Here is a 71,899-nt window from a genome sequence, read left to right on the forward strand (position 1 = left end):
CAATGAATTAGTTAGTGGTCCAAATTTTCTTACTTTGGAGATATGGTCCCAGAAAAAGAAAAGACAAAATAAGAAAATTTGGACCACAAACTAATTCATTGCATGTTCACCTTAGTGTCAATTTGCCACCCTAGGTATTATTTCAGCCAATTTGCTACCTTTTGTCATATTAATTTGTCTATTTCTTCGTCCAAACATGGATTAATTTTGAAAATCTATGGTAGTAAATGACTAATATTGAAAATTTAGGAAAGTAAATTGGTTTATCTTGAATACTTAGAGTAGCAAATTTGATGGAAGGGTAGCAAATTGGCTGAAATAAATTCTAGAGTAGCAAATTGACACTAAGCTCAAACCTAGGGTAGCAAATTGGCAATTATGCCAAAAAGAAATGAAGAATAGTTGCTAACAATCTTATGAACCAAAAAGTCTTTAAGAGGTAATAAAGAAGGAATTAAATTTCCCATTCAAACTTCATAGATCTCCAATACTCATAATTGGTTAATGTTCTTTTTTATATTATTATTATTAGAATTGGGTAATGTTCTGATTCATATTCAGGCTGTATATGTTCATGCAATAATAATGCGGTTAATCTACTTTTTTTTTTAACGTTTTTAACATTATTGAAGCATGGAAGCTAGCTTCTTACATTTTCTTTTGAGATTTAACTATTTGAAGTGATAATGAATAAATAAATCACATATCAATCACTTTTGAACAACGTTTGAAAATCTCAATTCATGCACCACCACATATAAATCACATTACCTGAGTTGCTCTTATACCCAATTGTACTAATTACCGATGATATAGTGCATAGTAATACAGATAGGAGATGCCATCTTAAATTTTCATTGAACATAAGCTTAAGAATTGTGAAACATGTGCGGTACTGGCATGTCCACACCAAACATGTGCACCATAATAACCTAGATCACCAAGTACCCAATTTGTGGCTAATAGCCACAATTGGAAAGGCCCAGCCTCTTGCCTAGAGTGATGCATCTAAATGTAGGAACAAGCAGGAAGAACCAAAGAATCCTCAGAAAACTCAGCTTTATAAATCGCTCTGACCCTGAAGACCGATCGACAGAAGAGAAGAACTCAAAACAAAGGTTTTTTTTTTTTTTGGGACAAACACTTTACCTGAGTTGCAGCTTTCAGAAGGTTATCCGAGTATACTAATTACTGATGTTAAGGGACAGAGCAATTCAAATAGCTGGTGCCATCTTTTTCATTGAACATAAGCTTCATAATTGTAAGGGGCAGAACAGTTTGACGGTCTGACCCCCCACCCCCACGTTTTCTTACAGATACATGCATATATATATATATATATATGCATGATTGTAATAAACTTAAGTGAAGAACCTTTCATCCATGCAGTGGACCCCCCCCCCCAACATGTGAATTTAGAAGGACATGGACTTAAATATTTTTATTTTTGGGACAAACACTTTACCTGAGTTGTAGCTTTCAGAAGCCTATCCAAGTATACTAATTACTAATGTTATAGTACAGAGCAATTCAAATAGTTGGGGCCATCTTTTTCATTGAACATAAGCTTCATAATTGTGAACAGGGGCAGAACTGTTTGACTGTCTGACGGGGTTCGGACACCCACCCCCCTATGCATGATTGTAATAAACATTATTAAAGAATCTTTCATCCATATAGTGGACACCCCCCCCCCCTCTCCAACATGTGAATTTAGAAGGACATGGACTGACATGTTTTTTTTCCAGTAAAAATTTAGGGACTAAACTGTATTTAGTCCAACAATTTGAAACGTGAGTCATCTAGCCAAAACCTGAAAGTGAACCCTTTAATAAAGTGTGAATATGCAATGAATTAGTTAGTGGTCCAAATTTTCTTACTTTGGAGATATGGTCCCAGAAAAAGAAAAAACAAAATAAGAAAATTTGGACCACTAACTAATTCATTGCATGTTCACCTTAGTGTCAATTTGTCACTCTAGGTTTTATTTCAGCCAATGTGCTACGTTAGGTTTTCACAATTAGCCAATTTGCTACTTTATGTTTTCAAAATTAGCCAATTTGCTACCTTTTTGTCATATTAATTTGTCTATTTCTTCGCCCAAACATGGATTAATTTTGAAAATCTAAGGTAGTAATTGACTAATTTTGAAAGTTTATGAAAGTAAATTGGTTTATCTTGAATACTTAGAGTAGCAAATTTGATGGAAGGGTAGCAAATTGGCTAAAATAAATTCTAGAGTAGCAAATTGACACTAAGCTCAAACCTAGGGTAGCAATTTGGCAATTATGCCAAAAAGAATTGAAGAACTGTTGCTAACAATCTTATGAACCAAAAAGTCTTTAAGAGGTAATAAAGAAGGAATTGAATTTCCCATTCAAACTTCATAGATCTCCAATACTCATAATTGGTTAATGTTCTTTATTATTATTATTAGAATTGGTTAATGTTTTGATTCATATTCAGGCTGTATATGTTCATGCAATAATAATGCGGTTAATCTACTTTTTTTTTTAACGTTTTTAACGTTATTGAAGCATGGAAGCTAGCTTCTTACATTTTCTTTTGAGATGTAACTATTTGAAGTGATAATGAATAAATAAATCACATATCAATCACTTTTGAACAACGTTTGAAAATCTCAATTCATGCACCACCACATATAAATCACATTACCTGAGTTGCTCTTATACCCAATTGTACTAATTACCGATGATATAGTGCATAGTAATACAGATAGGAGATGCCATCTTAAATTTTCATTGAACATAAGCTTAAGAATTGTGAAACATGTGCGGTACTGTCATGTCCACACCAAACATGTGCACCATAATAACCTAGATCACCAAGTACCCAATTTGTGGCTAATAGCCACAATTGGAAAGGCCCAGCCTCCTGCCTAGAGTGATGCATCTAAATGTAGGAACAAGAAGGAAGAACCAAAGAATCCTCAGAAAACTCAGCTTTATAAATCGCTCTGACCCTGAAGACCGATCGACAGAAGAGAAGAACTCAAAACAAAGGTTTTTTTTTTTTTTTGGGACAAACACTTTACCTGAGTTGCAGCTTTCAGAAGCTTATCCGAGTATACTAATTACTGATGTTAAGGGACAGAGCAATTCAAGAAGAACCTTTCATCCATGCAGTGGACCCCCCCCCCCCCCCCCAACATGTGAATTTGGAAGGACATGGACTGAAATATTTTTATTTTTGGGAAAAACACTTTACATGAGTTGTAGCTTTCAGAAGCTTATCCAAGTATACTAATTACTAATGTTATAGTACAGAGCAATTCAAATGGTTGGGGCCATCTTTTTCATTGAACATAAGCTTCATAATTGTGAACAGGGGCAGAACTGTTTGACTGTCTGACGGGGTTCGGACCCCCCCCCCCCCCCTATGCATGATTGTAATAAACATTTTTAAAGAATCTTTCATCCATATAGTGGACACCCCCCCCCCCTCTCCAACATGTGAATTTAGAAGGACATGGACTGACATGTTTTTTTTCCAGTAAAAATTTAGGGACTAAACTGTATTTAGTCCAACAATTTGAAACGTGAGTCATCTAGCCAAAACCTGAAAGTGAACCCTTTAATAAAGTGTGAATATGCAATGAATTAGTTAGTGGTCCAAATTTTCTTACTTTGGAGATATGGTCCCAGAAAAAGAAAAAACAAAATAAGAAAATTTGGACCACTAACTAATTCATTGCATGTTCACCTTAGTGTCAATTTGTCACTCTAGGTTTTATTTCAGCCAATGTGCTACGTTAGGTTTTCACAATTAGCCAATTTGCTACTTTATGTTTTCAAAATTAGCCAATTTGCTACCTCTTTGTCATATTAATTTGTCTATTTCTTCGCCCAAACATGGATTAATTTTGAAAATCTAAGGTAGTACTTGACTAATTTTGAAAGTTTAGGAAAGTAAATTGGTTTATCTTGAATACTTAGAGTAGCAAATTTGATGGAAGGGTAGCAAATTGGCTAAAATAAATTCTAGAGTAGCAAATTGACACTAAGCTCAAACCTAGGGTAGCAATTTGGCAATTATGCCAAAAAGAATTGAAGAACTGTTGCTAACAATCTTATGAACCAAAAAGTCTTTAAGAGGTAATAAAGAAGGAATTGAATTTCCCATTCAAACTTCATAGATCTCCAATACCCATAATTGGTAAATGTTCTTTTTATTATTATTATTATTAGAATTGGTTAATGTTTTGATTCATATTCAGGCTTTATATGTTCATGCAATAATAATGTGGTTAATCTACTTTTTTTTTTAACGTTTTTAACTTTATTGAAGCATGGAAGCTAGCTTCTTTCATTTTCTTTTGAGATTTAACTATTTGAAGTGGTAATGAATGAATAAATCGCATATCAATCACTTTTGAACAACGTTTGAAAATCTCAATTCATGCACCACCACATATAAATCACATTACCTGAGTTGCTCTTATATCCAATTATACTAATTACCGATGATATAGTGCATAGTAATACAGATAGGAGATGCCATCTTAAATTTTCATTGAACATAAGCTTAAGAACTGTGAAACATGTGCGGTACTGGCATGTCTAGACCAAACATGTGCACCATTAATAACCTAGATCACCAAGTACCCAAATTGTGGCTAATAGCCACAATTGGAAAGGCCCAGCCTCCTGCCTAGAGTGATGCATCTCAATTCGCTAATCTACCCAAGAAGGAAGAACCAAATAATCCTAAGAAACTCATGTTTATAAATCGCTGCGACCCTGAAGACTGATCGAGAGAAGAGAAGAATTAAAAACAAAGTTTTTTTTTTTTTTGGGACAAACACTTTACCTGAGTTGCAGCTTTCAGAAGCTTATCCAAGTATACTAATTACTGATGTTATAGTACAGAGCAATTCAAATAGTTGGTGCCATCTTTTTCATTGAACAGAAGCTTCATAATTGTGAACAGGGGCAGAACTGTTTGACGGTTTGACAAGGTCCGGACCCCACGCTTTCTTACAGATACATGAATATATATATATATATATATATATATATATATATATATATATATATATATATATATATATATATATACACACGCATGATTGTAATAAACTTAAGTGAAGAACCTTTCATCCATGTAGTGCCCCCCCTGCAAAACCCCAAACCCACGTGATGATCAATTGATGTTTTAAAGGTTTATAAATTTTTTTTTTTTACAGAGTAATAGAGATTTCATTTAATCCCAAAGTCAGAACGGCACATACAAATAAGCCCTATATGCTTGTACCCTACATCAGTGGTCAAGCAGGTAAGGGAATACGGGTACCATCCACTAGTACAATGAAGTTCACTTATTTGAAAGCCTACAAACTATGACAATTCCATCAACACAAAGAAAACTATTGTGAATCTCCCTTCGTCAATGCACTCAATTGTGGTACTCCGGAAGATTCATTAACTAGGTGTAAAAAGAACTCATAGCTTGTAGACTAGAAACACACGAAGTGTCCTGATTGGGCCGAAACCCACTAGGTTCCCCAAAATGTAGGGAGTTATTTAGAAAAAACTAATGAAACATAATTTAATGGACTAGGGCAAAAAACCCTAGCCCAAAAACTAAAAGCCCAAAAGGGCAGCCACCACAGAAAGCCACGCAAGGCCCATCAAGCTAGTTTGGGCCAGTCCACCATTGTCAGCCTCCCCTGCCGTACAAACCAATCCGGCCATGCTCCGTCGACCCACGACCTGCATAGCCACAATCCACGCCGCCACGGCCACTTACCATCCACGACCCGAATCGCCATAAGCAACGCAGCCACAAGCCGGTGCCGCCACGGAAAAAACCATCCCCACACCACCGTCGATCCGACCCATGGCGCCGTCGGCGAAGAACCATCAGCAGGGATCGCTTGCCGAACTTGTTCTGCACACCCACCATCTCGCCCCAACCCAGCCGGGAAACCACACACTAAAGCCTTGCGCGAAACCTTCCCTGACGGATCCCCAGGAGCTATTGGCGTCGATTTACCCGTCCGGCAGCAACCCCACGACGGCGGCGAGGCCAGAGGCCAGCCAGGACGTCCGGGCGCCACCGAACGAGGAACGATAGATTTATATTGCAAAGACGGAAGTCCGGCCTTAGGTTTTCTCTCTCTTCGACCGAAAGCAAACTTTTTTATATTGGATACATGTAAAACAAATCAATGATAGATTTATTAAAAATAAGTATATTAATAATATAACAAAAGTCAAAATAGGATATTAGGTTTTTTTTATCAAATAAGCTATTAGGTATTGAATGGTTAATTATCAAATATACTTAATTCATTTATATTTGAATCCTATTTCATTGCTCATATAATGATTTTTTCAATTTGTATATGAAAAAAATCTTCTTAGAAGCTTTTACGCTTGATAAGTAGTTACTTAAAAAAAAAACAGCTAAAACTTCTGAATGCACTTCATGGCTAGAATCTAATGTGATACTTTCGAAACATGCAAAAACGCCCGAGTTATGTTTTGATACATGGATTATATTGAAAGATTTTTAATTTACTTCTGGGGAGTGGTTTTTTTTTTTTAACTATATATCTCGAGACCCCCCCCCCCCCCCCCCCCCGGGTTTAAATCCTGGTTCCGCCCCTGATTGTGAAACATGTTGTAACAAAAAAGAAAAAAGAATTGTGAAACATATGCTCACTCGTGAGGCACGTACTTGCAATTTCTAATACTTCTAACCAAATATGTGCATGATAATGAGGATATAATCTCAAAGTTCAATAACAAAAGAAAACAAATCAATGAAAGCATTTTGCACGCGATCAAGGAAAGAACGAGTCAACCGATGAGCAACCTGAGTTGAAGAATATTATATATGTGAGAAAATTTTACAAACAATACTCCAATTAAAGTTCATTCATCATTTTGGTACATTACATTTAAAAACTATCACATTGGTCCTTTAACATGTAAATCCAGTCTATAATGGCGTCAAGTCTATTGCCATGTAAGCTATTTTATGGGCAATTTCAACTTTTCACTATCTCATTTTTTTCTGTTTCTTCTTCCCCTCCTAATCACAAAATTCTCTCTCTTACCATCCGTGCCAGAAACCCAAAAAGTATCTTTCACTATCCAACCTAGGCCATCATACAACCCATCCTCATTGAGGACACATCAGGCTTGGATGTGCTAGTCGTGATTCTTAATGCTATGAAGAGATAGAGTGTCAGTGATCTTAGCTGGGATCATGGCATCCTTGAGATCTTGTTTATTAGCAAAAACCAGTACAACTGAATGTTGAAGATCCTCATGTCCAAGCCATGTATTCTGCAGTTTTATTAATCAAGGATTGAGGGTACCCGCAACGGCCCTTATTCAAAAAAAAAAAAAAAAAGGTTTGCAATCTCTAGCTATTTTGGCTGTTGATCTATTGTTATTAACTTCTCCTTCGAAAAAAATTGGATTGTAATAGGTTGCCATCGTAGTAGTTCAAATGCATTAGAGACATTTAATATTAAATGTCTGTCTCTAAAAGAAGTAGAGGTAGTTTGTATTGTCAGTGGTTGATATTGTACATGTCACACGTGTAAGAGAAATAGCCATAGGGACCGATTCTTTTTCCAACTATCTTTAGTAAGCGTTAAAGACATAGCCTTTTAATTTAGAGACGAATGGCTAATTCATCACTCCTTCTATTAGGGAAAAATTTAGCTGTATGTTAGTCAGAATATATTTTTAGAGACGTTTTGTAGCTGACTCTAAAGCCCATATTTGGTGTAGTTAAACAAAAAGAAATTTCATTCTTTTGATTCAGAATGAATCTTTTTAGTACATTATGAGGGTTGTAGACTTGATCAACAACCGACTAAGAGATTCTATTGGGGTCTTTAATTTTTTCTACGAAATTAAAGTTTATTTAGATTCTAATTAATTATGAGGCTTATGCTTATAGTGCTATAGGAGCAGAATACCATGATAGAAGGAAGGAGATCAGAACCGCTGGATACAGTGATGCACAAGGACAGGAAAAAATTCCAGAAAACGAAGAAAAATAGATCCGGGAAAAAATGAGAAGTTTTATATGCACAACCCAAATTTCTTAATTAATACACCACCCTTGTTTTGGGACAAATCTTATTCCAACAATATCATTGCAGAAACGTTTAAAAAAATTTAAAAATAGAAAGAATAGATCGAGAGATTGACGACAACACTAAGTTTGGTCAAAGAGAGATCGAGAGCAAGAATATCCTACAAATCCATGAGCATCCAATGGAAAATTCAGGAATTTTCACATATCAATGAAAAATTTTATGAACATAACATCCATTAATTCAAGAACATGAACTACCCTTGACATTCAAAAAATCCTAGATAAGAACATGAACATCCAAATGAAAATTCAGGAATACTTTCAAGATCCAGTATATTTGCAAAAAAAAAAAAAACCCAAGAATGTCACATTTATTGTTCTTCGATGGTGGTCATGCGTACCAATAGCCTAGAAATTAATACAAAGTATGAAAAAGAAAAAGGTAAATCAAAGAGAAGTAGCAGATTGCTACTGTATTTCTCTAACTAGACATATGGATTTTGGAGAAATGAGAACTGAAAAAAAAAAATGGAGATCTGCAAAGATATTGGGTGAATAGTAACAATTGAAAAGAAAAAAAAGGTGCGGTTATTGCCATCCTACAATTTTCTTTGTTCACCCTACTTGCTCATTATACCCAATATTTTAATTTCAATTATTAAATTTACTTATCTAACCCATTTTGCTTTCCAGAAATATTCTTATAAGATATATTCAATTAAAAAGATTTTTTTAAACTTAAATTTCTCATTTAATTTATACCAATAAAAAAACTAAAATATATTAAAGTTTCCAAATAAAATCATAATCAGATTTACTTCCATTTAAAAATTTCAATGGCTATTCCCATTAGTTTTCGTGGGGCTGATGATCGCTTGATTTGGCATTATGACAAGAAGGGTTTGTATCAGGTTCGTAGTGGTTATCATGTGTATAATTTGGCTATGTCTAAGAAGCACTTGGCGTCAACGTCGTCAGGGGATATTGGTGGCATAAATAGCAAGTATTGGGCTAAGGTTTGGGGGGCCCGTACTCCTCCAAAAGTGAAATGCTTTATATGGAGGCTCTTGAAGAATATTATTCCTACAAAGGAGGCACTCATGCAACGTAGAGTAGCTATGGTGGACCCCAAGTGCATGTTCTGCATGGCTGCAGTGGAAACCGGTACGCATCTATTTAAGTCTTGTTTAGCTTTACAATGTTTCTGGTTATTTGGCCCTCTGAAATTAAATGCTACTGCACACCCGGCCAACTGTGTCCGAGATTGGGTCTTAGATATGATTGATTCCCTGAGTGGGGATCAGCGGGATTTTTTCTTCATGGGTTTATGGGCCATCTGGAAAGAGAGGAATAAGCTTGTGTGGAATGATGATCACTTCCAGCCTATGCATATGATCCAGTGGGCTACTCAAATGCTTGAGGATTTTCAAAAGTACCACCCGAAGGCAGTTCGGAAGCAGCGACGACCTCTAACTAAGTGGCAAAATCCTCCAAGTGGTCGTCTGAAAATCAATGTTGATGGGGCATTTAGAGCTGAGGAAGGGAGTGGAGGTATTGGGGTAGTTGTCAGGAATGATGCTGGTATGGGTATTGCTGCTTTGGCCAGGACTTTTCTACATGCACACTCGGTTCTTAATATGGAAGCGGAGGCGTGTAGGGCTGGCTTACTTCTTGGTATTCACCAAGGTTGGACTGACATAGATGTTGAAAGCGACTCTGCCATCCTGATTTCTGCTCTCAATAGTCGAGAGAAGAATTTCTCTGAGGTAAGTCGAGTTTTAGATGATTGTAGGGAGTATATTACTGCTTTTCAATCTGTTAGAATTCGACATATTTACCGTGAAGCAAATGGTGTAGCGGATAGGCTTGCTCACCTTGCTAGTAGTGGTTTCATTGATGATGTATGGTTAGATGAGACACCTGCAATCATTCAGGATGTTCTCTATGAGGATTATTGCAACTGTTCTACTGTAGCTCAGGGTTCAGGTTTTATGTCCCCCCCCCCCCCCCCCCCCCCGATGCAAAATTCTACTATTAATTTAATAAATGGAACCGGGCGTGGGGCTGAGCCTCCCAGCTAGGCTGGGTTCCAAACCCCTTTCAAAAAAAAAAAAATTTCAATGTCTGTTTCAATTCATATCAAAATATTAGTAAGTTGATAACTATGAGCAATGAAGAAGAGATTGATTTTTTTTTTTTTTTGTATTTTAAATTTTTCACTTTCGGTGTTCACAAAGAGTACTGCAAAGATTTTGATGAAGTTCACACTAATGGTTTTATGAATTGAATAATGAATTAACGATGAGAAGACAACAAAAAGATGAAAAATAGTAATAAATTCATATTTGAGTGGAGAAAATGAAGATTAATGTTATCCAATGAGAAATTAAGTAGTATGTGTATTTAATTAATTGGTTATGTATTTATTTTTTCTTACATATTTGAATTTTAGAAAATTAGTGTATTTATTAGTCATTTTGCACTTGGGTAATATAGTCTTTTAATAATTTAAATGATTGTAGGGTGAACTAAGAAAATGATAGGGTGGCAATAGCCGCACCCAAAAAAAAATTGACCAGATAGATTGGAGAAGGAAGAGGTGGCACCATTGTAGTACGACAAAAAACGTAAGAACTTGCTAAAATTAATGAATCTAAACCTGTAACTCTAAAAAAATGTTTTAGTTAGCCATGTCGTTAGAGCACCCACTACCTAGGATCCAGGTCCTAGTTCGAGTCACCATGGGGGTAGGAGTGAAATCTTTTGATCCTCTTAAAAAAAAAAAAAATAATAAAAAATAAAAAAAAACCATGTTGCGACTCGAGGTCTGTGTAGAATTTTTTTTTTTTTTCAATTAAAAAGAGAAGGGGCATAAGAGGAAGTTTAGGTAAAAAGTTGGCAAAAAACACTTTAGAGTGTATTGAGAAATTTGGGGTGTGTATATATAATTTCTCGAGAAAAAAAAGTTCAATTTGAAAAAAAAAAAAAAAAAAACAACAACAACTAGAGACTCACTAAAAAGAAAGAAAGGCAACGGAAAGGGAAAAGAAGCCAGAAGTCCAAGCAAAATCACCCATTAAAGATAGAGAAAACCTAGTACAGAAGGTTTAGAGAGACAGAGAGAGAATAGTACTAAAACTATTACCACATGCATGTTAAACACTAATCAATATGTTTGCGCACATAAACATGAAATAAATTTCATATACTCAGGTTCAAGGAATTGGCAGACTTGATGTGTAACACCCATGAATTGAAAAGACATACGGAGACTTGATGCAATTCATCTACGGAAATTTCAATATCGAATTAATTAATGAAATGTGAATTAATCACTTCCAACGCAGATTGCCACCGGAAAAATGCTGGTACAGTTGCAAGTTGCAAGTCAGGTATTGTACGTGCGAAACCAAATTGATAACTTTGGTAGTATATATGAGTCTTATTGATATAATGGGAAGGTTTTTGATTGGGGAAAACATTTGTGATAATAACCCAATAATAACGTTGATCTGAGAAATGCAGATAGATTCTTCCAAGTGCTGGCAAAGACTACAATAGTTTGGTGTTTCAAGTCAACTGATTATAAGGTACTTCTCTGTTCCATTACTCTAAAAAAATATATTTTGTGGTACACGATATTTGGCAAAACAAATTAGAAGACGTAAACATCCAGTCGTTTTAATCGCAGTAACTGATAATACCAAAAAGAAGAAATCAAGAAAGGAAAGCAATTTACTATCAGGACCAGCCGGAGTTAAGAACCACACCGAAGGAAAAGTAAAATGAAACGAACAAATTAAAGCATCAACCCAAAGCGAAACGAAAAACCAAACATAGATGGAGAGTAATGATAGTACAACTAGTTGGATTAAACAGCAGCAACTGTCTGTTAGTCATAAGTTTTAAGACCATTCCCATGACTTTCACAAAGCAAAATTCAATTCAAAATTGTGGCAGCTTCCTCGGTTAATGCTTACGGTTATCTTATTACTTTACCACTCAGCATGAAAATTGAAAACAGCCGCAAATACCAGCAAACAAGACATACTCCTCATTTACCATCTCCAAGGCCACCATTTTTGAAAGTTCGAAAGCTCAGGCTTATTGATTCAAAATGCATTTCAGCCTAATGATGGCAAATTTTTGATAAATGCACTGGTCTAATGGCATGACATATAAACACATTTGATTTACCACTTCTCTTTTTCTTGCTCAGCTATTCATTCCCCATACAATATCTTTGATATGATCCACATATTTAAAACTCCATAACAAATCAAAACCCAGTTCAAGTTACCAAATTTGAAGCAAAATCCAAGCACACCAATTAAGTGTTACAAATAATAGGCACTAACCTGAAATTTACAAAAATACAAAGGATCACCCAGTTTTCATCTAACTTTGACCAAAAAAAGTAAAAGAAGTTTTTATCCAACTTCAGATTACCACTGGAAAAATGCTGGTACAGTTGCAATTTGCAAGTTATGTATTGTACGTGCGAAACCAAATTGATAACTTTGGTAGTGTATATGAGTAGTATTGAACTATTGATATGATGGGAAGGTTTTTGATTGTGGAAAACATTTGTGATAATAACCCATGCCAATTAATACAGTCAAATACGACTGCCTACGGAAGTATATATCCTCTAGCATCTTTTCTATATATAGCAACTAAATTTATCGATCTAGCTTGTAGTTTTCTTGTGGTCATCCAACACTATTTTCTTTGTAAAGGTTTTGATTATCAAACCATGGTGTTGCCACCCTCCTTAGTATTTCAGGTTAATCGAACCCAGCCACAACTTATAACTCCGGCAAGGCCAACTCCTCGTGAAACAAAGATGCTGTCAGATATAGATGACCAGCAAGGCCTTAGGTTTCAGATACCAGTCATCATAGCCTACAAGAACAATCCTTCAATGTCGAACCGAAAAGGCCCCGTTCAGGTGATCAGGGAAGCAATAAGTAGAGCATTGGTGTATTACTACCCTTTGGCAGGTAGGCTCAGAGAAGGGCCTAACAGAAAGCTTATGGTGGATTGCAACGGAAAAGGTGTCTTGTTCGTTGGGGCTAATGCTGACGTTACTCTCGAGGAAATTGGAGATGCTATTCTTGAAGGAATTGTGTCCTAAAACAATCATTTTGATGTAATTATTATTGTAATTATTATTATTCAAAAGGGCAAGTTTATTGTTCATTGCTTATACTTAATATTTGATTGAACAAGGTCCAAGGAATATGAGTTAAAGAGAAAGTAATCTAAAGAGTTAGATGTGTGAGACATTTACTCTTTCACACTCTTATCCTAAAAGGTTCCTAGTCATAGGATTATCACTTGGACATTGATAATCCGGAAAGACTAGCACATACTATGTATTCTCAATATGGAGGATGATATGTCTCTTGTCATTTGTGTAGAGACACTAATACAAGTATGTGGGTGCTCTTAACTTAAAGAGTATACTGAACGCGATCATTAGAGTTCTTGTATGGAGTCTTACTTACATGTCAAACTTGAACTCTAAATTGCAATAATACAAATTAGTCCTTTGACCTGAGACACCATAGTTGTCTTATGAGTGAATGGATTATCTCTTGATGATGCAATAACATTGTGTCCCTTAATGGATATAATAGATGCATTCATTGGTATAATCAATTCGGTCATGGAGACATGTGAGTGTACAACAAGGAATCTCTATCCTTAAGTAAATAAGGTGTATGTTCAAAGATGTGATTCAATGAGTCTTTGGCCAAAGCATTGAATGAGATTTAAAAGGGAGTTTTTAATCACATTCTAAGAATCACATAAGAATGAAAATCACATTAGGGGATTGACATATCAATTCCATACCCCGATGATGTGATTTAGAACATAGTGTAAGAGAAGGACCGTATTGTATTGTAATTCCAATTGAATAGGTTCTTTGTCATTCTACATTAACTAGGGTAGTCATGATATGTTGCAAGACGTCACTCATGACTTGTGAAGTCCCCGAGGATTAATAAACATTTATTATCCTAATAACAAGGGAGAATCAAAAATGGAGTTTTTGATTCGTAAACAAAATAGAATGGTTTCTATAAACTTCACTGCCTTGTTAATTAGAACCTAAGAGATCGCACACCATATAAGTGGATCATTGAGATTGTATATGAAGAAGATTAAACAAGAGTTGGTTATGAGCAAATAATTAATTAGATTTATTATTTGAACATAATTAGGATTTTCGGGTAAAACCGAACCTATTGGGCCTAAACGATTGTCGGGTTTTTTGGTGTGGACTTGGGCTTCACTAAATGAGATTTAAATGAAAGCCCAAGACACATTTTTAGTGCCCAATAACATGTATGGACCAGCCAAAATATTGGCTTTATGAAAGTCAATATTTTTCTTTTAGTAATTGGAGTTATTTCCTATTATATAAAAGGGAAAGCATGGACAAAGAAAAGTGAGTGTCTCCACACTATTATTTTCAGATTAGAGAGAGAGAAAGAGAGTTCTCTCTTGGTCCATTTTTCAGAAATTAAAGGAAAGAAGAACACTTGCATAATTTCTTCTTTTCTTTCATCTTTCTTCATCTCTTGATTCACTTGGTGAAGATCCTTAGAGGCCATATATTTTTGTGGCTTTACTTGTTACATCAAGGAGGAGATTACAAGCACAAGAAGGAGTATAAGAAGGAGTTCTTAATTCAAGGTGCTTCAAGGTGGAGGAAACACACACAAGGAGAGATCAAGGAGAGGAACTTTGGTGGTTCACTTGGATCGGATTAAAATCACGCTCCAAGGGTGAGTAGAACATAAACTCCCTCTTTGTTCTTCCTTACCATGCATGCTATGTTTATATACATATCACAATAAGCCAAGATCATGGGTTAAAGGAATGGATTTTATGTTTAGTTAGTAGTTTAATTGTTAAACTTATTCCGCACTAATTAAAAAGTTTTGAAATCCATCCATTCCTTCAATTCTACCCCCTTGCCCTGTGTTAGAGGACTTCCTATGTAATGTCCTGGGCTCGGATGGCATTCTTGGTTGCCCTTTGTTGTTAGTTCAGGTAAATCAACAGTTACAATAAGTTTATTACAAGTTATTACTAGCTAGATATCCTCTTTTTTCATGCAGCACAGTACTAAACTATAATTTGCTCTAATGATGATAATAAGAACATAAAGATAAAAATCGCTGACTAAACCATATTTGCTAGGTGACCATTTTGAGATGCGGAGGTTTCATAGTTGCAGTGCGCCTGAACCATACAATGTGTGATGGGCCTGGATTGATCCAGTTCTGGAACGCAGTAGGGGAGATGGTTCAAGGAAAAAGTGCACCATCTATTCCACCAGTGTGGGAGCGAGAGGTCTTGAATGCCCGAGATCCACCACGAATTACATGTACACATCACGAATACGAGGAAATTATTGATGAATACTCAGATAAGGGCTCTGATGCGGCAGTAATGGTGCAAAAATCTTTCTACTTTGGTCCCAATGAGATAAGGGCCTTGAAGAAACATCTTCCACCACACCTTTCCAATTGCTCTACATTCGACCTTATAAGAACGTGTTTGTGGAAGTGCCGCACAGTTGCACTAGAACTTAATCCGGAACAGGTTGTTCGGGTTTCGTGCATAGTCAATGCACGTGGGAAGCGCAACAGTCTAGGTCTTCCTTTGGGTTACTACGGCAATGCATTCGCATACCCAGCTGCTGTTTCGGGAGTGAAACAATTGTGTGAAAGTCCGTTGGGATATGCACTGGAGTTGGTGATGAAGGCAAAAAATGAAATGAATGAAGAGTACATGAGATCAGTGGCAGATCTTATGGTCATAAGAGGACGGCCTCCATATACATTGACCGGGAACTTCACAGTTTCAGATAATAGACTTACTCGCATTGGACATGTCAACTTGGGGTTGGGAGAGCCAACGTTTTCTGGACCTGCCAAGGCCTTGAAGTTCCTTAGTTTCTATATTCAGCACAAAAAGGAAAGAGAGGACGGGATTTTGGTGCCAGTGTGCTTGCCATCGTGGAGTATGGCGAGATTTCAGCAGGAACTCGAGAAGATGACGTCGTCGGAGATAGTGGGAAATATAAATAACACTAAATCTGCTAATATTAATGTTGCAAGGATGATTCCACGGTTGTAAGGTTTCAATGATCCTAAAATATATATTATAGTTGTAATGTCTTTAATTATTTGAATAAAGGATCAGGATCCTCTCCTTAACTCTTTTCACCTTTGTTTATCCTTGATTGTCAGTCTCAACCGTTTAGTCGAAATCTAAAGGCCATAAATAATTCACATCAGCATCTGATTATTAATTATCCAAAAATTGGGCTAGACGACATTTCTTTCTTTCTTCTTGCCTTCTTTCTTTTCTCTTTGTTCTCTCCCTTCTTCTCCAGACTCCAGAGGATTTTCAAGTACACCTTCTTCCAAAGTTTCAATCTTGCAGAATATTATTTGTCGATGAATCATTATAAAAATTAATGGCTAAAGCCTAAATATATGGATTTCTTCGATCAGGCTGATCCCATGATTTTTCCCTCTCCTCTGCTTCACCTTCCTCATCGGCGCTCGCCGCCATCAATTCAACTCTCACAGCAACAAAAACCCTTAATTGGAGTTGGAGAAGATGAAAAGACGAAAAAGAGGGAGGCGGCTCTTCTTCTTAATGAATTGTGCATGTGTTCTACATCAAATGATTCAAATTTCAAATTCAAATTCATTCCAAGAGGACGAGGTCAGCCCCTTCTGCATCGGAAGCCAAATTGGAGGAATTGACGCTGCAGTACCAAACCAATGAGTAAAGTCCTAAATTTTTTTTAAATGAATTTAAGTAATATAAAGCAAATGAATTGAACAGTAATTTTCCATCCATGTCCAAGTTTTCATCCAGAATCTGACGACTCCTTCCTTTAAATCTTGTTTTTAATTTTTCTGAAACAAAACTGGGTTAAATTCCTTCATCAAGATATAACTATTGTGTTTCAAGGAATGCAGAAGGGGATTTTGGGATCGGGGTTTAAAGGAACACAATGGTTTTTATTCTAGTGGCTGACCTCTTGGATTGGATATTTCGATCTGATATGGGTTGTGATGATTTGCCGTGATCTTTACTAATTGGTTGGAAGAAAGAAGTTGACGTCGTTATCTAACTTTTGGAATTTCAGTAGCCTCAGTCTGCGACTCAAACTGAGGAATTTCCAAAGCAACAAGAGCCTCACACTACTTATCTTCGAAAGCGAAATGCCTCAAGCAATCCACACCCAAATTCCCTTATTGTGGAAAATCTCACCCTTGTTGTCCAGTAGCCTCAGTCTGCGACGCAGACCAAGGAATCTCCAAAACAACAAGAGCCTCACACTACTTATCTTCAAAAGCGAAATGCCTCAAGCAATCCACACCCAAATTCCCTTCTTGTGGAAAATCTCACCCCTTGTTGTCCAGTAGCCTCAGTCTGCGACGCAGACCAAGGAATCTCCAAAGCAACAATCTTTCTTTCGATGGAGCCTCACACTACTTATCTTCGAAAGCGAAATGCCTCAAGCAATCCACACCCAAATTCCCTTTTTGTGGAAAATCTCACCCCTTGTTGTCCAGTAGCCTCAGTCTGCGACGCAGACCAAGGAATCTCCAAAGCAACAATCTTTCTTTCGCTTTCTCGTAAACAAGGTATGAAACTCTATCAATCTCTCCTGTTTTGAATTTTTGATACATCTCTGTTCTTCTTCGTGCTCTGTTTTTCCCAGTGGGGTTTTCTTAAAGAAATAGCAGAAGGAGAAGCTCGCCGATTCTGTTTGCTACCAGTGGCGGATGTAATTGTGAGTTGGGCTTTTGTGTATAAGTTGAGGATTGGGATTGTTGGGACTGCTCTTACTATTGGTTTTGCTTGGTGAGTTGGGGGCTATCGGTTTTGGGTTTGTTTGTGTTATTTCTGGTGGGTGTTCAGAAACATCAACAGGGACTGGTTTTTCAGCTCAAGCAGTCAAGTTTTTGTTGGGCTTTGGAATTTCTTGATGCTTTCTTTGGCTTTTGATTATGTTGTGATTATTTTTTATTTAAAGATGTGCATTTTGTGTTGCATATTAGAGAATTTTTTTAGAGTTTTGGTGATAGTGTCTGGGTTTATGCAAAATAATAATAATAATAATAATGGTTGTTCTAATTAGCCTAGACAAGTCTCAAATCTTGGATCCGCCACTGTAAACATATATATCTATCTGTCAATTAATTAATATATCTATGTACCTTTAATTAATTAATATATCTATGCTATAAAACCAAGGGAAAATTCTACAATGTGTTAACGTATGACATGCATACAATTGCCTTAAAAGTGGTAAAATGAGTCCTCAAAATAGTAATATTAGTCCTCAAAGTGGTAACATGAGTCCTTAAAGTGGTAAATTTTCTTAGTTACCACATGAGTCCTCAAAATAGTAATATTAGTCCTCAAAGTGGTAACATGAGTCCTCAAAGTGGTAAATTTTCTTAGTTTACCATATGAGTCCTCAAAATAGTAATATTAGTCCTCAAAGTGGTAAAATGAGTCCTTAAAGTGATAAAAATAGTTGATGTATGAGAAATGTTAACATACCATAGCTTTACCCAAAACCAAGTTCATAAAGTATCACAGATAGACCTGTAAATGGACCAGATTTTGATCCGGACCCGCTCCATATCCGTGACTATTGGACGGGTTTGGATCGAAAGTTTTGATCCGTTGATCCGTTAATGATCCGAATCCGTTAACCCGTTTATTTAACGGATCAAATACGGATCTAGGTCGATCCGATCCGTTAATGATCCGGCCCGTTTTTGTAATAATAAAATATTATTTTTTATTAATATATTATTATTTTTTAAAAATATAAAATATAAAATATGAAGAATTTTTAATACAATTTTTTTGCAGAAATCTAAGGGACAGTCTATCACCCAAGATTCCAAGAAGCATTAAGAATTTTGATAATGTAATTCTACTTTTGGTGATACTTTTCATGTTGTTTTAATATTTTATTAATATCTTATGAGGTATCATGATATAAATTTAATATTACTATTTAAAATTTTAAAATATTTGAAATTATAACGGGTCGGATTAGCTGATCGGGTATTCGTTAACCCGGCGGATACGGATTTGGATCGAGCTATCAACGATCCGCCGGGTTAACGGAGCGGGTTTGGATCGAATTTTTTTTTAAATAAACGGATTTGGATTTAGGTCGATCCGATCCAAATCCGGTCCATTTACAGGTCTAATCACAGACTACCAAATTTTGATGCATGTACCCAAATTATCTGATTAACATTATACACCAAAGGATCACCCAGTTTTCATATAACTTTGACCCAAAAAGTAAAAGAAGTTTTTATCCAACTTCAGATTACTACCGGAAAAATGCTGGTACAGTTGCAACTTGCAAGTCATGTATTGTACGTGCGAAACCAAATTGATAACTTTGGTAGTATATATGAGTATTGATATGATGGGAAGGTTTTTGATTGTCGAAAACATTTGTGATAATAACCCAATAATAGTAAAATTTTTAATATGTTGATCTGAGAAATGCTAATAGATTTTTCAAGTACTGGCAACGACTATAATAGTTTGATGTTTCAAGTCAACTGATTATAAGGTTCTCTGTTCCTTTACTCTAAAAAACAAAATTTTGGAGAGGTACACCTTCAGGAACTTTCTCAGTCAAATCTGCGTACGAGATCATCTGTGAGGACCACACCAATACTAATCCTATGTGGAAAGCCATCTGGAAACTCAATATACCCCCAAAACTTAGAACTTTCCTTTGGCTTATTTTGCAGGGAAGAATCTTAACAAATGAACAAAGACACCGGAGGCACCTTGCTGCTGTCCCTTCATGTCCCTACTGTAGTGGCCAAGTGGAGACTCTAACTCATCTCCTAAGAGACTGCAAAAAAGCTAAGCAGGTTTGGCAAGCTTTCAATATTCCTTTACCTATGCAAGCTACCTTTACTTTAGACTTGAGGAGTTGGATTTTTGCAAATTTGCTCCAGAAAAATAGTAACTATCACTAGTACAAAATCGAAAATAGATAACGGTTCCGCACCGTTGTCTGCAAAAATATTTTTTCGTTGTCTAGGTGAGTGTTGTCTTTTTAAGTTTCACTCCACAACGGTACCTAACCGATGTCTAACATAATAAAGCACAATAGCTTTTAGTTAGAAATCGTTGTAGCTATACACAGCACATACCGTTAGCACTAAATATACCGTTGTGTATGTAATTATTCAATAACGGTTTTTACTTAGAAATCGATGTGGTAATACAATTTACACATTACTTTTGGCCTTCAACAACTTTAAAGTTAACACAACGGTTCTTAACCCAAAAACTGTTGGCTTGAAGGATTCTATACGTCGGTTTTTAGTTTAAAAAATGTTTTCCAACTACATGACACAACAGTTTCTCGTCAAAAACGTTGGTGTTGAGGAACTGTTGCATCGGTTTCTCAATTGACAACGTTGAAGACGGTAAATTACAACGATTTCTAGGATAAATCCATTGTCTACTAGCCAGAGAGACAACGATTTTTTTCAACCATGGTCTAGTGCATCAATTCAAGAAATCAAAATGAAATTGCAATATATTAATAGAGAACTATTTCAAGTAATCACATTTACAATGCTTCTGCAGCTGAAATTTCTTGAGTGAACTTTGCAAAAGTAAAAGAAACAAATATATACTGGATGTCGTATAAAGGTACTTAGCTATCATATAATGGAAAAGGTACTTTTGCTACAAATTAAAGAAGCTTCACTAGGTACATAATTAAGCATAGAACTGATGTGAGTTCCATTTGTTGCAGTAAGACGATCAAAGTCCGGTCAATTGGGTCAGATAAAGAATCAGACCTGAGGAGGGTTGATGATGGGGGTACTTATAAGGCTCCATAAAATCCACCATTGGATATTGTAAATGAACCTCCAGCCATATCAATTGAAAGACGTCCCTCATTTGCCTTCTTTGCAAGCGAATTGATCTCTTTCTTAATCTCACCACAATTCATCTTATCAGCATTGCGGATAACTGGCACAACAAGGCCCTGCAAGGAAATAAATTGAAGATGCATTCTCAATTCACACGTACTCTAAAGAAAACTCATTACCAATAACGAATGCATACATAGCAAAAAAATTTGGACATTATAAACGGAAGATTGTTAAACCAAAAGTTCCAAATGGAAATGCTAGATAAAAGATCTGAAAATTTTGACTAAAGCAGTTACTGTGACATTCAATTGTGCGAGTTTTCTAGAACATTTGATAATACTCGAAAGAATTCTGGCATACCTTTGGAGTACCCACAGCTGCACTTATATCTATCAATCTATGTAATCTCTATATATGATATCATCCCCATCAATGACTGCATATTAAGTAGGCTGATTTTGGACCCCACTGACAACAGCCTGTTAACAAAAAAAAAACAAAGATATATAAGTACTCTATACACTGCATTACGCTTCATAGCAATTGTACATGTATATTATTTAGCCCCATTTACCTTGATGAATCTCGACATAAGCCCCAACTTGACCCCATGCTTCTCAACAGATGCATCCTTGAAGTTACAACGAAGCTTCATCAAGTTTGTCCTATCACAAGCAAAAGATCACTGAGGTAAGAAAAGAGCACGAAGATATGACAGTTGGTACAACTCAGAGGCAGAGTTTACGCAGCCAGTCCCTATAACAGGCATACTGAAGCAATAGATTCACTAAAGTGCCACAACTGTCAGTTTAATTCAAGACCAGGCACAACCAAAAATTTTGGAAATCAATAAGCAAATATGAAAACAAAAGAAAGTGCATAGGCTAACAGATAGTTGGCTTGAATTAACATATCAACTTCATTGAATGTTGTAAGCATAGAGACTAAACATGATGTTGATTCAAACTTCTCTGCATAGAGACTAAACATGATCGTTAAGCCAACCATCCACATTTCATGAGATGTCCCAGCATAATCCCACATCCGCCAGTAAGAGACAAAGAAAAAGTGCACAGTCATTCAATAAAATGATATTGAATACCGTTTCTTATATTCTACCTGTCACTGAAACTACCTGCAATTGATCACAGGAATACCTTCTAGCTGCAAAAGGAAATTTAAATTTCCCTATCAAGCAACCTATGCAACAAACAAAGTTCAACTTTATCTGAACAATTGGGTCCGAATCTGGCTAGAAATAAATTCAAAAGCCAAGCACTTTGTAAACTGTCAAATTGGATTGGTTTAGAAACCACATTATCAAAATCACAGAAACATGCAGAGCAGCAGAGGCATACAGTTTTGAGTCTCATAAAAGTAACAAAAAACAATAACTTTGTTCTTCCAAATTGCCTATGACACTCTTCTAAATTGCAGTTCTGTTCTAGAAAGAAAGCAATCTGACGCAGACCCGAAGGCACAAAGCTTCATACTCTTATTGATGCACATAAAAGTAAAATTACCATTTAACAAAGAAGCTTAAAAGAGATAGAGAATGACACATACATATAATATATAAAATACCTTTGGGTTGAGCATAAGTAAGTTCTTGAAGGGTAGTGGTGGTGCATAAGTAGAAGTAGACAGAGACAAAGAAACAAAGAAAACAGACATATCTATGGTATTAAATTACAAAAGGGAAACAATACTTCTGATGTTAATCTGAATAAAATTGAACAATTAAGAGCATGCTTAATGAGTATAGCCAAAATATAACAAGAACCAAAACTCACTCATTATTTGAACGACTTTATTGAGAGAAGCTCTCCCTGTCCTTAGTATTGGCCTGGAGTTAGGAAACTCATGATAGCCACTATACTTTCTCATTCTTGTCGTTGCGGTTGCCTCCATTGCAAGACATGTAATCAGAATATAAATACTTCTTGTAGCAAAATACGTTAAGAAAACATAGCAAAACAACAGAGGTCAAAAAGCTTAATGTGAAGCATAAATGCATAATTAGGGCCGGGATGTACAGTACCTAATCAATTCAAAGACATTCCCAAACTTAAATCTAAAAGAAAAATTGACAGGATGAAAGTTATCCACCAACAATGACCTATACTCACCCGAAAGTGCAAAATCTTCAGAGGGAACAGGTATGGATTTGCTTATGCCTTGGTTTTCTGCCTTTCTCCCTTTGCTTAAATCGAATCTGGTCACCTCCCAGTCTCCCACGTCGCCCCTTGATTCAAACGAAAGATTACCAATCCTATCTAATTATCCTGAAGCTGAATGCAGTTTCTATTATCATATCAAGTAAAACAGAAATTCAGAAAAATGAATCAGATACAAAATCGAACCCGTATATAGGGAGTTAAGAGCGAAAGCTGCAAAGCCCAACCGAACTTAACACCGGCGGCAACCGTACAGCTGAGAATTAGAGTCATCAGAGTGTTCTGATTAGGAACCGGTAGACTCTGCGGCGGCGGAAGATCGCCGTTCCTGTTCGGAACCCTAGAGAGGACGACGACGACGGCGACGGAGACGGAGACGGCCTAGAGGAATTGAGGTCGATCCGATGATGAGGCTCATCATCCATCCCCATCATTTCAACTTTCGTATCCTTCAGGTTGCGGTATGACACCCAAATCGACACCGAGTCAGTCTTACCCGCCATCGCGACTCGGTCAGTGACTCAGTAACTCGTCGGCGACTCAGAACCTCAATTCTCCGTACATGAAAGTGATGAAACTGTAGAGTGAAATGTAGTGATCTAGGTCTTTGGCCAAGAGATCTGAATCTGATTGGAGGATTAGAACTGAGAGGAAGAGGAATAGGATGAGAGGGATTGAGTCAAATTTGGGCGGGTGTGGAAAATGGAAATGAGTCCGATCACAATACAGGGTTTTGTTTCACTTGCGTCGCACCACCATGAGGGGCTCCTACATCAGCGCCTGTGTTCGGTTCGATCAATTTGGGGATTGGATTTGGGGTTTTGAAACCCTAAATCTTGAAGAGAAGGACACTTGTTTGAGTTTGCTTTGCTGAAAATGTGTCTTATTTGCAGAGAGAGACAGAAGAGAGAAAGCTTGCCGGTGGAAGCGAGAGGGCGGAGGCAGTTAATGAGAGAGAGATAGTAGCAGGAGTGAGCGAGAGAGAATGGGTCGCGCGGTTATCAAATTTGGTAAAGTAGGAAAAAGAACCAAGTTCGCGAGAATAAAAAGTTTTCTTCCCGCGTTTCCGAAAATTTTTAACTTGGTCTTCTAGTAGTGTTTCTAAACAAAGGACCAACACTATATTACCATCTATAGATAACGGTTTCGATAGCACCGTTGTAGAAGTTAAATGATAAAACTTCTAACCAAGGGGCCAACACTCTGTTAGCATCTATAGATAACAGTTTCGACTATACCGTTGTAAAAAAAAAAATCACAACGCTTTTTATTAAACCGTTATCTAGGTAAAGTTGTCTATTTTCGATTTTGTAGTAGTGTATCATGATATTCAGTGGAATTTATTTTTTATTTTCTGCTGTTGGTTCATTTGGAAATGGCGCTGCAAGGGAATTTTTGAACCAAGTTTTTGTGTTCCCTTTAACTTTCCTGATGTGACCCTTGGATATGCGTATGAATGGTTTAAAGCAAGTCAAAAGCCTATTCCCTCTAGAAGTAGTCAAGTGGAGTTGCTATCTTGGAATAAACCTATGGCTGGTCATTTCAAACTTAATGTTGATGGTTCAAAATCAGGAAATGGAAGCATTGGTGCTGGTGGTCTCATTAGAGACTCCTCTGGTAACTGGATTAGTGGCTTCATGTGCAATATTGGGTTTGGTGAAGTTTTGCAAGCTGAAGCCTGGGGCTTGTTTTATGGGATGAAGCTTGCCTTGGACTTGTCAATCACTCATTTGGAAATTGAGTCTGATTCTGCTGTTTTGGTGAACCTTCTCAAGCAAGATGACATTGATTATCACCCTTTGGGAACCATCTTGATCAATTGCAAACAGTTTCTGCAGTATTTCAACTACTCTCAAGTCTAACATGTTCATAGAGAAAGAAATATGGCAGCTAATATTCTTGCCAAGGCCAGTATCTCTAACTCTCCTGGATTTTGTCTCCTCCGAAGACCTCCTGCCATGGTTACCAGTACTTTACTTGATGACATTGCTGCTGTAGCTCACCCTAGAATGTTTTCTAGCAGTCTGAGCTAGGCTCTTTTTTTGCTGTTCTTTCTGGGCCATTGGCCCCGGCCTAATGTACCAAAATAAAAAAATAAAAAAATTTGTGGTACACGAAATTTGGCAAAACAAATTAGAAGACGTAAACATCCGGTCATTTTGCAGTAACAGAGTAACTGAAAATACCAAAGAGATGAAATCAAGAAAGGAAAGCAATTTACTATCAGGACCCCGCCTGAGTTAAGAACCACACCGAAGAAAAAGTAAAATGAAACGAACAAACTAAAGCATCAACCCAAAGCGAAACGAAAAACCAAACATATATAGAGAGTAACGATAGTACTACTAGCTGGATTAAAAAGCAGCAACTGTACGTCTGTTACTCATAAGTTTTAAGACCATTCCCATGACTTTCACAAAGCAAAATTCAATTCAAAATTGTGGCAGCTCCTTCGGCTAATGATTACGGTTATCTTATTACTTTACCACTCAGCAAGAAAATTGAAAACAGCCGCAAACAAGACATACTCCTCATTTACCATCTCCAAGGCCACCATTTTTGAAAGTTCAAAAGCTCAGGCTTATTGATTCAAAATGCATTTCAGCCTAATGATCGCAAATTTTCGATAAATGCACTGGTCTAATGGCATGACATATAAACACATTTGATTTACCACTTCTCTGTTTCTTTCTCAGCCATTCATTCCCCATATAGTATCTTTGATATGATCCACATATTTAAAACTGCATAACCAATCAAAACCCTGTTCAAGTTACCAAATTTGAAGCAAAATCCAAACACACCAATTAAGTGTTACAACTAATAGGCACTAACCTGAAATTTACAAAAATACAAAGGATCACCCAGTTTTCATCTAACTTTGACCAAAAAAAGTAAGAGAAGTTTTTATCCAACTTCAGATTACCACTGGAAAAATGCTGGTACAGTTGCAACTTGCAAATTATGTGTTGTACGTGCGAAACCAAATTGATGACTTTGGTAGTATATATGAGTAGTATTGATATGATTGGAAGGTTTTTGATTGTGGAAAATATTTGTGATAATAACCCAATAAACCCATTTAATACAGTCAAATACGACTGCCTACGGAAGTATCGTCTAGCATCTTTTCTATATATAGCAACTAAATTTATCGATCTAGCTTGTAGTTTTCTTGTGGTCATCCAACACTATTTTCTTTGTAAAGGTTTTGATAATCAAGCCATGGCGTTGCCATGCTCCTTAGTATTTCAGGTTAATAGAACCCAGCCACAACTTATAACTCCAGCAAGGCCAACTCCTCGTGAAACAAAGATGCTGTCAGATATAGATGGCCAGCAAGGCCTTAGGTTTCAGGCACCAGTCATTGCAGCCTTCAAGAACAATCCTTCAATGTCGAACCGAAGAGACCCTGTTCAGGTGATCAGGGAAGCAATAAGTAGAGCATTGGTGTATTACTACCCTTTGGCAGGTAGGCTCAGGGAAGGGCCTAACAGAAAGCTTTTGGTGGATTGCAACGGAGAAGGTGTCTTGTTCGTTGGGGCTAATGCTGACGTTACTCTCGAGGAAATTGGAGATGCTATTCTACCCCCTTGCCCTGTGTTAGAGGACTTCCTATGTAATGTCCTGGGCTCGGATGGCATTCTTGGTTGCCCTTTGTTGTTAGTTCAGGTAAGTCAACAGATACGTACAATAAGTTATTACTAGCTAGATGTCCTCTTTTTTTCACAGTACTAAACTATAATTTGCTCTAATGATGATAATAAGAACAGGAAGATAAAAATCGCTGACTAAACCATATTTGCTAGGTGACCATTTTGAGATGTGGAGGTTTCATACTTGCATTGCGCGTGAACCACACAATTTGTGATGCGCCTGGATTTGTCCTGTTCTTGAACACGGTTGGGGAGATGGTTCAAGGAAAAAGTGCACCATCTATTCCACCAGTGTGGGAGCGAGAGGTCTTGAATGCCCGAGATCCACCACGAATTACATGTACACATCACGAATACGAGGAAATTATTGATGAATACTCAGATAAGGGCTCTGATGCGGCAGTAATGGTGCAAAAATCTTTCTACTTTGGTCCCAATGAGATAAGGGCCTTGAAGAAACATCTTCCACCACACCTTTCCAATTGCTCTACATTCGACCTTATAACATCGTGTTTGTGGAAGTGCCGCACAGTTGCACTAGAACTTAATCCGGAACAGGTTGTTCATGTCACGCCCCGAATTTTGAATAATCAATTCAAATCCGAAACATGAATAATAACAATTACAATTAACGTCCTGAATTTTTTTCTCACAAACAACTACACTTCACACCTCTCAATATTACAATAAATCAAATCCTCAAGTTAATTATTACAACACACTCTCACCAAATCAAATTGTAAGGCTCGATGAGCTTAACTCACCTCAGTATTACAAATGCTGTAAAACTATAACAAATACTCTAACCCGCTCGATCACCGCCCTGATTCTCCTGACCTGCAGGATTACCCGCTACACCGTTTGAATAGTGTACCGGGATTGCAACAATACAAACCCGGTAAGCTTTTTGCAAAGCTCGTATGAGTAAATGAAAGGATTGCACGATTTAAAGTAACACAATCAACTCAAGCACATTTTAATTTTGTTTTGCATAAGAATTGAAGTGTACAACGTCACTTCAAGCATCAATCAACTCACATCTCATCATGACTACTCAAAAATAAACAACTTCTTACTCAATATATACTCACAGGCTTATGATTTATTTATATAAATCATCCCATGCAGTATATTATACTTACAGGCTTATGATTAATTATATTAATCACCCCATTCAGTATATCATACTTACAGGCTTATGATTAATTATATTAATCACCCCATTCAGTATGTCATGTCATACCCAAGGGCATATGATAACTCGTTTATCCCCCAAGCAGTATGATGGCAGACAGACTAGAGCTCTAACTGTATCGTAAAGTGTCACCTGGGCCAAGGTTCACCTTACGAATGACTGCTTTCCTCAATTCACTCGACTCCTCATTTAATTCATCTCAACGACTCAACTATCGCACTTTACTCAATTACCCATTATCATAGACAACACAACATCTAAGATAAATCACATATTCCAAAGGGTAATGCTCAAAATATAACTCAGTAAATCACATCAATACTTCACCCGATGTCACACCATCCAATATATATTCCACGTAAATATATATATACGTAGTCACCCACACAAGAGTGACCACTAATACCAACTATAGTTCACATGCAATAAAATCTAGAAATTCATTTTTATAGTTTAAATACATTTTACTTACCTATGGACCGTAGTCGATCAAGTCCATATAATTTAAAACAAATATTTGTTTTCGATTGAAGTTCCACAATTTCCCAATTAAATAAAATCACCGAATTTCGGTTCGTGAATGAACCATGTGCGATTTACTCACCTCGATATTCCCGCTGCGTCTTCAATTCAACACAATACACACCGAAATCGTTCACCCAAGGGAGACCGTCAATCACCTAATCACACATGACCTTAACTTAGCCAATAGCTCAAAAACATACTCAAACGACAATCCAACGGTCGGATCGAAATTAAATGATGATCCAACGGTCGGATCCTCACGGATCGCCTTTAGGATCACCCCCCAAAAATCATCACGAAGATCCAACGGTCGGATCTTCCTGAATCGTCCTTACTAACATCTTCACAAATTTATACGAAAATCCGACGGACGGATTCTCACGAATCGCCTCCCTAATCACTGTTTTGCATTTATACGAAGATCCAACGGTCGGATCTTCGCCCATGACCACACAAAGCCACTGGGACAGTCATAAGATCATCATATCAAAACTACAAGTCCAACTGACGGTCCTAACTTCACAGATCACAAATCTAACGATCGAAATCGATCTAAACTTAAAAATTCATAACTTAATCATACGATATCCAAAAATTGCGTATAATATATCGAAATGATCGTATTGAAATATAGAATCTGAAAATGTACAGAAACCATATTTTTGATCCCCGGAGGTGGCCGGAAAGGGCCGCCGGAGTTAGTGGCAGAGCCGCCGCCGACCACCGCCAATGGTGTCGGGGCCGGGCTGCTCCTCTTTATCTCATCAAACCTAACCACTTTCCTAACTAGCATGAAGTCTAAAAACGAAAGGAAGTGGTCGGAAATTACCTAGAACAGTTGAAGGTGGCCGGAAATTTTCCAGAAACCGGCGAAGAAATGCAGAAACCGGCGAGCCAAGATTTCGACGTAAAAACTTCAATTTCAGGCCTCGATTCCTTCTAGAGAGTTGTTAAGAACATCAAGGCAAACCCACTGGTTCTAGAATCAATCAAAATGATGCACTACAACTCGAGATATCACGATCGAAAGGTTTTGATTTTCGATCAAAAACCGGTCGAGCTCCGACGAACGTGAAAATGGTCGATTCAGGTCTGGTTCTTCTTGGTGCTTGTTCAGAAAGTTGATGCGAATCATATGAGCCAAGAATCAAGAGTATTGGTGGCTTGTAGCTCAAGATATTGAGATTGATTCGAAATCGGCTCAAACGGAGCCAGGTCCTCCGCCGTCACTACAGTGCATGTTGCGGCGCAAGGATGCCACCGGCGGTTGCGCAAGGTCTAGGCGAAGCTACTGGAGGTGGTCCGACGTCTTGAGGTGGCCTGAGGAGAGAGAGGTCGGCAGGTGAATGGTTGCTCTGTTTTTCTTGCTGGGTTCGGCTGATAGAGAGAGTGAGAGTGTGAGTGGGAGAGAGAGAGTGTCGGCAATGTCGATCAACACAAACAATTAACCCAGCATAATCATTAAAGTTAAAGTAATCGAATCATGAAAGTAAAGCACACTGTTTGCTTTGATTAAAGAAACAACCGGGTATTACAGTTCGGGTTTCGTGCATAGTCAATGCACGTGGGAAGCGCAACAGTCTACGTCTTCCTTTGGGTTACTACGGCAATGCATTCGTATACCCAGCTGCTGTTTCGGGAGTGAAACAATTGTGTGAAAGTCCGTTGGGATATGCACTGGAGTTGGTGATGAAGGCAAAAAATGAAATGAATGAAGAGTACATGAGATCAGTGGCAGATCTTATGGTCATAAAAGGACAGCCTCCATATACATTGACCGGTAACTTCACAGTTTCAGACAATAGACGTTTTGGCCTTGCAGATGTCAACTTGGGGTGGGGAAAGCCAACGTTTTCTGGACCTGCCAAGGCCTTGAAGTTTCTTAGTTTCTATATTCAGCACAAAAAGGAAAAAGAGGACGGGATTTTGGTGCCAGTGTGCTTGCCATCGTGGAGTATGGCGAGATTTCAGCAGGAACTCGAGAAGATGACGTCGTCGGAGATAGTGGGAAATATAAATAACACTAAATCTGCTAATATTAATGTTGCAAGGATGATTCCACGGTTGTAAGGTTTCAATGATCCTAAAATATATATTATAGTTGTAATGTCTTTAATTATTTGAACTAGCCTTCCTGCACGCGCAATGCGCGTGCGGAAGGGCCGCGCTCGCGCGTGCGTATTGTCCTTTCTCTCTTGTCACACTTGTTTGAAATGTTACTTATGAGTGCAATATAATTTCTGTGCTGCATATTACCTAACTCTTACTTAATTCTTACCCCATACTCTTTTTCTCTGGGTTTGATATTGCTAATTCTTACCCCATACTCTTTTTGTCTGGGTTTGATATTGCAAATAGCAGATAAGGTTAACCTTCAGACTTATCTGCTATAACATTGGACTGACAACCAATGACCAATGTTATAGCAGATTAGTGATGTCAACTACTCTTTTCTCCCTCTGCAGGGGGTACCTACAATTTGTTTCAGACGTACAACATTACTTAAATGGACTGACAAAGTGAAATTTACGACCACGTTTGTAAGGAGTTAACAGTTGAGGAGGAGAAACTTTCAATAACCTCATAAGCCTTTGAAATTCACATGTAATTCTTTTTTGAAATAACACCAGCAACCAATATTCATCTTGCATTAATACAGGTACAAACTAAGCATTTCATCAGCTCCTAAAATCCCAAATCCCTGCTATGAAGCTTTCAATCAATTGTTTACATGTAACAAACGAAACAATGTATCATGCAAATTAACCTGATCTTCATCCAGTGGGTGAGACTGCGATAAATTAGCTTCTGAAGAACTCACTGATTGTCTCCTCTCTCCTTGAGAGGTATTTGTACTTTGCCTTTCTGCATTGGGTGCATGAACACGGGATGGTTCCTATATAGTAACTATGTTAAGTTCAAAACATAATCGTCACAGAAAAAAGGTTCTATAAGTTGTTATATTCTATCTATGAAAGGAAGAAAAGTACAATGCTAATCTACCTGGCCATCATTCGATGGCTGAGGGCGTGATGAAGAAACTTGTCCCATAACAATCTGGAAAACCACTTCAGCCATTAATTAAAATTCCAAAAAAAAAAAAAAAATCCATGTAGTTTGGGTTAAGAGTTGCACTCGAAATCCTTACCAATAAGGAATCAAATACGGCGAGTTTGAATTAGATCAAATTCTAATCAAGGCCTTACTTGAGGCCGCATCTTTACTTGATGGTTGCAGTAATTTGGCATGTCTGTGTTTATAGCGTCCTTGAAGCTTGCTGCATTGATTGATCACATGAAAACATAAACTTTGAGGTTCAATAGCCAAATACATGGCAATTGAATCATGAGCGAAGATCATAAAGAGCATAATGCGAGTAGGAAGTGGATTTAATACAATGAATTCAAAACCATCAGACCTGTCTTGTTCAGAGCAGTGATAAAAAAAATGAAGCTTTTTCCAACCTTGTCAGCCTTTGAATGGTATAGAAGTCAGGAGCCCCTATCTGGGAGAAATGAGTTGGAAACCCTTTTCCATGCTCGGTTTGGAAGCGCTGAAGAGCCTGTTACAATAGAAGATCTGAGTCACGTGCGGCAACAAACCAGTTAAAATGCTGCGCTTAAATTTAGCTTAAAGAGATCTTGAATGAGTATGATATCTATTAAGCATGAAAACTTTATTGGATACAAAGCAGATGATGAACTTTGGTATTAGAAACTGAACTATTATCTCAACCAAAGCGCTGTTGACTGATATGTATAACTATCAACCTAAGGAGCTCAAATCGTATGATACATGGCATTCACTAAAAGAAACACTAATAACGAAAAATTAATTATCTATTTTTAAGAAAGGAAAAAAAAACTTGATTAATCAGAAACTGAAGCAATGAGAGCCAAAGAAACTCAACGGCAAAAAAGGAGTAATCTGAATCAATAATTTTATCATTTTACATAAACCCGGACATAGCAATGACAATGCAAAATCCATAGGCATAGGCATCAAAAATGAAGTCCTATTTTCCTTGAGTTACAGCATTTTTCTCCCTTGGCAAGTCAGTAGTGAACAAACATTATGGGGTAAGAAAACAATGATATACATAAACTTCCATAACAGATAAATAAACATCCTACCAATAAATAATTCAAAATATCAAAAATGAGATATTATCAACAGATTTCGTAGCCTGGGAGCTTGATGGGGGGGGAGATGTGATTCTAGAATAACTATAAATGAAGCAAGGGAGAAACTTACTATGTCAAATATATTGAATACTTTTCAATTATTGGGTAGTACACCCAAGGCGCTGCAGCAATAAGAGTATCAGGTTCCAATATCTCCTTAACATGCTCCAAGAAAGACGAACCAAGAAGACTGCCATCAGATCAGAAAATCAAGAGACAGCAATAGTAAACTTTGATAAGAAGAAAAGAAAAAAATTAGCTACAATCTTTAATTAATACATTAGAATCAGCTGAAAAATGAGGAAGGAGAAACTCAAGATGAATTGACGAAATTAAAAAAATGCCTTGAAAGTTTAATTAGGTTTCACCTAGACCAATTCTATAGCCAGACAGCAAACAATTTCTATTGGTATTAGAGTACTATGACTTCCTATAACCATACGGACACAAATCATTGCCTAGAAGAGCTTTGCTGCTATAGCTACATCAGATGGGCACTTTGTTTATAAACTTGCACAAAAACTCCTTTAGGTAACAATGAAATCCAACAGAAAAAGTAAGGACTGATGAAATATTGAACACAGTTGACAATGAAACAATTTAACATACCTGGTCTTGCGCTTTTCCTTTCAAGTCCCCAATCAAATACTTTACAGGTACCTAAACAAATGAAGTAAATGTCAACGTAGATCATTATCACCTATCTTACACAAAATACTGAAAGCTCCAAATCCTTGAGAAACAATTGAATAGCAGTATGGAGTACTCTGTGAAAATTGACGAAATTAAAACAGCATAACCCTGAGAAAACCAAAAGAAAATTTGAAAGAAAACCAAAACCAAATCAATGGAAACTTAACCCCAAAATACCCTGTCACAATTAGGTAGTCTCACCTTTAGGTAATTCGCCAAAACTGAGTCGATTTTGATTTTAATTTTGTTCCTCTGTTTGAGTTAAAATTAACCACTGCGGAATGGCCTTACTGAAACCTTGGTGGCTCCACTGTTCTAAGTAATGGAGCAGCATTATACCCTCTCCTATCCTTTTAGCTAGTCGAAAATCAAACAATATTAAAGTAGAAAGACAACCAATTCCCACTCTTCCTAGTGTAATAATAACATCATACAGAGAGGCCTTAAAAGCACGATTCAAAGCAAGTGGAAAAGAGTTTACTGCTTATACATGTTAGGTCCTAATTTGGCAGAAGAATTGCATACAAATTGGGTGATTGAAGATAAAAGAACATAGGATACAGAAACACCACCTGCAACTAATATTAGGCGACACCAACTTTCACAATGTTCCGAAATCTCCCATACATTTACCTGCAAAAATTGAAAGAAAGCGAAGCAGCATTTGGCAATCACCCACTCTTTGAAATTACCCAATGTAATAATTAACACATGGAACTTCAATCGAAAACGAAAACTCAAATAACTGAAATTCAAAATCTGGAAGCAATGATCAAGGCTGACCTTTACTGAATCCGCAACACTGTCGCTCGAGTTGATACCTATTACTCTGCCTTTTGGGTTTGATTGAGAATCAGCTCTGCCCACATCAATGGAAATAGGATACCCAAATCAATGGAACACGAAATCTGAAAGTCTCCGATTTGATTCTAATTTTTTCCTCTTTCTGGGTTTGATTTTGCTCTGCTCCTCTTTCCCTTCTCCTTTTATATGAACCGTAAATTGAGAGTGGGGTGAATAATAAGGAAGCCATATCCACTCCAATCATCTCCCACGTCCGCCTTCCGTCTCCAATCGTGCGCCCCGGCAGTCGTTCTTCTTCGAGGAGATCGTGCTAACTGCCGGCAATTTCTGTTTTCCTCAATGATTCCGTATTTATTTTCTTATTTATGTTTTTGTATTTTACATTGTTATCCCTTGTTGATAATTTTCACTTAAGTTGAACTGTTCCTTAAATCATGGGTAATTATGGGAGTTCAAAAATTTGGTGAAGCTTTGACACCAAATCTGGCGCCTCCCTTTATAGTAGTAGAGATAAAGGATCAGGATCCTCTCCTTAACTCTTTTCACCTTTGTTTATCCTTGATTGTCAGTCTCAACCGTTTAGTCGAAATCTAAAGGCCATAAATAATTCACATCAGCATCTGATTATTAATTATCCAAAAATTGGGCTAGACGACATTTCTTTCTTTCTTCTTGCCTTCTTTCTTTTCTCTTTGTTCTCTCCCTTCTTCTCCAGACTCCAGAGGATTTTCAAGTACACCTTCTTCCAAAGTTTCAATCTTGCAGAATATTATTTGTCGATGAATCATTATAAAAATTAATGGCTAAAGCCTAAATATATGGATTTCTTCGATCAGGCTGATCCCATGATTTTTCCCTCTCCTCTGCTTCACCTTCCTCATCGGCGCTCGCCGCCATCAATTCAACTCTCACAGCAACAAAAACCCTTAATTGGAGTTGGAGAAGATGAAAAGACGAAAAAGAGGGAGGCGGCTCTTCTTCTTAATGAATTGTGCATGTGTTCTACATCAAATGATTCAAATTTCAAATTCAAATTCATTCCAAGAGGACGAGGTCAGCCCCTTCTGCATCGGAAGCCAAATTGGAGGAATTGACGCTGCAGTACCAAACCAATGAGTAAAGTCCTAAATTTTTTTTAAATGAATTTAAGTAATATAAAGCAAATGAATTGAACAGTAATTTTCCATCCATGTCCAAGTTTTCATCCAGAATCTGACGACTCCTTCCTTTAAATCTTGTTTTTAATTTTTCTGAAACAAAACTGGGTTAAATTCCTTCATCAAGATATAACTATTGTGTTTCAAGGAATGCAGAAGGGGATTTTGGGATCGGGGTTTAAAGGAACACAATGGTTTTTATTCTGGTGGCTGACCTCTTGGATTGGATATTTCGATCTGATATGGGTTGTGATGATTTGCCGTGATCTTTACTAATTGGTTGGAAGAAAGAAGTTGACGTCGTTATCTAACTTTTGGGCAATTAATGATACAGTTGCAGATGCTGATTGTGGACTATTTATGCCCTTTGGATTTTGAGTGGACGGTTAGGATTAGAAGTCGAGGAGAAACAAGGCTGGAAAGAGACATGGAGAGGATCCGGATCATTGAACAAATGTATTAAAAACAACACACATATATTGAGTTACTGAAATATCTTAATTACACATTTGTATTAAAAACGACACACACACATATATTGTGTTACTGCAATATCTTAATTACACATTTGTATTAAAAACGACACACACACATATATTGTGTTACTGCAATATCTTAATTACACATTTGTCCAGGTTATGTCACTTCTCTATTTATTTATTTAAGTTTTTTCATAACAATAATCAAACTTGAAAGTTTGGAAAGCATCTAACAAAAGATCTTGATCCCTAATATGATTTAAGTATCTTTAGCAATGCTAGCTAATTTTTAGTCAAATTTAGCTAAAGTAGCGAAAAAGTTTTGGCTTGCCATTGTAAAATATGTCGGCATCAATTCTCTTTCAAATTTATATATTGAATGAAGAAATAGTTTAAATGTATTTATAAATTACACAGAACATTAGTGTAGCTGCTAAAATTAATAAAAAGATAAAAGATGCTCTCTAAAATAGCTAATTAAGGAGTCAAGATAGAGAGTCTGCTAAAGATGCTCTTAGTTGAATATAGTGTTCAATGGTACGTAGTAAATGGGTATTGGCAGCCAAATTCGCTGCAACAAGACTAGATCATAGAAAATGATTGGCCCATAGTAAATAAATTGATAAATGTGTCAAAAGTCTAATTCTACCACATTTGTTCCTCCTAAGTTGTACTTAAATAGGAATAAGTGTTTATTTCTTTTATTCCTGTAAAAACCTTAGAGAGCACCTCTCTGGCAAAACGGCGACGGTGATTACTTTAGGTCGAATCAGCGGCGGACAGAACGATGGTGGAAGATGACTTTCCGAATCCTTACTTGGAATTGTAGATGGATCGTCAGAAGCTCGAGTAGGCAAGCGTTCATTGATTTGATTCGACAGGAAAAAGTTAAAATCATTTTTCTCTCAACGTTGTGTGATGCAAAGCAATTGGAAACCCTATGTATCAAAGTAGGGTTTGATAACTGTTTGGGAGCACCTAAGGATGATGATGTCGTGGAATTGCATTCTTGTGGATGAATGAAGTGCCTGTGAGAATTAGGGAATTATTCCACTAGGCGTGTGTACGTTGCCATTGAAACAAGAGGTGCACCAGATGAGTGGCATTTAACTGGAATCTACAGCTATGTGCAGACCACCGATCGGCATGAAACCTGGAACTTAATGCGGTAGCTTGCATCGTAGATTTCACTACCATGGTTCCTTGTAAGAGATTTCAATGAGATTGCTGATAACTCGAAAAAGATTTGAGGAGTGGCTAGAAGACATACGCAGATGCAAGCTTTCTGAGAGGCGATGATGGATTGCTCCTTAATTGATATAGGATACTTTAGAAGCCCTTACGCATGGATATGAGTCTATGGACAGTGAAATTGAGGATTTTGTTTCCCTCTTCTAGTATAACACACTTGCCTCCTTGTTCCTCTGATCATAATCCTTTGTTAGTAGAGGTATGTGAGACTCTCGCCCCTTAATCTGGAAGAAAGAAATCTCTGTTTCGGTTTGAGTAATACTAGGCAATGCATTAAGAGTGTGAAGCAGTGGTGTAGTGAGGATGGCAGAGCGTGGGTGATTAGGTAATGGAGACCATATGAGTCAAATTAATATGTTAGCAAATTAAACAAACTGGGAGTGAGCTTAGCAGGTTAGCAGAAGCAAACTTTTATGTTTAGGCAGATAGAGATGAGGGCAATTAGGGCTAGACTTGAGGAATTATTACAAAACCTTATCATGTCACTGATAAGGCCGAGAAACAAGTATTACAAGCCAGTTTCAAGAATTGCTTACGCAAGAAGAAACAGTTTGGATAGAACGGTCTAGAGCTCTATGTTGAAGAGGAGAGACCAAAATACTGCTAATTTTCATCAGAGGGCTTCTAACAGAAGGCAAGAAAATAAAATTTTGGGGTTGTTTGATATGAATAATCGGTGGGTGAATGAAGGACGTGAAATTGATGATGTTGTTAGCACCTATTATCATTCGGAGGGCCTATAATAGAATGCAAGAAAATAGAATTTTGGTTTTGTTTGATATGAATAATCGGTGGGTAAATGAAGCACATGAAATTGATGGTGTTGTTAGCACCATTTATCATCGCGTGGCCTCTTATAGAAGGCAACAAAATAGGATTTTGGGTTTGTTTGATATGAATAATCGGTGGATGAATGAAGAACATGAAATTGACGATTTTGTGAGCACCTATTGTCAATAGATCTTCAGTATTTAGGGTGTAAATGCACAGGCTATGAAATTGATTTTTAATACTATGCAGCTGAAAGTAATTGATTCCAATAAACTAGAGTTTATTGGCACCGTGTTCAGATAGTGAAATCAAGGCAGCATTATTCCACATGCATCCATCAAAGTCTCAGGATCCTGATAGTATGCCACTTTTTTTCTTAATTTCAAAAATATTGGAATACAGTTGGGCTAGATGTGTGCATAACAATGAGATACTTTCTCTTTTTAGGGGTTTTGATCAGGGAGGTAAATTACACGCATATTACACTTATTCCGACAGTGAAAGCTCCAAAACATATGATTGATTTACGGCCTATTGCATTGTGCAATGTATTATATACAATTTGTTCAAAGGTGTTGGCTAATTGGTTGAAGAAGTTGTTGGGAGACATACCTATGAGATAGCTTATGGAAAAAGAGTTAATTTATAGAAGAGTATTGTGGCTTTGGCATGAAGGTTGATATGGGTAGACATCACTACTTGGCCAATTTGTTGGGTGTTCAAAGAGTAGACAAGCATGATAGGAACTTGGGTTTGCTTACGTATGTGGAGAGAACCAAAATGGTGGCATTTAGCTACTTGATAGAGAAGGTGGTAAGTTGGCGGGTAAAGTTACTCAGTAGTGCTAGTTAGTAAAGAAACTTAGATTAAAATAGTGCTCAGACAGTGCCAAATTATGTAACGAATTTGTCATGCCCCGATTTTCAAGCATAATAATAAACAATTAACAAAACACAAATACATTGGGCGTGATGTTCAGACATCAACACTAAATACCTGCGCAATTTTTTTTAAAACAAGTACGCAAGATGCCCTGAGCCCCAAATGTCAATATAGACTCATTCTTTAGAGTCACATATTACATTACAATTAGTTTACAGATTACACTGAACAACAATTCAATAAGTAAACATACCCACCAAACTCACTATACAGCGGAAGACTAAAAACATAAGTACACTTCTACGTCCAAGTTACAACAGCAACAAAGCCTCAACTTTGACGACGGTTACACTTTTGCAGTTTCAGTTTTTTTGGTTTTCGATCGTGAGGATCCAACCGTTGGATCTTCCTTTCGTTTGGGCAATTTGATCCTAGAAGTGTTTCAGAGACCTTGTGGTGTCTAAGGTGAAGTTTCATCTCGGTTGGAGTAAACTTCAATTTTTAGTTCAAGTGTGGGTTTCAAACTTTAAACAGTTTTGTACCTTGTGTTGTTTGAGTTGTAACCTTAATTTGATTAGGTGTTTGAGGAAGTTGTTTTGAGCGGAGTTTGATAGTTATGTGCTTTATCTCGTGTGGTGTGTGAAGACGCAGCGAGATTTAGAGGTGAGTAAATCTAACATTGTTTTGGGTGATAATTAAGTTATTGTTTTAGTAGAAGTAATTGTTAGATGTGAAATCATATTTTTTCAAAAATAAATATTTGTTTTGAAATATATGAACTTGATCATCAACGATTCATGGGTAAGTTAAAATGAAGTTTTGTTATAAAATGATTTTTGGGTTGTATAAATTGTGAACTATAGTTGGTATTAGTAAACTTTGGCATTAATAGTACACGATGTACTTCTTTTCTATGGTTGCTATTATATAGCATATTTTAGAAGGATTTAGTATCGTGGTGTGTTCAGAACTCTAATCTACATATGAGTCTCGTTCCCCTGGTCAGTTGCTGACCAGGGATCATTTGGTCAGTCACCGTTCGATTTCAATCGGACGGCTGACAGAACTCAACCCAGATTTCATCACTTATCTGTCAGCCGTCCGATTTCAATCGGACGGTGACTGACTAAATGATCCATGGTCAGTTGCTGACCAGGGGATCAGGAGCGATCTACATATCTCTTCACCTCGCCGACTTCAGACAAGCAGGGGAAATCACCTACAAGCTCGGAAGTCGTCAAACACGCGGAGGATCAACAAGCACCAAACACATGTGCTGATTCATCCACCATCAAAAGCCATACTCGCCACGTGACACCGCTCGTGATCTGATCAAGTTCAAGCCTCTACAGCCCTTGATCATCAGTCGTCTTCAAGTCGTCAACAAAGCAAAACTTCTGCCAAGTTCTTCATCAAGCTCGTGGGGAATCAACAAGCACCAAACACACGTGTTGGTTCATCCCCTACCAAAGCCGAAGAACACTCATCACGTGACACCACTCGTGGCCTAAATCCGATCAAGATCAAGCTTCTACAGCCCTTGGTCAATCATCTTCCTCAAATTGTCAACATAGCAGGAAGTCCACATTGCAGCCGTTTGATTCAAGATCAAGTGCTCGCCACCCTTGGATTAAATCAACGTTAGAGATCGAATCAGAGGAGAATCTTGTGAAAGAGCATCAACAGAGATTGTAACCCGCAAATTCATTAATAAAAATATATTATTTTGTACACGTGTCCTTCTTTCATTAGTTGCAGGATTTTTCGTGTTTACAAATTTGGCACGCCCAGTGGGACCATCTCTGCCTCTCATCTCTTTCTTTGACAATCTCAAGTCGCCATCCTCAGCATATATATGGCTTCAAAGATGATTCAACTCAAATCAACAAACAAGACCAATAAGGTAGCTACTCTGAAAATGAGTAGAAACCTTAACAATCATACTGTTCGGAGTGAGTCGTCTCAACTCGCGACATTCATAACTCATCCATCTCAGTCACGTCAGCCGATCATCATTTCGACAATAATAGGGGAAACCTCACTAAGAAAAGATGGTCAGCATGCTCAAGCGACTCAAGGGAACATTCTTCCTCGCACACTGCCAGTGTTGATCCGCGTACACACATACTCCCCAAATTGTCTCTTGATAACCAAACGGAAGAGATTTTGGAAGACGCCTCTTTCGCTATGCAAGTCATGGTGATTGGAGTCACCACCGTGGAAGAACAAGTGACCCATATAGCTCAATTGGCTGAAACAGTTGAGAAGCTACAGAAAACTATTGAAGAGAAGGATATGGAAATTGCCGTGCTCATGGAGAAGCTAGAAATTCAACATGGTGATGACTCAGAAAAAGGTCCGCGTGGTCATAAGAAAGACTCGTCTGGCGGATCCTTATCAGAACAAAAAGAAGAATCAAATCCCATCCTAGCTTCATGGTCAATTCAGCAACTTCAAGACAAGATTGCCAACACAATCAGAGCTCAATATGGCGGTCCCTCTCAAGATACGTTACATACTCCAAGCCTTATACCAAGCGGTTAGATAATTTGAGGATGCCAACTGGGTACCAACCTCCCAAGTTTCAACAGTTCGATGGCAAAGGTAAACCCAAGCAACACATTGCGCATTTCATCGAGACATGCAATAGCGCTGGCACAGATGGCGACTATCTTGTGAAACAGTTCGTTCGCTCACTCCAAGGGACAGCATTCGAATGGTTTACAGAATTGGAGCCTGAATCCATTGACAGCTGGGAGCAAATGGAAAAAGAGTTCTTGAATCGCTTCTTCAGTACACGTCGCATTGTGAGCATGTTAGAGCTTACCAACACCAAACAACAGAATGACGAGCGAGCTGTAGAATTCATCAACCGTTGGCGTGCACTAAGCCTCGACTGCAAGGATCGACTCTCAGAGTTGTCAGCGGTAGAAATGTGCATTCAAGGCATGCATTGGGACTTACTGTACATCCTTCAAGGGATAAAGCCTCGCACCTTTGAAGAACTTGCCACTCGAGCTCATGACATGGAATTTAGCATCGCTAGTCATAGTCGAAGAAAAGATGAAATCGTTGAATCACATAATCAGAAACGTGTCATGGAGTCTTTGGCGATCACAACTCCTGTCAAGATCACAGCACGAGTCAAGTCAAACAACCAAAACAAGTTGGAGCCGACTCATGATCAAACAAGGCAGCGCACTCTTAGAGAGCTAGAAGCTAAAATTTACCCTTTTCCAGATTCCGATGTTGTTGACATGGTGGAAAACTTGCTTCAAAATAAAATAATCAAATTGCCATACTGCAAACGTCCAGAAGAGATGCATCGCATCAATGACCCAAAGTACTGCAAGTACCACCGTGTCATTGGTCACCCAACGGAGAAGTGCTTTGTGTTGAAAGACCTCATCATGAAGCTCGCACAACAAGGAAAAATCTGTTTAGACATTGAGGATGACGTGGCTCAATCAAATCATGCTGCCATCATCTTTGATCAACTCGAAGTAGTGTCGTCCACGCCTTTGTAGGGGGCATGCTACTTGCCTAAATTTCCTTAGAGCACACAAGAATTGCAACGCTCCTAGCCAGCAAGAGCCTAAACTGCACGTGGCACCCAAAACAAAAGAAAAAAAGACGCTCCTAGCCAGCACGAGCTTAAACTGCACATGGCACAAAAAAAAAAAAAAAGATGCTCCTAGCCAGCACGAGCATAAACTGCACATGGCACAAAAAAAAAAAGTCCGTTAAGTTGAAAACCCGAAAGGGCGGCTCAAAAAAAAAAAAAAAAAAAAAAAAAAAAGTCGAATTCAAACTTCAAGTCACACCTCCAACACGTGACAACATGTTTACGGCGCACCTTGAAGTGGGGGCATTTGTAGACACCAAAAATTTAATGAAAATAAAATTCATTAAATAATTCGGTCACCACTTGAAATTATGACCGAACAAATTTAGTCAGCATGTGGGTCCCGCAAATTGTCCACTTGGCTTGTGAGTCAGCAAAATCACGCAGACTCAGAGAATGACAGTTGACGATACAAGAAAGGCTCGACGACAATAAATGAATTTGCTCCGGCTAAATCAATTGATATTAAAGCGGATCAATCAAATTAATTGATTCCGAATAAAATCAAGCATTAAATCTCGTCTGCTGATTAGATATCAATTTATTTAAATTGATAATCAAGATTAAAATCAGCCATCAAACTAATTGGCTAATTCCTTAATAGTCATGATTAAATCAGTTAATTAAAGCTGATTGATTTGATTATGCTATTAATGAAATACAATTAAAATCAGCCATCAAATTAATTGGCTAATTCCTTAATAGTCATGATTAAATCAGTTAATTAAAGCTAATTGATTTGATTATGCTATTAATGAAATACAATTAAAATCAGCCATCAAATTGATTGGATAATTCCTTAATAATCGTGATTAAATCAATTAATTAGGGCTGATTGATTTGATTACGTAATTAAGGAAAATACAATTAATTACGTGTCATCAAGGCATTCCAAATTGAGAGAGGCGCTGACACTATAAATAGCCCCTCTCAAATCAAGAGAAGGACTGGAGCGGAAGGAGAGAAAAATCACTCCCAAAGTTCATAAGTCTTCAAGCGCGTGAAGAGCCTTCAAGCTGCCAAATAGCCGGTTCATCACCAACCTCAAGTCAAAGCACTCGTCACGTGTCAACCCTCGTGGCCATCATACGACTCAAGATCAAGCGTCAATCGCCCTTGAGCCAAGTACACCATCGAGGACGACGACAGACAGAGTCATTTTTTCAGCTTTTGTTTTTGTTTTGGGTTTTTTCTCTGCTAACTTTGACTGTCAACAGTGGGATTTTGTTTGTTTTGGGTTTATGGGTTTTGTTGGGTTGCTTTTGTTATGAGCAATGGGGGACTCAGGTGGAAAAGTGAGGTTGGTTCAGTGCCCAAAGTGTGAGAATCTTCTTCCTGAGCTAGCTGATTACTCTATGTATCAGTGTGGTGCTGTTCTTAGAGGTATGCTTTCTTCTTCTTTTTGATTCAATTTTTTTTTTTTGGGCTTTCTGTTTTTGTTTGTGAGAAACTTCAGGGAAAGATGGGATTTTAGTGTTGAAACTTTTACAATTACCAAATTAGGGAGTCTCTTTATGATGGTGATACTTGTGATTCTTGTAGAAATTTGTGTTTGATTTATGAGAAGGTTAGGAACCCAAATGAGATCAGGGTTTTTGGTCTTGAAATTTGGTATGGTATAAACCTCAAAAACACACACCAACGCAAAAAGGACTAATGAATTGGATTTGTGGGGCTGAGTTTTTTATAGCTGAAAAAGATGCAACTTGCAAAGTTCATAACTCAATAACATTCTATTTCCTGTAGTGTTTTCTGCAGCCAAAATAAAGCAAATTTTTTGTTTAGTTTTGAAAGAATTTGCTCTTTTCGGGATCAGACAACTAACCTTGCCTATAAGGGCGTTGTTTCGGTTTACCCTCCCATTGCTTTGTATTTTGGAATCAAATTTTAAAATTTGGGCCAAGAACAACAAGGTCAGTAAGAAGGCTTTAGAAAGACAAGCATATGATGGAAAAACATGTGGTGAAGTGGGAAGGGGGATCATTTGTAAGATTAAGCTTGTCATGTTGTTATTATAAGCATGGTGGAAACTATTTTTTCTTTTCTCGGTAACAAATACACACACACACACACACACACTATATATATATATATATATATATATATATATATATATATATATATATATATATATATATATATATATATATATATTTATGTTATATTTCTATTATAATTTTTGTCTACTAGTGTTTATGCCATAAGAAAGCACGCAGTTCACATATCTCAAGTTAATTTGTGTGCCTACTTGTGTGTTCCTGTGGTGTGGGGATGTGGGTGCATGCATCTTTATTTTTTAGTTTATGTCTCCCTTGTACTACATGTACATTTTTGTCGCACTAATATTGCATTTCTTGAACAGTACAAGGATTACAGATTGTGACTGGGATTACAGATGGATGGATCCATATTTAATTAGTTAAAACTTCTCAAACCCCAGGTGGCGGATTACCGCCTAGGTGTGGTATTTGAGTCGTATCTATAGAAAAGTCCTCAAACCCCAGGTGGCGGATTACCGCCTAGGTGAGGTATTTGAGTTGATTTCATTTACTCTACTTTTATGCTAAGTGATTATCTGTCTGGTTCCAATTCTTAAGTTTGTGAACCCCTATTTTATCTTTTCTTTTCCACCTTTAGCCTATACCTTTCTCCAACCAAACAGTAAGTCCAGGTCCAAACAATGAGTCCCGGGTGAGGCATGAGCGGATGCGGCATGAGCGGAGAAGAGAGATGCCTAGTTTAAGGTAGAAAATTAAGGTATTTTAGTCTTCCAAACTTAACTTTTTGTCCCAGCCTTTCTAATCACTTCTCCTAATGAGTAGACTATTTAGATCCAACTCAGTTACCTCCAGTTCGTCTAGATCCTCCCTAAATAGGATCCCTGACATAGTTAATGAAGAACAAATTGAATATCAGTCAAACGATAATATAGACATGAATGATTGGAATATACCCAGAGTCCCTAGTAACGAAATTTATAAGAAAAAATGGTCTCTCTCTTCATTCAAAAGTGAACATCATATTAAAACGGTAGAACAAGTCTATGTCCTTAGTAAACAACATGAAACTTGTCAATTATTTAGCCTTGAGTCAATTAAAAAACACAAAAAAGATGGTCACAATTTCTTACATATAGGTTTAGTCCAAATCGGTGTTAAGCCATTAACCCGAAAGGGTCTAAACGCCTCTATACTCCTATGCCTCAGAGATGCAAGATTCACCGACTTTAATGATAGTACCTTAGGCATAATTGAGTCAAGCCTATTTAACGGTCCAATCCATTTCGATTGTTACCCAGATTTTACAATTAGTCTTAGTGATCCTCACATCTTAAAATCCTTAACCTTAAATATTAAAACTTCAGGTTACAATGTCCTAGAAGGAACCCAACCATTAGCCTTAATTTATAGAATCCACTATAAAGTCACTGGTACAAACATGAATTTTCAAGCCATCAGTAAAAGCCCAAAAGATCAAACTCTTTTAATTCAAAGTAGTCAAGAAAATGCTAATATTAGAGTTCCACACACAATCAGATGGTCAGATGTTCATCTACCTTCTGAATGGTCTCTTACTAGTGAAAATCAACCTATCAACATACAACATAATTTATCTGACTTAAACTGTATCCAACAATATAATGATGGTACAGTACGAATCAACTTCCATAATCCTAGAATAAGTCAAAATCTTAGGATTCAAGAATTAGGTCAATCTTCAAGACATTCAGAATTAGGTCAATCGTCAAGACATTCTTTCACAGCTCCAAGGCATTCTTTTGCAGGATCCACATCTGCTGAAACTATGTCTAGACAAGACTGTGAATTAGATAAAGAAATAAAAAATATTAGAATAAAAGAATTAGAGGAAGAATTACAAAAACTAAAAATTAAAAATATTCGGACTGCCTCACAAGTCAGTTACCCCAGTTATGCAGAAACTCAACCTGCCTTAGATGAGGAACAAACATCTCCCACAGCTACTGATTTTGAAGTCGTCCCTCCCATAAATCCTCAATTAAGTACACTCAGTAGACTTTTTAAAATTGATTATCCCAAATTAGATAAAGATCTTGAATCTGAAGAAAATATTCATAGAAGAAACCTTTATAGAAAACAATATCCCTTAATCGAACAACGAAAACAATTATTTAAAAATTGGCAAGCTTTTATGCTTGAGACCCAATCTGAAATATTTTTCCTTGATTTCATTGATCAACAAAGCCAAAAAAGTGGAGTATTACTACCCTTTAGCTGGTAAGCTCAGGGAAGTGCATAAGAAAAAGCTTATGGTGAACTGCAGTGGAGAAGGCGTCTTGTTCATTGAGGCTAATGCCAACGTCACGCTCAACGAACTCGATGATGCAATTCTACCGGGACAATTCTTAGGTTCACCCTTAGGGTGAACGAGTATATTCATCTCTATTGTCGATTAACATACTTTTACTTAATAAATTTATCATCCAACGGTCCATATCTTAAATTAGCCTTTAAAAATCATCTCTGTAAAAAATCAATCGAGTCATAAATCGTTTAATTATCTAATTGAATCAAACAAATGGATGATTCTAACAACACCTACTACTATTATGATGAACCGTCCATGTATTTCATAGAAATGAATAAAAAAAATGTCTTTAATTTGATTGACTTTTTACAGAGCTGATCTCCGTATGATGTTATGCAACATAAATGGTTGGATTAAAAGATTATAAAGTTAAAAAGTAGGACTAAACAGTGTTTAGTCCTTGAGCTTTTGATCATAAAACACTTCAGTCCTTGACCTTCTAATTTCACACGTTTAGTCCCTGTACTTTAAAATTTCAGACCAATAGGTCCTTGCCGTCTAAAAGTCGCGGCGAAATGTCTATTATGCCCTCAGTTCTTTTTTTTTTTTTAAATAAATTTATTCCTTTCTCTCTTTTTTTATTTATTCTTTTTTCTTTATTTTATTTTATTTTTTTTCAAACAGAAAGAAAGAAAAGGAAAAAAACAGAAAAAAATAAATAGAAAGAAAGAAAGGGAAAAAAAAAATCCTTTTCCAAAAAAAATAAAATAATTAATTAATTAAAAAAAATGAACTAAGGGCATAATAGACATTTCGCTGCGACTTTTAGACGGCAAGGACCTATTGGTCTGAAATTTTGAAGTACAGGGACTAAACGTGTGAAATTAGAAGGTCAGGGACTGAAGTGTTTTATGGTCAAAAGCTCAAGGACTAAACAGTATTTAGTCCTAATTTTTATTTTTATAGAAAAGAAAAGAATGTAAAGATTTAGAGTTTATATCCACCCCAGTATTGAACCTAAAGGATAAATATACTCATCCACCCCAGGAGTGAACCTAAAAATTGTCCTTCATGCACTACTACATATAGATCACATTACCTGAGTTTCTCTTATATCCAATTGTACTAATTACCGATGATATAGTGCAGAGTAATACGGATAGCAAATGTCATTTCCTTTTTCACTGAACATAAGCTAAAGAATTGAGAAACATGTGCGGTACTAGCATGTCCAGACCAAATATGTGCATGATAATAAACTAGATCACCAAGTACCCAATTTGTGGCTAATAGCCACGTACAATTGGAAACCTAGAGTGATGCATCTCAATACGCTCACCTACACAAGAAGGAAGAACCAAATGATCCTTTGAAAACTTAGCTTTATATATAGCTCCGACCCTGAAGACTGATTGAGTGATGCATCTCAATTCGCTCACCTAGCCATATATAAATCTCTTTCGTTTTTTGAAAAATGTTTGAAAATCTCAATTTATGCACCACAACATGTAAATCACTTAACCTTTTTTCCTTTTTCTTTTTTGGGACAAACAGTTTACCTAAGTTTGCAGCTTTCTAAATCCGCAGATAGAGCCGCTGCAACCACACTTACCTTTTTAAATCCGCAGATAGAGCCGCTGCAACCACACTTAGTGGAGGTGTGGTTGAGGCCGTGGCTCCCCAAAGGAAGAGGGGGAGGCCACTTGGTTCGATTGACACTCACCCAAGGAAGAAGAGGGCGAGTAAGGCACAAACCGATCCATTAATCATCAATGTAGAGAATCCATCTCATGAGATTGTCTCTGATTAAAGTTATGTCCATGAATCAATACTGGAGGACGCTCCGATGTTTGAAATGATTCCAGAGAACAAAGAAATCTCAATGGATTATGAGAGTGCGTATGAGTTGATGGAAAGATCTTCCATACACATTGATGATGTATTTGCATACACTGTTGCTCAAGAAATCATAGAGCACGATGATATCGAACCACGCTCTATTGCAAAATGTCAACAAAGAGCAGATTGGCCTAAATGGAAAGAAGCAATCTAGGCAGAAATAGATTATCTGGTAAAGAGACGGGTATTTGGTCCTGTAGTGCTAACCCCACTAAGTGTAAAGCCTGTAGGACATAAATGGGTCTTTGTCAGAAAGAGTAATGAGAAGAATGAAGTCCCGAGGTACAAGGCTCGCCTTGTGGCACAAGGTTTCTCACAACACCCTAGAATTGACTACGAGGAGACATACTCTCCCGTAATGGACGTTATAACATTCCGCTACTTAGTTAGCTTGGTAGTTTCCGAAGGACTGGAAATGCAGCTTATGGATGTGGTTACTGCATATCTCTACGGGGATCTTGATCCAGAGATATATATGAAAGTACCTAATGGTCTTACATTACCCAAGTCAAGTGACTCTAAACCATGGAGTGCGTTTGTAATTAGGTTGAAACGCTCACTTTACGGATTGAAACAATCCGGGCGGATGTGGTATACCCGTCTAAGTGACTACTTGATTGGAAAGGGATATAAGAACGATGAATTGTGCCCCTGCGTATTCATAAAGAAAACAAGTTCCGGATTTGCAATTGTAGCTGTATATGTTGATGATATGAACATAATAGGTACTCTTGATGAAATAAGAGAAACCGCAAGCTACTTGAAATCCAAATTTGAGATGAAGGATCTTGGGAAAACTCGATTCTGTCTAGGCCTTGAACTAGAACACCGAGTTTGTGGAATAATAATCCACCAGTCTGCGTATGTCCAAAAGATACTCAGGCGATTTAACATGGACAAAGCGCATCCTGCTAGCACTCCCATGATCGGTCAAAGTTTGGATGCAAATAAAGATCCATTTCGTCCAAAGGAAGATGACGAAGAGGTGTTGGGAGCTGAAATTCCCTATCTAAGTGCAATAGGCACATTATTGTACTTAGCCCAATGTACTCGACCAGACATTGCATTCTCAGTGAACTTGTTAGCTAGATTTAGCTCAACGCCAAAGCAGCGTCACTGGAATGGTATCAAGAACATTTTCCGATACTTAAAAGGAACCATTGACTTGGGACAATTCTTTCCCTACAGAGAGACAAGAGGGATTGCAGATGGAACTGCAATCCTTAAAGTAAATGTTGATGGCGAAAGCGCCACTTACTACACCGAAACCCCAAATGATGTTTTGGTTGGTTTTGCTGATGCTGGGTACCTTTCTGACCCACATAAAGGTTGTTCCCAAACTGGTTACGTATTTACCATTGGGAACACGGCGATATCTTGGAGATCAACCAAGCAAACCTTTGTGGCTACCTCCTCGAACCACTCAGAGATCATTGCTCTACATGAGGCAGTTCTTGAGTGTATATTGTTAAGAGCTATCATTACACATATTCGAGGGACTAGTGGTTTGAGTTCTACCACTGAAGAGCCTACTTGCATTTATGAAGATAATGCAGCTTGCATCGAACAGATGAAGCTAGGATATATCAAGGGTGATAATACAAAACACATATCGCCAAAGTTTTTCTACAATCAGCAACAACAGGCTCTCCTCAAGATTCAAGTGAATCAAGTAAGGTCTGAGGAGAATGTGGCAGATTTGTTCACCAAATCGTTGCCTAAGGCCACATTTGAGAAACATGTGAAAAACATAGGAATGCAAAGACTTTCCAAGCTCCCTTGATTAATGTAAGTATCAGGGGGAGGTGTAGACGTCAGGGGGAGTCTAACACACACATGTCATCCTCAAATGTAGAAGGTGCGTTGTGCTCTTTTCCTTCGACCAAGGTGTATTTTTTGTCCCACAGGGTTTTTATTGTTACTTGGCAAGGTTTATAGTGAGGCAACAACTCATGCACCATTTCGTCTTTGACTTGGCACAAGGGGGAGTGTTAAAGGAAAAACACATTATGTGCCTTCGTCAAAGTAACTGATGAAGAGGGAATCAAGGAATTGCAATCACATCACATCACAATCAGCATTTACTATCATTATTGTAATTGATGTTTCCGTTGTAATTCTATCCCTATATAAAGGGACTATGAAATAAAATGAGTAGACCAATTCCAATTCACTTTTTCACTAGAATGAAATTAGTTGTCAAATTTGTGTCAACCGTATCTGTACAGAGATACTAATTCGAAATGAATTTGATTTTTCCCTAATGGAAAAAATTGAATAATACTTTGGACCACTTTTTTGGATCTCACCTGCATCTCACTTTATGTCGCTGTTAATGTGGCATCCCCACATCATTTCATGAAATATTCTGATTGGTTGAGCTTCGTGCTACATCCGCTACCACATAAGGTTTGATAATCATGTCAAGCACATTGTTATCAAGTTGTCATCCATGACATATATTAAAATATTATTGCTATACATTTGATTCAGGCTGATTGGATTGTAATTGGTACAATACAACTATTTTTTGTTCTTATACAAGAGAATGTAACAAAGAAAAGAGATGAAAAAAAAGCTCTGCTAAGGTTTCCTCCCTAGTCGCGTTTTAGTAGCGTTGTCGAAGGCGAGCAGTGGTGATTTAACATCGAGCCGAAGGTCGTGCACGATGCTCATCCTTGGGAGTGGTTTCTAGAGTTGAGCCCGAGTGCATGGGAGGCGAGGTTGTTGCGGTGTAAGGTTGTCGTGGATGAGGTTGCCGTGGTTAGCTGTTGTGGTGAATAAAGGCTGCGATGGTTGATTGGCTGTTGTGGTTAGGACAAGATCAAAGTGCGGGGTGGTGCAGGCCTAAATTTGGCTGATTGGTGGCAGAGGATTTATGCAATGATCTAGGTCGGGTTGGGGTTGCAGGGTAGTGGTGTTCAAGGTTGGGTTCGACATCCTTTGCGACTGATTCTCAAGTAGCAACATCTCATGTAAAGGAAAAAGCTTGGTGAAAGTAGTGGCTTTTGCTAATGGTTTGGCAATGGGTTTGGTCGCTGGAGATCGGATGAAGAAGGCGATCCAGTTTGGATGGGAGGGGAGATAGGTCGTTCTGGGCTTGGTCCTTGGCCTAGTTTCCTTTGTTTGATCCAAAATAAGGAGTATGGAGAATGGGTTCGGTTGTTAGGTTATGGGCCTACTGCTTGAACTCATTTTCCTGCCTTTTATTTTTTTAGGCTTTTCCAGTCTAGTATGTGCAGGAATAGCTTTTTTAGGAGCTCTCTGAGATGTTTTTATTCATCATATGTACGTATCACAATTGAGTGTAGGCAAGTGAGGTTTAGATGATTGATTTTTCCTTAGGAGGCGAGGCTATTTTTGTTTGTAGTAGACTTGCATTTATGAGAGCATCCCTGGTTTGTAATGAGTTGCAATGCTTGAATAGATAATTGTTTGTTCCCCTGCTAATCTCTCTATTATTAGATGTTTGTAGTCTCTACCTATTTTGGTTGTTGATCTAATGTTAGTAACTTTTACTTAAAAAAATTGGATTGTAATAGGTTGCCGTAGTCGTAGTTCAAATGCATTAGAGCCACTTAATATATTAAATGTTCCTCTCTAAAAGAAGTAGAGGTAGTTTGTATTGTCAGTGGTTGCTATTGTACACGTGTAAGAGAAACGGCCATAGGGACTGATTCTTTTTCAGCTGTCTTTAATAAGCATTAAAGACGCAACCTTTTTAGAGACAGATAGCAAATTCATCACTCCTTCTATTAGGGACAAATTTAGCTGTATGTTAGTCAGTAATAGGCACGGAACCAGGGGTAGGCTAAGGTGTGCTACAGCCCACCCCAACTTTTTGATTAAACAAAATATATATATACAGGGCCCTTCTAGTGAGGGATCCTTTTTTTTTTATCTTTTCTAGGGTTAGGGCATTTGGCTAATTTTTCGATCAAATTTTTGCATCTCAACCGTTCAGTTTTTAGGTCATAATGTGTAGATCATTTCTGAAAATTTTCAGCCAAATTTATTATAGTTAAGGCATTCAAAATGACGATTTAAGATTATAAGTATAAACGGTTCAAGTTTGACAGATTTGGTTAGTCCATTGATTTAATCTAGTTTAATACCTTAACGATCACCGATTTGGCTGAAAATTTGCAGAAATGATCTACATATTATGACCTAAAAACTGAACGGTTGAAATTGCGAAATATAATCGAAAAGTTAGTCTAATGCCCTATCCCTAGAAAATACCAAAAAAGGGATCCCTTAGTGGAAAGGCCCTCTATATATATATATATATATATATATATATATATATATATATATATATATATATATATATACAGATCCTATCCAGAGTGAGGCCTCACTTTGAAATTAACGTGTGAGGTTGGAGTTTAGGGTCACTTTTCGGTCTCATGTCCACATCTCGACCGTTCAGTTTTTAGGTACTACTGTATAGATCATCTCTGCAAAATTTCAGCCAAATTGATGATCGTTAAGGCATTGATAACTGCCTTAAAGCTAGTACGGTTCATGGTGGACAGATTCAGTTCGTCCATTGGTTTAAGTGAGTTAGATACCTTAAAGATTATCAATTTGGCTAAAACTTTGCAAAGATGATCTATACATTAGTACCTAAAAATTGAATGGTCGAGATGTGGATATGAGACCGAAAAGTGACCCTAAACTCCAACCTCACACGTTAATTTCAGAGTGAGACCTCACTCTGGATAGAATATATATATATATATATATATATATATATATATATATATATATATATATTATCAGCAGCACCCCTAAAAAAAGAAGTCGTATATATATCATCAAACGAAAAGTCGACGAACAGCGTCCATTTTTCCCATCTCTCAGTAGTGAACTTCTCTTTGCTCAGTCACTTTCTGCTCTAAACCTTAGTCGCTCTCTTCTCTTTATTGTCATGAACTCTGCAACTCCACGAGGAGCATCGAAGCACCCTAATAACCTTATTGATTTAGCAATCACCAGGTATTAGAGTTTAATTTTTGTTTTAATACAAAATTTCTTGCGACATTAGGATTGAAATTGAAGTTATAAATTGGCGATTTCAAGATTTTTTTCAGCACTTCATTTTTCTTGCTATAACTGTTAGCTAGTCAAAAATATTGGGTTTGTTTTATTGATGCATAAAGAAAGATATTGAATTTATTTTATTGATGCCCAATTGCCCAGAATAGTGGCGAATTTGTTTAAAATGTTGACTGTTGAGAGTTGAACAATTATTTAGACGTGTTTTAACAAGTGTTATGTAGTTGAGATATTCCATCAATACAATAAGGAAGTCTCTGCCAAATTTTTTTAAAAAAATTTCTTGGCAGCATAAGGTAAATTTAGCCCACCCCAATTTTAATCCTAGTTCCGTCCCTGGTCAGTAATATATAATTAGAGACGTTTTGTGGCTGACTCTAAAGCCCATATTTGGTGTAGTGAAACAAAAATAAATTTTATTCTATTGATTCAGGATGAATCTTCTTAGTACATTATGAGGCTTGTAGACGTTATCAACAATCGAATAGGGGATTCTGTTGGGGTCTTTTTTTTCTACGAAATTAAAGTTTATTTAGATTCTAATTAATTATGAGGCTTATGCTTATAGTGCTATAGGAGCAGAAGACCATGATAGAAGGAAGGGGATCAGAACCGCTGGATACGGTGATGCACAAGGACTGAATTTTTTTTTGCAGAAAACGAAGAAAGAGACAGATGTGGGGAAAAAAAAACAAAAAGGAACAACCAGAGACTCACACTAAAAAGAAAGAAGGGCAGCGGAAAGGGAAAAGAAGCTAGATGCCTCTGATCTAGGCCAAAGTCCAAGCAAAATCGCCCATTAAAGATAGAGAAAATCGTCACCGACTCTTGTCTTGGTGGAGAGGAAACCTAGTACAAAAGGTTGAGAGAGAGAGAGAGAGAGATAGAGAATAGTACCAAAACTATTACCACATGTTAAACACTAATCAATATGTTTGCGCACATTTTTTTTGCGCACATAAACATGAAAATAAATTTCATATACTGAAGTTCAAGGAATTGGCAGAGACTTGATGTAACACTCGTGAATTGAAAAGATGTACAGAGAAGTGATCCAATTCATCTACGGAAATGTCAATATCGAATTAATGAAATGCGAATTAATCACTTCAAACGCAGCTAGGTGGCTTTTGGTGATGAGTGGCATGATCAATTAACATTGTTGTGAAACACGTGAGGATACACATCCATGCATGTCCAACACCAGTTGCTTTCCTGCGCCATAACTTTGAAAGCTGTTTGACATAAACACAGCTTGTGGTGATGCTAATAGCACAAGACAGATGGCAGTCATTGAATGAAATAGAAGCTCACAAATGGCATTAGGATCACCCAGTTTTCATCTAACTTTGACCAAAAAAGTAAAAGAAGTTTTTATCCAACTTCAGATTACCACTGGAAAAATGCTGGTACAGTTGCAATTTGCAAGTCATGTATTGTACGTGCGAAACCAAATTGATAACTTTGGTAGTATCTATGAGTAGTATATATTGACATGATGGGACGGTTTTGGATTGTGGAAAACGTTTGTGATAATAACCCAATACAGTCAAATACGACTGCCTACAGAAGTATCCTCAAGCATCTTTTCTATATATAGCTACTAAATTTATCGATCTTGCAGTTTTCTTGTGGTCATCAAACACTATCCTCTCATTCAACACTATTTTCATTGTAAAGGTTTTGATTATCAAGCCATGGTGTTGCCACCCTCCTTAGTATTTCAGGTTAATCGAACCCAGCCACAACTTATAACTCCGGCAAGGCCAACTCCTCGTGAAACAAAGATGCTGTCAGATATAGATGACCAGCAAGGCCTTAGGTTTCAGATACCGGTCATCATAGCCTACAAGAACAATCCTTCAATGTCGAACCGAAAAGGCCCCGTTCAGGTGATCAGGGAAGCAATAAGTAGAGCATTGGTGTATTACTACCCTTTGGCAGGTAGGCTCAGAGAAGGGCCTAACAGAAAGCTTATGGTGGATTGCAACGGAGAAGGTGTCTTGTTCGTTGGGGCTAATGCTGACGTTACTCTCGAGGAAATTGGAGATGCTATTCTACCGCCTTGCCCTGTGTTAGAGGACTTCCTATGTAATGTCCCGGGCTCGGATGGCATTCTTGGTTGCCCTTTGTTGTTAGTTCAGGTAAATCAACAGATACAATAAGTTTATTACAAGTTATTACTAGCTAGAATCCTCTTTTTTCATGCAGCACAGTACTAAACTATAATTTGCTCTAATGATGATAATAATTAAGAACATGAAGATAAAAATCGCTGACTAAACCATATTTGCTAGGTGACCATTTTGAGATGCGGAGGTTTCATACTTGCATTGCGCGTGAACCACACAATGTGTGATGCGCCTGGATTGGTCCTGTTCTTGAACACGGTAGGGGAGATGGTTCAAGGAAAAATTGCACCATCTATTCCACCAGTGTGGGAGCGAGAGGTCTTGAATGCCCGAGATCCACCACGAATTACATGTATACATCACGAATACGAGGAAATGATTGATGAATACTCAGATGAGCGCTCTGATGCGGCAGTAATGGTGCAAAAATCTTTCTACTTTGGTCCCAATGAGATAAGGGCCATGAAGAAAGATCTTCCACCACACCTTTCCAATTGCTCTACATTCGACCTTATAACATCGTGTTTGTGGAAGTGCCGCACAGTTGCACTAGAACTTAATCCGGAACAGGTTGTTCGGGTTTCATGCATAGTCAATGCACGTGGGAAGCGCAACAGTCTACGTCTTCCTTTGGGTTACTACGGCAATGCATTCGCATACCCAGCTGCTGTTTCGGGAGTGAAACAATTGTGTGAAAGTCCATTGGGATATGCACTGGAGTTGGTGATGAAGGCAAAAGATGAAATGAATGAAGAGTACATGAGATCAGTGGCAGATCTTATGGTCATAAGAGGATGGCCTCCATTTACATTGACTGGGAACTTCATAGTTTCAGATGTTAGACGTACTGGCATTGCAGATGTCAACTTGGGGTGGGGAAAGCCATCATTTTCTGGACCTGCCAAGGCCGTGAACATTGTTAGTTTCTATGTTCAGCACAAAAAGGAAAAAGAGGACGGGATTTTGGTGCCAGTGTGCTTGCCATTGTGGAGTATGGCAAGATTTCAGCAGGAACTCGAGAAGACGTCGGAGATAGTGGAAAATATAAATAACACTAAATCTGCTAATATTAATGTTGTAAGGATGATTCCACGGTTGTAAGGTTTCAATGATCCTAAAATATTATAGATTGTTATAAAGTAGGAAGAAGATGAACAGAGAATAGTTGGGAGGAAGTAGAAGTGTTATCATTCAGTCTCATTAGCCTCCTTTATATAGAGGTAGAGTTTACATCAAAGTACATAACTAATGAGTATTTACATGGACATCCACATATGTCACGCCCCGAATTTTGAATAATCAATTCAAATCCGAAACATGAATAATTACAATTACAAAATTCAAATTATTATTTTTAACTTTCAGAGTAACACGCCTCACACACTCAATATTACAATTCACTCTCACAAGCAATATTGTAAAGCTCTAAATGAGCATAACACACCTCACAACTTACAATTGCTGTAAAACTATAACAATTGCTCTAACCGCACGATCACCGTCCTGGTTCTCCTGTCCTGTAGGATTACCCGCTACACAATTTGAATAGTGTACCGGGAGTTGCAACAACACAAAACCCGGTAAGCTTTTTACAGCCAGTATGAGTAAACAAGAAAGAACTGTTGATTTTAAATTACAATTCTTAAAACTCAACAACACAACCAACAATCTCAACATCCACGACGCAAACGTCAAACCAATTCAATATCACCACTTTGGTCCTATCTCACAACACTATCACCACTTTGGTCCCATCCCATAACACGTTAGAGCTCTAACTGCCTCGTTACCTCTGACACCTTGGCCTAGGGTCAAGCAACGGCAAAAATACTTCGGTTAACACTATAACCGTCGCGCTTTGGACATCCCCGTCCTCAGCACCATATACTTCGGTTAATAATAAACCGTCGCACTTTGGACATCCCCGTCCTCAGCACACAACTTCGGTTAATAATAAACCGTCGCACCTTGGACATCCCCGTCCTCAGCACACAAACACTCCGGTTATCCTTAACCGTCGAACTTCGGACACCTCATCCTCAGAACCCTACATTCTCTAACTCTATACATCCTCCAATGTAAATCATGAATATTAACAAGAACTCATCAATCATGTTCATCACATATAAATATGGTAAGTCACATGTCAATTCATAATAATTTAATCATCTCAATTCCACACTCTTCAATGTCACACCATTCACATATAATCACGTAAATATATATATACGTAATTATCCGCTTAGGGATAATCACTAATACCAACTATAGTTCACATGCAATAAAACTGAGAAATTCATTTGTATAGTAAAAATCATTTTACTTACCCATGGACCGTAGTTGATCAAGTCCATATGATTTTAAAACAAATATTTATTCCATAAATATTTTCACGCAATTACGACAAAATAAGGTAATTAAATTTATTCGGTTCGTAATATGAACCACGTGAGGTTTACTCACCTCGATAATCCCGCTGCGTCTTCAATTCAGCTCAAAATACGATCCACAATCGTCCACCAACTCAAACCGTCAATCACCTAGTCAGATACGATCTTAACTTAGCAATCATTCATAAACCACACATATACGGAAATCCAACGGTCGGATTCTAATTTAATGATGATCCAACGGTCAGATCGAATTTATATGATGATCCAACGGTCGGATTCTAATTATACGATGATCCAACGGTCGGATCGAAATTATACGATGATCCAACGGTCGGATTCTAATTATACGATGATCCAACGGTCGGATCGAAATTATACGATGATCCAACGGTCAGATCCTAATTATACGATGATCCAACGGTCGGATCAAAATTATACGATGATCCAACGGTCGGATCCTCACGGATCGCCCTTAGGATCATCCTCCAAAATTATCACAAAGATCCAACGGTCAGATCTTCTTGAATCACTCTAACAAACATCTCCATAAAATTATACGAAAATCTGACGGTCGGATTCTCACGAATCGCCTTCCGAATCATTGTTTTACATTTATACGAAGATCCAACGGTCGGATCTTCGCCCATGACCACACAAAGCCACTGGGACAGTCATAAGATCATCATATCCAAATTTGAAGTAAAACCGATGGTCAGATCCTCGCAGATCGTAAACCGAAGATAAAACGTAAAAACGTTAAATAGTAACGTCAAAACATAAATTCACTATTTATCAACGTTTTCTAAAATGACCTTGTAATATATCAAAACGCTCGTAAGGATGCGTAGATCATCACCTAGATAATAAAAACTCAAAATATGGTCGAATACGCCGCCACAAGCGGCGGTCAGTGGGCGGTCAACGGCGGTCAACGCGGCGGTCAACCACCTCCGATGCAAAAGTCATCAACTACAAACTTGTTCAAAATGACGAGTTGATCCACTTTCATAACTAGCATGAAGTCTGAAAACGAAAGGAAGTGGTCGGAAATTACCTAGAACAGTCGAGGTGGCCGGAAAATTTCCAGAATCCGGCGAAATTTGCAGAATCCGGCAAGGCTTGATTTCGACGTCAAAACTTCAATTTCAGGCTTCGATTCCTTCTAGAGAGTTGTTAAGAAACTCAAGACGAACTCATTGGTTCAAGAATCACAGAAAAATATGGTCTGTAGCTCGAGATATACCGATCGAAAGCTTCGGTGGTCGGAAAATTTGCAGAATCCGGCGAGAGCTCCGATCAACGTAAAAACTTCAACAACTCGCTTCGATCCCTTCATGAAATGTGTTCAGAACTTCAATCTGAGTTCACCAGCCCAAGAATCTTGAAGATTGGTGGTCTAGAACTCGAGATATCGGCGTTGACTCAAAATCGAGCTTAAATCGGACCGGGCTTGCCGCCGCCGCTACAGGCCGCGCCGCCGTGCAAGGCTGCCACAGACAGGTGCGCAAGGACCATACGAAGCCAATGGAAGAAGTTTGGTGAGGATCGATGGCCGGAAACACGAGGAGGATGAGTTAGTTCGGTTTCGGGTGCAACCGGATCGAGCTGGTTTGCCGGACCTTGAGGCTGTGCCGGAGGGAATGGCGACATCCAGCAGATAGAGCGGCCCGAGGTGAATCCAAAGGGAGTGGTCCGACGTCTGGAGGTGGTCGATGAAGGGAGAACAAGGATGGAGAATTTTGCTCTGTTTCGGGTGGCTTCGGACGAGAGAGAGAGGTTTATTTTTTTTTCTTTCTTTTCTGTGTGCTGCCTACCCCTTCCACCAATTCTAATTCAATATACAAAAGACGCAAAGCAAAGCAGCCGTCCCTTTGTTGCTCAAAACACGGAACATGCCGCACCATTTCTATTAAAAGAAATCTCCACTTAAAAAAAAGGGTTATTACAATCTACCCTCCTTAAAGAAATTTCGTCCCGAAATTTAAGCGCAAGTTGATTTCTCCCGATTAAGGTTTTCTGTATTTCATACAGAATACTAACCAACCACCAAAAGTGATCACAATAATTTCTACTTCAACTTATGCTACGCTTGATTTACACTATCTCCATCATAGATTTTCTTCTTCAGCTTAGGTTCGAGCAAAATGCCTCTCCACAAGAATTCTAGGAGACAATGTTAACCTAACCATCGAGTCTCTATCCTTACCAAAACTGTAGTAAGCTGCAAAGCTACGGCCTAGCCATCGAATCTCCATCTTTATCAAAACTGTAGACCAAACTGTAGTAATCTACAAAGCCACAGCCCTTTGTATAAAAATACATTCTTATGGCCACTAAATCCTTTCATCACGATGTAAATTCACAAAACAACTGCTCAACATCACTCCACATCAATTACACAAAATCATCACGTGGATCATCACATAGATCATCACTTAGATCTTCACAGAGATTATCTCATAGATCCTCACATAAATCATCACCCTGTACTGGCATACAAGCACAGTAAAGACTCCCACAAAGCGTTTCGCTACTCCATTAGCATCACGGTAAATCTCTATAGTAAAACTTAAGCATGCACTATTCTACACAACAATAGAGATGCATCACTCAAAACAAATCATCCCCAAAAGCATGCCAATAAAATATGCCACCCAGTGATGATGACTTGGGCTTGCTCAATCCTTGGGCTAAGCATTAGGGCTGGCCAATTGGGCCGAAGAAACCGAACCATCCACATTTCGAACCGGCTCGAACCAATTTGGGTTTAACATTTGGGCCTACCATTCGGGCCGAACAATTGGGCTTACTATTTGGGCCTACCAATCGGCCCACCAACTTTCAGCTCGACTACGGTATGAAATTGTACATACCGTAGGTATACCGTATATATGTATGCATACCGTATAGACTGTATATACATATGTATACCGTACAAACTATATATACGTATGCATACAGTACATACCGTATATGCGTCCGTATATCAAGCATATACGAGATCCAAAAATATTTGTAGGAGGTAAGGTTCGAACTCCCGACCTCAAACACGAAGGTTTTGCTCCCAACCACTGAAGCAAGAGCTGCCTTCATTAATATATGCTCACGTGTTATATTTATTATGTCATAAGCGACATAAATAAAATAACGGGGGAGGCAAGGTTCGAAACCTTAACCTGCTGCACGAAGGTTTTGTCCCCAACCACTGGAGCACAAGCTGTGCTTAATATAATGTGTACAAATGTTATACTTATTATGTCATAGGCGAACATAATAAAAAATAAATGAGAGGCAAGGTTCGAACCCCTGACCTCTTGTACAAGAGTCTTGCTCTTCAACCACTAGAGCACCAGTTGCTCTCGTTACTATCCATGCAACTCCTTTTATTTATTCTATCATAAGCGATAGAATAAAAACAAACTGTCGGTACACTCCACGTGCCACGACACGTCGCTTCCGTGATTTACGGAAAGTCAAATCTGCTTTCGGCTACAGCTATCTGCCACAGCGCCTCGAGATTCCCTCGGTCTCCTTACACGCTCTCCACGCGCCAACAACTTTTCCGGGTTTCAGGGCGACTTTAATCCAACGCGTTGATTCAAATTCTGAGGTCGTTCATCCAACGGTGGAGATCTGCTCACCTTGTTCTATAAATAGGTGCATTCTGGAGATGCGACTGTTCACTCCAAAGGAAAAGAATTTTCTTCCGAGTTTTAACCATTCTCTCTCAAATCTTCAGCCTTTCTCTTCTCAAATCCCCAGTCTTTTCCTCCAAAATCTTTAATCCTTCTATCTCAGATCTCCAGCCCTTCTTTCACAATTCTTCAATCCTTCAACAAAATCTCCTTCATACACTCAACAACGTCATTCTTCAATTTTCACTTCCTCTCAACCCATCACCATGGAACCACGAACTCTGCAACTAATGGAACTACCAACCCAGCAACAAATGGAACTACAAGCCCAGCAACCCACCGAGGAGGGAGGAAGCAACCAAGCAGCCGGGAGTAGTGCCAACACGTCTATCAGGCCAACCAATAACCGGTGGACTCCCACACCAGCTCATCTAAGAATCCTTCAGGGGCTCTACTATGACAAGGGAGTTAAGTACCCAACTATAGAGCAGATTCAGGAGATTTGTCTCCATCTGAAACAGTATGGGCAGATTGAGGACAAGAACGTCTTTTTTTGGTTTCAGAACCTCAAGGCTCGAGAGAAGCAGAAGAAGAGGTTAAATCAGGGCGTTCAGGTGCCCAAGGTAACTAGTTCTTCTGGTGTTGGTGGATCCATCGATCTCAATTTTGGGCCCACTAGTTCTACTGATGCTGGTGGATCCATCGACATCAATTTTGGGTCCACTAGTTCTACTGATGATGGTAGATCCATTAATCTCAACTTTGGTTCCACCGATTCTACTGGTAATGAAGGATTTCTTGATTTAAATTTTGTTTCGTATTCTTCCTCACACTTCAACACTAATACCAGTACAACTCTTTTGGCACAACAGGAGGACAAACATCCCTGCAACAACAAGGAGGAGATCACCAGGAGGTTGAAACTCTTCCTCTGTTCCCCGTGCACGGCGAAGACGTCTTTGGTAACCCGAAGACTACTTCCGAGGAAGGTAGCGCATTTGGTTACTATTCTGGTGGCTCAGGCGGTTACAACAGTGGCTCTAACGTTTCTCTTGAGCTCAGCCTCAATCCATCCGGAGCTGCTGACTAGGCTTAGCATAGCATAGTCCTCGTTTTCCTTTTTGTAATATAAAATCAATAAGATTGCATGCATGTCGTTTCTTCTTTTTGTTAAACCAACAACAACACCAAGGATCAACCTTGGTCACCCAATACTATTTTCAAAACCATTGACAACTCTGCTGCACACATCAATCATAATGATTTATCACAAACAATCAATTAAGTTGCACAGAGGTCTAGCTAGCATCCTTAGAGTCAAACCAAACACAAACAATTTCGTCGTTAGAATTAGGGTTTAATAAAGCTAAACACATCCTGAGTTAGCTAGGAAAAACCCACATCCTTAGAGTTACCCATACAAATCTTATAAAATCTCAACCATTTCCTCTATTAATTGCTCCATTAAACTTACCACAATTCATACCCTATGAATTTACGATTTAGAAACCGAATCAACTCCATATCGCATAGTAATCACTTGAACCACTATGGATACCTAACAAAGTCACTAAAATCAATATCCGAAATTGCGTTTAACTATATCACCTAAAATCAATCACCAAAGGCACACACTCTCATCCAACATCATTCACAAGAACTGATTCTAACTCCCCCAATTAATTACACCAAAATCAACTCCATTGCAAAACTTTAAGTGTCCCGCCTACTTAAACTTAAAACACACCACAACTTCAAATTCACTTCAGTCCAACTCCATACTACGATCCAAAACTTAAGAAAACTAGTTCACAAAATCAATTTCCTTCACTTAAATAAAACTATGTCCACAAGTCATAGTCAGGTCAACAGACCAAGGTGTCCAAACGGAGAATTTCCAATCCAGTTGTCTTTGTGAAACGCAAAATATCAATCAAAAATGATGCTCGCAACATCAACCACGTATACAAAACATGTTCCTCGAACTCGATTCAATTTTAGAATCACTAAAATTATCACTAGTCCCACTTCAATAACCCTTATGATTATAGGTACTTGTAGACAACTTAAATATATAGTCGTTCGTCTCAATCACTCAAACACAAGATCAAACTCCGTTCCCGCACCTTAAACCATGCTCAACAACTTACAAGCACATGGAAGAATTAACCGCAATAATTCCTTCCCTAACCGCAACACTACTCACAACTCCACATGAGTCAAGAATCTATTCAAAAACATTAGTATATCCGACTTAAAAAGGCAAAATTACTATCAATTAATACTCGTATCCACATTACAGACGAGCATAGGTCCACACCATGCCTTCAACCAACCACTTCAACAATCAAAAGAACCTCATTTCCATAAAACAAGCCTCGTTGACTTAACAGAGTTGAATCAAGAGGTTTCTATTCCTCAAGGATTGTAACTCGCGGCCACTGAACTTATTCCAATACGAACCTACAAGACAACTGTAAGGTTCTAAGTACAACCCCTTCGAATCTCCATCACCTAAGGAGTATAGTATGCTTGGCTAATACATGTATAACACTTAAAACACAGTATAAGTCAAATACAAATTCATATTAACCAAGTCAATACTATAGGGAAGGTATTCACGTTCCTAAAACGATCTAGCGGCCTAAACAACTCCCAACACTCACGCATACCCAATGACTTAGCCAATACCGAAGAGCACACGATGGGGATCCGCTGCAGACGGGCCATCACTCGGAAGGTATTGACACATCACCAAATATGCACCTTACGCTCTGATACCAAACTGTCACGCCCCGAATTTTGAATAATCAATTCAAATCCGAAACATGAATAATTACAATTACAAAATTCAAATTATTATTTTTAACTTTCAGAGTAACACGCCTCACACACTCAATATTACAATTCACTCTCACAAGCAATATTGTAAAGCTCTAAATGAGCATAACACACCTCACAACTTACAATTGCTGTAAAACTATAACAATTGCTCTAACCGCACGATCACCGTCCTGGTTCTCCTGTCCTGTAGGATTACCCGCTACACAATTTGAATAGTGTACCGGGAGTTGCAACAACACAAAACCCGGTAAGCTTTTTACAGCCAGTATGAGTAAACAAGAAAGAACTGTTGATTTTAAATTACAATTCTTAAAACTCAACAACACAACCAACAATCTCAACATCCACGACGCAAACGTCAAACCAATTCAATATCACCACTTTGGTCCTATCTCACAACACTATCACCACTTTGGTCCCATCCCATAACACGTTAGAGCTCTAACTGCCTCGTTACCTCTGACACCTTGGCCTAGGGTCAAGCAACGGCAAAAATACTTCGGTTAACACTATAACCGTCGCGCTTTGGACATCCCCGTCCTCAGCACCATATACTTCGGTTAATAATAAACCGTCGCACTTTGGACATCCCCGTCCTCAGCACACAACTTCGGTTAATAATAAACCGTCGCACCTTGGACATCCCCGTCCTCAGCACACAAACACTCCGGTTATCCTTAACCGTCGAACTTCGGACACCTCATCCTCAGAACCCTACATTCTCTAACTCTATACATCCTCCAATGTAAATCATGAATATTAACAAGAACTCATCAATCATGTTCATCACATATAAATATGGTAAGTCACATGTCAATTCATAATAATTTAATCATCTCAATTCCACACTCTTCAATGTCACACCATTCACATATAATCACGTAAATATATATATACGTAATTATCCGCTTAGGGATAATCACTAATACCAACTATAGTTCACATGCAATAAAACTGAGAAATTCATTTGTATAGTAAAAATCATTTTACTTACCCATGGACCGTAGTTGATCAAGTCCATATGATTTTAAAACAAATATTTATTCCATAAATATTTTCACGCAATTACGACAAAATAAGGTAATTAAATTTATTCGGTTCGTAATATGAACCACGTGAGGTTTACTCACCTCGATAATCCCGCTGCGTCTTCAATTCAGCTCAAAATACGATCCACAATCGTCCACCAACTCAAACCGTCAATCACCTAGTCAGATACGATCTTAACTTAGCAATCATTCATAAACCACACATATACGGAAATCCAACGGTCGGATTCTAATTTAATGATGATCCAACGGTCAGATCGAATTTATATGATGATCCAACGGTCGGATTCTAATTATACGATGATCCAACGGTCGGATCGAAATTATACGATGATCCAACGGTCAGATTCTAATTATACGATGATCCAACGGTCGGATCGAAATTATACGATGATCCAACGGTCAGATCCTAATTATACGATGATCCAACGGTCGGATCAAAATTATACGATGATCCAACGGTCGGATCCTCACGGATCGCCCTTAGGATCATCCTCCAAAATTATCACAAAGATCCAACGGTCAGATCTTCTTGAATCACTCTAACAAACATCTCCATAAAATTATACGAAAATCTGACGGTCGGATTCTCACGAATCGCCTTCCGAATCATTGTTTTACATTTATACGAAGATCCAACGGTCGGATCTTCGCCCATGACCACACAAAGCCACTGGGACAGTCATAAGATCATCATATCCAAATTTGAAGTAAAACCGATGGTCAGATCCTCGCAGATCGTAAACCGAAGATAAAACGTAAAAACGTTAAACAGTAACGTCAAAACATAAATTCACTATTTATCAACGTTTTCTAAAATGACCTTGTAATATATCAAAACGCTCGTAAGGATGCGTAGATCATCACCTAGATAATAAAAACTCAAAATATGGTCGAATACGCCGCCACAAGCGGCGGTCAGTGGGCGGTCAACGGCGGTCAACGCGGCGGTCAACCACCTCCGATGCAAAAGTCATCAACTACAAACTTGTTCAAAATGACGAGTTGATCCACTTTCATAACTAGCATGAAGTCTGAAAACGAAAGGAAGTGGTCGGAAATTACCTAGAACAGTCGAGGTGGCCGGAAAATTTCCAGAATCCGGCGAAATTTGCAGAATCCGGCAAGGCTTGATTTCGACGTCAAAACTTCAATTTCAGGCTTCGATTCCTTCTAGAGAGTTGTTAAGAAACTCAAGACGAACTCATTGGTTCAAGAATCACAGAAAAATATGGTCTGTAGCTCGAGATATACCGATCGAAAGCTTCGGTGGTCGGAAAATTTGCAGAATCCGGCGAGAGCTCCGATCAACGTAAAAACTTCAACAACTCGCTTCGATCCCTTCATGAAATGTGTTCAGAACTTCAATCTGAGTTCACCAGCCCAAGAATCTTGAAGATTGGTGGTCTAGAACTCGAGATATCGGCGTTGACTCAAAATCGAGCTTAAATCGGACCGGGCTTGCCGCCGCCGCTACAGGCCGCGCCGCCGTGCAAGGCTGCCACAGACAGGTGCGCAAGGACCATACGAAGCCAATGGAAGAAGTTTGGTGAGGATCGATGGCCGGAAACACGAGGAGGATGAGTTAGTTCGGTTTCGGGTGCAACCGGATCGAGCTGGTTTGCCGGACCTTGAGGCTGTGCCGGAGGGAATGGCGACATCCAGCAGATAGAGCGGCCCGAGGTGAATCCAAAGGGAGTGGTCCGACGTCTGGAGGTGGTCGATGAAGGGAGAACAAGGATGGAGAATTTTGCTCTGTTTCGGGTGGCTTCGGACGAGAGAGAGAGGTTTATTTTTTTTTCTTTCTTTTCTGTGTGCTGCCTACCCCTTCCACCAATTCTAATTCAATATACAAAATACGCAAAGCAAAGCAGCCGTCCCTTTGTTGCTCAAAACACGGAACATGCCGCACCATTTCTATTAAAAGAAATCTCCACTTAAAAAAAAGGGTTATTACAACATAGATAATAATATTTACAACACTCCCCCTTGGATGTCCACCAATGAATGATGGTATTGGACGCGCTTATTGTTGCCTCGTTAAAAACCTTGTCAGGTGACAAAAACTCAGTGGGACAAAAATAACCCTGGTCGAAGGACAAAAAGAGCACAACGCGCATATGTCCTAGGTAGCATGCTTCTGGATGCTCCCCCTGATGAGAATCTCCCCCTGATTGTGCAAGCCTCATTTATGTATGCGATAAGCTACATGTACCATGTATAGTAGTTTGATGTGTCTATCACTGAAGTGAGACCATGTGTGCTTTGCATATAGGGGCTCATCACAAAATTTCATACCTACAAAGGTTAAGCAATACCAACAAAGCTAGACGATTTTCAATAACCCTTACCTCATATGATAAGGTTAGAAACAATCTCATATGCTCAAATTCATACACAAAGTACTAGCTAAACAATAGAAAGAAATTGACACATTTAACTTTGTATAGTTTAAAACATTGAAAAATCACCATGGCATACCTAGCCATAAATATCAATATCTTTATGTATTGATATGTCTCATATAAGCTCTTCAAGAGCTTTAAGTAATTCATAACTCTGCGAAAGTTAGAATATGTTGCAACACTATAATCATAATTCGAATTCGATTTCGTAGTCTTATCATATTACTCATTGAGGCAATTTAGGTCACGTTAACTATAACAGAATAAGTACACATGAGCTAGCTTAAGACTCTTTGATTCCATGTGTGAGCTTCAGGCTCTTTCGACCTTTCATGGACTTGCATTTGAATTATTCATGTATTTCAATCCCTTGAGGATTTGATAAGCAATACGCTTATAGTGACACTTTACTTTTGAGATTTTGCTTTTAGCAATGTGTCTTTAAAATCTTCATAATATACGATGACAACGTGCCATAAATCTCTCGTCAATATAACAGCTATATGTAACACTGTATTTATAGAAAATTGTCATTCGTATAAGGGAAGGTATTCATAATCTCATGTCTCTATAAATAGACATTGTGTCATAGTGATTTATCTTCACTTTAATAAATACCCTTTTGTAACTTGTAGGGTTAAAGGTCCAAGTATTTCATCACGTTTCAAATATTCAATTTCATTGGAATTGCCTCTTTCCAATTTTGGCCAATAATATATTTTGTCGACATTCATAATGAAACGTGTCAATACAGCCATTAATGATTTTTGGTAGCTACCAAATGTAAATTATCATCGATGATCATTAATCATAGATCCCACACATTCTTATATGCATGCATTAGCTATAATAAGCTTATTGATATTGGGTACCCATGCCACTTCTGGGGCATACATTGTCGCTTCTAGGACAATCATATCTCATAGATGAGTCATGTAGTGAATGTGGATCTTTTTACTTATAATCTCGTGTATGAGCATTATAGGGCTTGTATAATCTTCCCTGTTTTGGGAGCTTAAAACTTTAGACCTGGTGGATATAATCCACACAAATTCACGCCGTTATTCAAATGACAGTAGTCTTTCCTCCCCCAAACGGCGGGAAGACTGTCTTATTTTGACCATGCTCAAAAGATGTGTTCAGAAATCTATCACTTTCTTTGGAGTGAAGATGCTCATTGGTTGGTGGCGAACCCAAACCAAGATTTAGGTCAAAACATACTTTGTTTATTAGCATCAACCATGTTGATTTATTATTGTATCTCCAAGATATCATTTCCTAATGGCGTACCTACACCCTTTGTATGTGTAGCCATATTAGGAGCTGTGATATTGTTTAATGACATTCTCTTCAGGAGAACCATGTCAATTGGATACACTTGCATCCCACAAATCAATGGAGTCTACATTGTTTGTATTAATATGGTTGGTCTCAAGGACTTTAACCCAAGCAGATGACTTTGCATTTAGCATATAAATTTGTCACTTTCTTTTATCAAATCACTAGCTTAGATATTTCTCAAAATAAAAATGAGACAGTGGATAAATATTTCACACTAATTCATGTCGTTCTTCAGGAACAATCATTCTCCCCCTCATGGCAGGAGGATAGTCTCATTAAAGTGACCACTCACAAATATGCGGTAAATAAACAATTTGCATGTGAGTAAGATTAGTAGTCATCAAAACTTGTAAGTGATTCTGCGCAACATGGTAGACAAAACATGACATAATCAATCATGCCAAATAGTGTATTTGGTTCAATGAACTTCTGGTTCATAACATTATATGCCTCAATTTACTGTAGAAATTTGACACAGTATATATGAGATAGTAAAAAGTCTTCTCCAACTATATAGAAGGTACTTAATACGTCAATATTTCAAATTTGGTACCATGATAGTAGCTCATTCGGAGCGATAAATCAAGATCTACAACTCTTGATATAAATGTTACCTTACCTTTAGTAAACATCAATTGTGAAATATTGATAATTGCAATGGACCAAATTCATTTTGAACTGCTGGCCAAAATGATGTACTCGAAATTTCGAGTTAAAGACTACAATCCATAAAAAGTAATTTTATCACATGGAGAACCTCAAGTTCTGTGTCACATATAAATGTGTAGTCATAAAGAGGAGGGACTTCAGGCCCTCATATAATTGGAGATCCAAGAAACTTGAGATTTCGATTTTTTTTCATTTATAACAACCTCTTAAAGAACATCAAGTTCCTCGATATATAATCGGATTAAGAAACATTTAGTTTCAATGGGAACTCAAGAGGTTACAATAAATCTGAGGAATAACTTAATAGTGCTTTCAACTTTGCTTATTGTAAGCAAAAGACATCAGGGATATGTGATAATCTCAATGTTCTTATTAATCAATGCTTTAATTTGACTAATGCCATTTTGAAAATGGTGTGATAACATCTATCATATAGTGTACCATAGGTGACACACGCCCAATTTAAAATTTCCTCACATGTGTGGATGGTAGGGCAATATTTACATTGACTCCTGATTTCTCTCTTGCCATGATCCACTTCTGGTGACATTTCATGGTATAGCCATGTCAATCGGCTTGCTTACTTTTAAATTGGTGTCAAAATAATCCCCTCAAAGCTTCAGGTTTGAGGTTGAACCAGATTAAAACTTTATGATAAATTGTCTATATATTCACTCGAGACTTATGGCTCGAGTCTGCACAATTAGAACTTCAGGTTCTAAGGTGGAATGCTTTAAGCAGGCATAAAGAAGAATGTATCAATCGACATATGAAAATTTACTCAAAACTTCTAGTTCGAGTTTCAGGTTCAAATTTTTTTTCTATGAACTGCAAGTTCTAAGATTTCGTAATTTGAACTTCGGGTTCAAATAAATTTGGTGCTCGAAACTTCAGGCTCGAGGTGACTAAAGTGAATCTTCAAGTTCACTTTTAACTAATTTATATTTTATACTCAAAGCTTCGGGTTTGAGTTTTACTGTTAGAACTTCAGGTTCTATTATGAAATTTTGAACTTCTGGTTCAAAAATATTACATTCAATAGTCATATGTTTGAGATATAGGGCTGCTGGCCCATGTGAATAACAAAAAAAATTTAAAAGATAAGTACTGTAATGAAAGTACATAACATAATAGGAATATTGCAGGGAAGAAAAATAAATAGATAAATTATGCAATAAAATTAACTATGGAAACTTCTGGTTCCATTAATGAATAAAATACACAGAACTTCTGGTCTGCCCAACTTCACAAATTATAATCTTTCTTCGCTCCTCTAATCACACAAGGACATAATTTTATCTTGTGGAAAACGTAGCCTCTAGCTTTAGCCAAGTGTTCAAAATTGAACTTCAAATTCACATTATCATACAGAGGAGGGAACCCCAATACCAAAAAATATGAGGAACTTCCGGCCTCTTATAATTATTGGGGATAAAAAAAATATGTGATTTCATATATTACGTCGAGGATCTTCTGGCCCTCGTTATTGCATAAGTTCTGAAGAGGTTCATGTCACAATTTTCCAATTTACATTTTATGACCCTTGAGGAACTTCAGGTCCCCATATGACCAGGGATCACAACATGTGGTTTAGATCATTGTATAACTCTGAGGAATTTCTGGCCCTCGTTAATTGTATAGGCTCTGAGAAACTTTATGCAATTATAAAATAAGATGGTCAGATAAAAAAAATAAAAAATAAAGCAACCGATCAATA

At 37.9% G+C, this 71,899-nt stretch overlaps 5 protein-coding genes and 4 long non-coding RNA genes across 15 annotated transcripts; 6 read left to right on the forward strand and 3 right to left on the reverse strand.

The window, feature by feature from the left end:
* The first annotated feature begins 8,918 nt into the window (after positions 1-8,918).
* On the forward strand, positions 8,919-10,056 carry LOC133744661 (uncharacterized). Its single transcript, XM_062172729.1, has 2 exons — positions 8,919-9,848; positions 9,994-10,056. Exons 1-2 carry the CDS (start codon positions 8,919-8,921, stop codon positions 10,054-10,056), a joined length of 993 nt encoding a protein of 330 aa, XP_062028713.1.
* A 2,741-nt stretch (positions 10,057-12,797) lies between these two features.
* Positions 12,798-18,936, forward strand: LOC133707488 (alcohol acyl transferase 1 allele GSa-like). 2 transcript variants are annotated; one of them, XR_009845132.1, is made up of 4 exons: positions 12,798-13,195; positions 15,058-15,147; positions 15,298-17,768; positions 17,871-18,936. XR_009845132.1 is itself a non-coding variant. In XM_062133065.1 (3 exons), exons 1-3 carry the CDS (start codon positions 12,839-12,841, stop codon positions 16,237-16,239), a joined length of 1,389 nt encoding a protein of 462 aa, XP_061989049.1. In that variant the 5' UTR covers positions 12,798-12,838; the 3' UTR covers positions 16,240-18,936. The 2 variants fall into 2 exon arrangements, 1 of the variants encoding a protein (XP_061989049.1); XM_062133065.1 differs by having other exon boundaries at positions 15,298-18,936.
* Positions 18,937-20,695: 1,759 nt separating this feature from the next.
* On the reverse strand, positions 20,696-21,475 carry LOC133707490 (uncharacterized). The gene is made up of 2 exons (XR_009845133.1): positions 21,429-21,475; positions 20,696-21,181 (listed from the first exon to the last, which is right to left on the reverse strand). It is a non-coding gene; the product is annotated as an uncharacterized LOC133707490 (long non-coding RNA).
* Positions 21,476-26,396: 4,921 nt separating this feature from the next.
* On the forward strand, positions 26,397-30,708 carry LOC133745669 (alcohol acyl transferase 2-like). Its single transcript, XM_062173785.1, has 4 exons — positions 26,397-26,917; positions 27,055-27,462; position 28,379; positions 30,159-30,708. The coding sequence occupies exons 1-4, from the start codon at positions 26,471-26,473 to the stop codon at positions 30,689-30,691; spliced, it is 1,389 nt and encodes a 462-aa protein (XP_062029769.1). The 5' UTR covers positions 26,397-26,470; the 3' UTR covers positions 30,692-30,708.
* LOC133745670 (uncharacterized) lies at positions 27,541-29,585 on the reverse strand. The gene is made up of 3 exons (XR_009863727.1): positions 29,451-29,585; positions 28,701-28,776; positions 27,541-27,753 (listed from the first exon to the last, which is right to left on the reverse strand). It is a non-coding gene; the product is annotated as an uncharacterized LOC133745670 (long non-coding RNA).
* A 483-nt stretch (positions 30,709-31,191) lies between the features above and the next one.
* LOC133746480 (uncharacterized) lies at positions 31,192-34,672 on the reverse strand. 6 transcript variants are annotated; one of them, XR_009864174.1, is made up of 7 exons: positions 34,282-34,665; positions 34,071-34,131; positions 33,415-33,465; positions 32,876-32,995; positions 31,770-32,183; positions 31,625-31,678; positions 31,192-31,517 (listed from the first exon to the last, which is right to left on the reverse strand). It is a non-coding gene; the product is annotated as an uncharacterized LOC133746480 (long non-coding RNA). The 6 variants fall into 6 exon arrangements; XR_009864173.1 differs by having other exon boundaries at positions 31,770-31,898; positions 32,086-32,183; positions 34,071-34,660; XR_009864172.1 differs by having other exon boundaries at positions 31,770-31,898; positions 32,040-32,183; positions 34,071-34,656.
* A 285-nt stretch (positions 34,673-34,957) lies between these two features.
* LOC133707548 (uncharacterized) lies at positions 34,958-36,103 on the forward strand. The gene is made up of 2 exons (XR_009845163.1): positions 34,958-35,418; positions 35,794-36,103. It is a non-coding gene; the product is annotated as an uncharacterized LOC133707548 (long non-coding RNA).
* A 4,926-nt stretch (positions 36,104-41,029) lies between these two features.
* On the forward strand, positions 41,030-42,369 carry LOC133744662 (uncharacterized). The gene is made up of 2 exons (XM_062172731.1): positions 41,030-41,198; positions 41,291-42,369. Exons 1-2 carry the CDS (start codon positions 41,030-41,032, stop codon positions 42,367-42,369), a joined length of 1,248 nt encoding a protein of 415 aa, XP_062028715.1.
* Positions 42,370-55,328: 12,959 nt separating this feature from the next.
* LOC133707535 (alcohol acyl transferase 2-like) lies at positions 55,329-57,111 on the forward strand. The gene is made up of 2 exons (XM_062133185.1): positions 55,329-55,858; positions 56,012-57,111. The coding sequence occupies exons 1-2, from the start codon at positions 55,412-55,414 to the stop codon at positions 56,945-56,947; spliced, it is 1,383 nt and encodes a 460-aa protein (XP_061989169.1). The 5' UTR covers positions 55,329-55,411; the 3' UTR covers positions 56,948-57,111.
* The last annotated feature ends 14,788 nt before the right edge of the window (positions 57,112-71,899 follow it).

Source organism: Rosa rugosa, chromosome 4, assembly GCF_958449725.1.
Source record: "Rosa rugosa chromosome 4, drRosRugo1.1, whole genome shotgun sequence".
Lineage (NCBI taxonomy): Eukaryota > Viridiplantae > Streptophyta > Magnoliopsida > Rosales > Rosaceae > Rosa > Rosa rugosa.

What these genes read in the sequence shown, in the direction of transcription:
- LOC133707488 (XM_062133065.1), top strand. Translation starts at nt 12,839, where the DNA reads ATGGTGTTGCCACCCTCCTTAGTATTTCAGGTTAATCGAACCCAGCCA. An exon ending in TCGAGGAAATTGGAGATGCT is followed by an intron (nt 13,196 to 15,057) that starts ATTCTTGAAGGA and finishes TCCATTCCTTCA; the next exon opens with ATTCTACCCCCTTGCCCTGT. An exon ending in GCCCTTTGTTGTTAGTTCAG is followed by an intron (nt 15,148 to 15,297) that starts GTAAATCAACAG and finishes CATATTTGCTAG; the next exon opens with GTGACCATTTTGAGATGCGG.
- LOC133745669 (XM_062173785.1), top strand. Translation starts at nt 26,471, where the DNA reads ATGGCGTTGCCATGCTCCTTAGTATTTCAGGTTAATAGAACCCAGCCA. An exon ending in GCCCTTTGTTGTTAGTTCAG is followed by an intron (nt 26,918 to 27,054) that starts GTAAGTCAACAG and finishes CATATTTGCTAG; the next exon opens with GTGACCATTTTGAGATGTGG.
- LOC133744662 (XM_062172731.1), top strand. Translation starts at nt 41,030, where the DNA reads ATGCAAGTCATGGTGATTGGAGTCACCACCGTGGAAGAACAAGTGACC. An exon ending in TGGTGATGACTCAGAAAAAG is followed by an intron (nt 41,199 to 41,290) that starts GTCCGCGTGGTC and finishes TGGTCAATTCAG; the next exon opens with CAACTTCAAGACAAGATTGC.
- LOC133707535 (XM_062133185.1), top strand. Translation starts at nt 55,412, where the DNA reads ATGGTGTTGCCACCCTCCTTAGTATTTCAGGTTAATCGAACCCAGCCA. An exon ending in GCCCTTTGTTGTTAGTTCAG is followed by an intron (nt 55,859 to 56,011) that starts GTAAATCAACAG and finishes CATATTTGCTAG; the next exon opens with GTGACCATTTTGAGATGCGG.
- LOC133744661 (XM_062172729.1), top strand. Translation starts at nt 8,919, where the DNA reads ATGGCTATTCCCATTAGTTTTCGTGGGGCTGATGATCGCTTGATTTGG. An exon ending in GAGAGAAGAATTTCTCTGAG is followed by an intron (nt 9,849 to 9,993) that starts GTAAGTCGAGTT and finishes ATGTATGGTTAG; the next exon opens with ATGAGACACCTGCAATCATT.